Source organism: Acomys minous (assembly GCF_964271855.1).
Source record: "Acomys minous genome assembly, chromosome: 12".
NCBI classification, from domain to species: Eukaryota; Metazoa; Chordata; class Mammalia; order Rodentia; family Muridae; genus Acomys; species Acomys minous.
The window spans coordinates 60,226,396-60,298,484 of NC_140493.1; the positions used below are offsets into that span (position 1 = coordinate 60,226,396).

The 72,089-nt window shown below is 48.7% G+C and overlaps 1 pseudogene across 1 annotated transcript; it reads right to left on the reverse strand.

Annotated features, from left to right (window-relative positions):
- Positions 1-18,229: 18,229 nt before the first annotated feature.
- LOC311579037 (small ribosomal subunit protein uS15-like) lies at positions 18,230-18,696 on the reverse strand (annotated as a pseudogene). The gene has a single exon. The product of its transcript is annotated as a small ribosomal subunit protein uS15-like (transcript).
- Positions 18,697-72,089: the final 53,393 nt, after the last annotated feature.

Genomic DNA, 72,089 nt, shown 5'->3' on the forward strand with positions numbered 1-72,089 from the left:
GTGTAAGGAGCTCCCACCGGGGGCCTTCCCACTTTCCTCAGCCCTGACCTCATCCTCCTTGGCTACTCACAGAGGCATCTGTAACCTCTGGAGTCTTAATAGACTTGCCTGTCCTTTGGCAGAAACAGAAAGACGGCTGTGAGTTCCAGGCAAGATATAGAATTCCAAACCAACCAGGACTGTAGGGCTAACCCATCTCAAAACAAAGCCAGCGACACCAAGGCAAACCAGCCAGGGATAGCCTGAAACGTAGAGGGTTTCTCTACCTGAGAGCACACTCAGATCTCTTCTTCCCCCAAACTGTTTTTTAAGTGGACTCCATCGGGTTGAGGAGCAGCATCAACATTACATACAGAGCGGCCATTGCAGTAAGAGAGTCAGTTTGTGATGGGCACGGCTGAAAGCCAGAGAGCCGGATTCCACAGGCTGGTAGGACTCCGAGGGGCCTCTGAAGGTTACGACAAGGAAGAAGAGCAGAGGGTTCAGAGGTGCAGACAGTCAGCCCAGCACCCCAGTCTCACAGTGACCCAAGACTCTAACCCCTAAGCCATGACAGCTGACCAGGCAGATGGACATAGGGACGGAGAGACATGGGGACGGGGACGCTCTAGGCTGTCTTGTCCGTACTTGTGAGTTTCACATGTACAGGAACCCAGCTAGGAAAGCGTCAGGCCATGGCCGAGACTTCCGTCTGTGGAACGCATGCTATGGTAGTGGGTGACGGTAGGAAGCTCACCCTCGCTGGGAAGTGATGGTGGAGGGGTGTGAAGAGTGAACGCTTCAGGAGCGTTTCACACTGTTGGTGGCTACACTTTGAGTCACTAAACACAAGAGAAAAAAACGGAGCCATGCTTCTCAGAATACCTCCCCAGGTGAGACTGAAACCAGCGGGGACCCTGAGGAAATTTGGGGGCGGGGGTGGGGTGGGGAGGCGGGTACCACCTCCAGGAAGGGGCACTAGATTCCTGCAGCAGGATTTGTGGGTCTCACTTCACTGTGGCCAAGGGGACACAGACCCAGAAGACAGCCAGTGAGCAACACAAACAGTGATAAGGGAACCTGAGCATCAGGGCCACCTCCCTGGTTTGGACGCCAGACAGAAGAGACTCTCTGAAGCACACTGGTCCTTGCAATGTTTAGGATTTCCTTGTCAGGTTGCTAAGTTACAGAGGCAGATGGACAGTGCTCTGTCTCTGAGGGTTACGAGCCGTTTCCGTCCCTCCCTTTAGCTCCGTCTGGCGTTGATGTGCGCTGTGACAAAAATACCACCATTTTACAGCAGACCCGCGAGTGTCAAACGCGGCAGTGTCATGGCGCCTCATCGATGGCCTCTCTCTGCACGGAGGCCATGTCGGTATGAGACATTCCTTTTAGGTCTTTTCACACCTGGAAAGCAAATGCTTACGGGATGAACAGAAGAAAGGTTGAATCGGGAACAACTGATTGACATCTACTGACTATCCATATGCGCATACACGAGACACCGTGGCCTTTTGTAAACTGATAATTAGGAACATAACTATAACGAATTTCGTTTCTAGTTTAAGAGATGAAGCGGGAATGGCGGGAGGAGGTAAAAGATGAGAACAGCGTTATAAAAAGCACTGTTCACTTGCTTATTCCATGCACAGCAGTGAGCAGCGACTAAGCAGCAGATGGTGGGGGGGGGGGCACTGGAGGACCAGGGCTACTGAGGGAGACAGGCTATCGGCACAGGAAGTAGGGAGACAGCAGTGACAGGTCGGGATGATGAGTCCCGGTTGCCCATAGCTTGGTACAAAGAAAGCTGCTGTTAAGAAGGAAAGGAAGAGCCGGCCTCACACAGGGCCACTGAGGGGGCATCCGCAGGAGAGAGAGTAACACTGGAGTTGGACAGTGAAAGACATTTTAATAAAAAGAAACAATGACACAGTATACATTGCCCATACACACCTGTAAACCCACATACATACACAAAGACGTACGTATTCTGTACTCGTTACTTTTCCGTTGCTGAGATAAAACACCATGACCAAGGCACCTTAGAGATGGAACTGTTTATCTGGGCTTTAGGATCCCGAGGGACTATAACGGCCAGGAGGTGTGGCAGCAGCAGGAGTGGTGGGGGGAGCAGGGAGCTGAGAGAGGGGGCTGGAAGTGGTGCACGGCTATAGAATCTCACCTGCCCCCTCGCCCAGTGACACACTTCCTCCAGCAATCACCTAAACTGTTGCAAACAGCGCCACAAATATTCAAATGCCTGGACCTTTCTGGGGGAACATGTCTCATTTGAGCCACCACACGCTGCATAAGAGACTAGAGAGGAACAAACTAACAAAACCACAGAGGGCAAGAAAAGAATCGCTGCACAGACGTGTGCTCAGAATCCCATGGCCCACAAAGGGACCAGCATGCTTTATAGATGCCAACCTAAGCAGAAATGGTCCAGGTAGCTGAAGACACTGGGCATTGCTTCACAGTGCGGCCAAGTGGGTCAACTAGATGCTGAGTTAAAGATGCTGTGGAGGCTCCGCCCTAACAAGCCTGAGCAGAGCGCCTCACAGCGCAGAACTGGTCCAGAGTAACACGGCCACACCTAAGAGCGAACCCAGCCATATGCAGGGTGACTGCAGATGCGCAGCATCCAGCAGTGCTCCAGGACTTAATAAAACATTTCCAGGCAGAGGGTGCGTGCCTATCATCCCAGGTCATGGGAGGCAGATGTAGGAGGGCCAGGAGCCATCCTTGGCTACAGAGTGAGTTTGAGGTCAGCCTGGGCTATCTGAGACCCTGTCTCAGTAGTGCCCCCTCCCTCCAAAAAATTATTAGGCAAGAAATAAGCAGAAAATACTAGCCATAATCCACAGGAAAAATATGGTCAGATGGGGATGGAAGAGTGATTAGAAGCTCACAGTTACATTTTGTGTGCTCAAAGGGAGCTGATAAAAGAAATAGAAAAGTCCAAAAGGTGATCCAATGAGACAGAGCAAAGATACTTGTATATGACAAGAAAACCACACTGGCTAGGATTGTCTGTCCCCAGACTGGACAACAAAGAGCAGTGATCACCAACGTTAAAACAATCGACACACCAGAGGTGAACCAGTGGGAACTGTGACTGAGGGGCGGGGTGGAAAGTGAGGACCCGTCCATGGGGCAATCCAGAGTGGAGCAGCATGCACGCCACAGGAATGTCAACAGTACAGGGGAGACTTCCTGTGGGCTGTGTTGTTTGTTCAGAATTTGTGGTGACATCACAGACTCAGAGCTTGGCCAGACATCAACAAAGAAAAAGCAACTCTGAACCTGACACAGGATGTAAAAAACTGCAGCTTTGCTAACAGGGCTTACATTCTGTGTGTGTGTGTGTGTGAGTGTGTGTGTGTGTGTGTGTGTGTGTGTGTGTGCATGTGTGCATGTGTGTGTGTGTGCACACGTGTCTCTATATGTATGTGCATGTCTGTGTGTGCACGCACATGTGTGTCTCTGTGCATGTGTGTCTGTATGTGCATGTCTGTGTGTGTCTGTATGTGCATGTCTGTGTGTGCTTGTATGTGTGTCTGTGCATGTCTGTGTGTGCTTATATGTGTGTCTGTGCGCACGTGTGTCCCTGTGTGTGTCTGTATGTGCATGTCTGTGTGTATGTGGTATGTGTATGTATATCTGTGTGTACATGGTGTGTTGTGTGAGTGTGTGTGTGCACGCACACGTGCACGATGGCACCGCTCTAGTCACCTTACAGATTCCCATCACAAGATGTTCACAGCCGTGCCAGGTGTAATGACAGTTACCGTCCCCATTTCATAGACAAGGAACCTGAGCTCAGGGATGTCAAGGGTTTGCTGAGGGCCGATGGGTTTCCAGTCCGACTTGGGGCCACCTGCACCTCGACTGATCATGTTCCAGAAATACTGGACTTCAGTTGCTAAGATGCCTCCAAGTAGCTGCCACAGGCCAATTAGAGCCTGCAAATACAGTCTGGGGGAAAACCACTATAAAGGAGATAAACCGTGCTAAAAGGGACAGCATTTACTCTAAAACTTGTGTGGATCCCTGTCCCCAGTGCAACAGTAGTCAGAGATGTGGGGTGACTGAGCCCATCAGGGATTAATGCCTTTCTCGTGGGGGTGGACTCATTCTGACAAGAGCAGGCTACACAAAACGACGCTGCCCTCTTCTCGTTCTTCCCTACGCCCAACCACTCGCCCTCTTGCCTTCGGAAAAGAGCTGAGCATCATCAATGCTGCTAAGAATCTGAGCAGATGGTAGTCTATGTTCTTCAACTTGGTAGCCGCTAAAGAACTTTTTTTCTCTATAAACCACCCAGCTTCAGATCATTTATTATAATAACAGAAAATGGACCAAGAAGACAAAAGTCTTTGGAAAATAGCAAAAAGTTAGAAAGCAGCAGGGCACACTACCTGTATAAGATCATAACTCCCAAACAAAATAAGATGAAACCCATGATTTTAGAAAGTTGTGTGGTGGGTGTCACGTGTGTGCCAAAGCAGGTGTGTGGATACCAGAGGGTGTCATGTGTGTGCCAAAGCAGGTGTGTGGATCCCAGAGGGTCTCATGTGTGTGCCAAAGCAGGTGTGTGGATACTAGAGGGTGTCACGTGTGTGCCAAAGCAGGTGTGTGGATACCAGAGGGTGTCACGTGTATACCAAAGCAGATGTGTGGATACCAGAGGGTGTCACATGTATACAAAAGCAGATGTGTGGATATCAGAGGGTGTCACATGTGTGCCAAAGCAGGTGTGTGGATATCAGAGGGTGTCACGTGTATACCAAAGCAGGTGAGTGGATACCAGAGGATAAATAATGTCAAGCATTGGTCACTGCCTTCCAGCTAGTTTTGGGCAGTCTCTGTTTGATTGTCTGCCGCTGGTTTCCCATCTGGCTTGGATTATAAGCTCTGGGAAGATTTTTTGTCCCCACTCCCCATCTTGCTGTGGAAGAACTGCACTAGGTTTTCCTGGATTCTGAGAAATGAAACTCAAGGCCTCATGCTTGTGCGCCAGCACTTTACTGACCGAGCCGTCTCCCTGGCTCCGGAAATCCCTTTTCTGCTTCTGGGACAGCACTTATCCTGCTGCAGAGGTAAGCGCCAACCACGGCTGCCTGCTCTCAGATTTGCCAGAACTCAGAAGGGACCCCATGAGTCCCAGAGTATAAAACACAGGCTTACGACACAGTCACCCCATCCCTCACAGATCAGCAAAGGCTGAGCTCCTGGGCTTGGTGTTCAGGGCCACCCCACCTAGTGATGTCTCATTTGTCATCACCAGCACCCCCATGCTCCCCTTACCAAATGGCCATCTACTTTTTTTTTTCTTTTTGAGACAGGGTTTCTATGTGTGTAGCCCTGGCTGTCCTGGACTCACTTTGTAGACTAGTCTGGCCTCAAACTCACAGTGATCTGCCTGCCTCTGCCTCCCAAGTGCTGGGATTAAAGGCGTGTGCCACCATGCCCACTGACCTTCTACTTATTATGCCTAATTTTGTATGCCCCTAGGACTGCTTTATCCTAATTGTGACTACTACCTTGCCCCTGCAGCTGCCCCACTGTCACAATCCAACTGGTCTCTCTAAGGTTCATTCCAACAACCATCTGGCAGCCCCGCCCTCCCTCCCCTGAGCAGAAGTGTGCTTGGTGTTATCCCTATTGTGCCTGCTCACTGCCACATTCTGTAGAGGGGGCAGGACCCAATCACGGGCATGTCTGGATGCTCCCCAGAGACCATGATAGTCCCCTGCCTTAGACTAGGCCCTCATTAAACACCCACGAGCTGGGTGTGGTGCGCACGCCTGTAATTCCAGCACTTGGGATGCAGAGGCAGGCGGATCGCTTGAATTAGAGGCCAGCTTGGCCTACAAAGTGAGTCTGGCTGTCCTAGCCAGGGCTGCTACACAGAGAAACCCTGTCTTGGGAAAAATAAAAAACAAAAACACCCACTAACCTGTGTAGTTTACTTATATTCATGACTTCCAACTCCTACAAGTCTTGGGCCTCCCCAGTCTTAAGTCTATCACACCTTAAAAGATTCCTCGATTTGTCTAGAACATACATCCTCTACCAGGGAATCCTTCCCGCGCTTACTCTTCCCTCCAGCCCATTCTAGGAGCTGATTTCCTCATCTGCTCCTTCCAAACCCTGGAGAGCAACCGGTGGCACCTGCTACAGCGCTCTGGGCCTTGGAACTTAGATCTGGCGGGACTTGCCACCTCGCTGGTGGCACGCTTGTTACAGGCTGCCATGTGTCCTCTGCACAGTCAAGTAGAAGCCCCCGCAGTCCGCGAGCCTCAGCTGCAGGTTGGGGAACGTCAGCTCTCCTGATACTATTTCCAGTCCTTTCCGTTACATCAACCGTGTAGGAGGCTAAGTGAGGGTGCTAAATGTGTTAAGTCGTGTGGATGTGTGCAGCTGTTCACGTACACGCATGCAAAAGAGACAAAGGGCGGAAAAGATACACGGAGAGGCTTCTGCCTCAGGATGAGGCTGAGTAAAAATGCGAGGCTCCGCTGAGTAAGCAGAAGCGAAGCTCTTGGAGACCTGAAATAACCCTTGAAAGAGCTGGGCCCCCAGCGTTCTAGATCCGGGAAACTGATCAAAGACCACAGTCAGTCCTTGATGTGGTCACCTCATTCCGGCCAAAGCAGCAGATGTTGAAAACAGCGTCTTCCCCTGAACTCATGCTTGGCATTTTTTGCTGATTAGTTATTTGAAGATTCTCAAGGCTGATTTCCCTGACTCAGACGCAAAGGATCTTCTCTACTCTCTCTCTCTCTCTCTCTCTCTCTCTCTCTCTCTCTCTGTGTGTGTGTGTGTGTGTGTGTGTGTGTGTGTGTGTGTGTGTGTGTGTGTGTGTGTGTTTGAGACAGGGTTTCTCTGTGTAGCCTTGGCTGTCCTGGACCCACTTTGTAGACCAGGTTGGCTTCGAACTCACAGAGATCCGCCTGCCTCTGCCTCCCTGAGTGCTGGGGTTACAGGTGTGAGCCACCACGTCCAGCTTTCTACTCTGGTTTTATGTTTGTGCATCAGGTAAAATTTTAACCACTGTGTTTTGTGTCACGCCTGCCCCCCGCCGCCCCCTCCCCAGACACACACAGACAGAAACACACACAGACACTCAAACACAGACACACACACACAGAAACACTCAAACACAGACATACACACAGACACACAGACACACACACGCACACACACCTGCACATATAAGATACTATACTTCAAGCAGCTTCTTTCCTGTAAATCCATGGATTTAGCCCTTGAGGAAATTTTAGAATAAACCTAGCTTTTCTCTGTCCAGCAGATGGCGCTGTGGACTGCACTCTGCAGGGCATCCTGAAGGTAATTGCAGAGACTCAACTCCTTAGGATAGCAGGCTTTGCTGTCTGTCAAAGCCTGGAGTTAGTCTCCGTTGATACATCCTCTTTTTCTCTGAAATCTTTCAAACATTATTCATTCACCACAAGCCTGTGAATGGATCATAAAATGTACAAACTGTCTAGCTATGTAGCCATTTGTTTAGCAATAGCTCAGGACTTGCTACTGCCTAGTTCCCAAGTCTTAGCCCTAGGATGGTGGGAGGTAAAGCAGACAGTTAAGTCTACACACATACAGAATTTTCCAGTGGTGCAGCCAGACAGCAAAAACATTCTGGACTGCTTGTTCAGCTGAAAATAAGCAGGCTTTTTGCCTGTCTGTTTGTTTGTTTTCGTTTTTTAGAAGTAGGGTTTCTCTGTGTAGCCCTGGCTATAGACCAGGCTGGCCTTGAACTCAGAGACTCTCCTGTCTCTGCCTCCCGAGTGCTGGGATTAAAACGTGTGCCACCATGCCCAGCCAATAAGCAGGCTTTTAAAGGACAGCTGGACAAGCATTGGGGGGGGGGGGCGTGACATGTTGCATAGAGGTCTGAATGACTCCAGCTAGGTGACCCCAAATTATGACTCCAATCTGGGGGAAACTTAGGCCACTTTCATGCCGCTTAGCCGGTTAGCTAGCTCTGAGGGATTTGAGCTCATGTCAGGCCTGGGTCAGGCCATTGACTGAGTACCTAAGGAAGGCACCCTGCTCCTTTCTGATGATCTCAGAGCAAAGGTGCCTGGGCCTTTCTGCGGTGGCTACTGCTGCTGCTGCTGCTGCTAACTGGGCAGCACAGCTCAGTCAGCAGCTAGAAATGCCTTGTGCTCTGCCAGTCTATGGTTGCTGCGTCATCTCACTTGCTTTCTCTTTGGATTCGCTCCGTAGGCCTGGCTAGGGGGCTGCCCCAGCATTATTCTGAGATGGAGACTTGTGTTTTTGCTAGCAGACAAATTCAGCTCAAGGCCGGGAACTCGGAACTGCTGTCAACCCCTGCCTCTTCCGTGTAACCACACACACACACACACACACACACACACACACACACACACACAGCTTATTCATCAAGAATCTTAAAGGGAAAGGGAGCCTTGGTCCTCAAGACCGAGGAAGGAGCCCAGCTGTGGTCCTGGAGCCTGAAGCTCTGCAGGCCCCGGGTCTGAACTTTCCTACATCCTGTCTGTCTTCTGTGGGGTCCATGGCCCCTCAGCACTGGTGTCAGCCGGAAGTGATGACAGAGGCAGCTGAGCTGCCTGAAGGATCTCTCCAGTCTCCTTTCAGGCTGGAGAGGCCCTGTTTCTGGACTGATGACTGGGAACAGGTGGCCGGTCACATCCATCGGCCCCAGACTCAAACTGCTTAGAGAGGCAAGTCTGACAGACCAAAGACAGACATACTCCAATAAAAGACCCCTTTTCCTTTAAGAGTTGTATATGCTTATGTGTCTGTAAATGGCAGAGGGGGGCCAGGGAGGAGGGGAGGAAATGCAGAATCTTCAGAGGCCAGAAGAGGGCATTGGATTTGCTGGACCTGGTGTTACAGGTGGTTGTTGACTGTTGAAGGTCTGAGGACTCAAACATGGGTCCTCTGTGAGACCAATTAAGTGCTTTATTTATTTGTTTGTTTGTTTATTTTCTCTGCGTAGCCTTGGCTGTTCTGGGCTCCCTTTGTAGACCAGGCTGGCCTTGAACTCCCAAAGATCTGCCTGCCTCTGCCTCCTGAGTGCTGGGATTACAGGCGTGCAACACCAGCCCGGCAGCAGTAAGTGCTCTCTTAATGACTGAGCCATCTCTCCAGCCCCAGGAGAACACTTTGCCGTGCCACCTCATCACCATTTTGTCCTGGTCCCCAAGACCACAGTTTCTTTCACTTTACTCAGTCATGGGAAATTTAAAACATACATGACAGAGAAAGAATACTCAAGAGAAACTCGATGTGTAACGACACTCGGCTTCCAGGATTATTAACAGATTGCTGATAGGCTGCGGCTGCGACTGCTCTTCAGAAGGCCGCTGAGGCTAAACGCAAAGCACCAGGTCTACTGGACAATCCATTCCCCGCCTGTGCTAGCTTCCAGAGGCTGCCCACTGGCCTGGACTTTCTCCTCTCCTGGCAAAGCTCATCCTGTGCTATCCACGCTAGCCTCCTGCGTCCCAGTGATGAGGGCCCCCTCTGGTTACATTGCGCATGCCCAGGTGACTTGGGCTACGCCCCTATTTCAGCGTCTCTTAACTGAGTCACGTCAATGAGAGTTGAGTCGACTCTGTAGAGCCACAGCCTGGGATTAGGAGGCAGACATCTTTGTGGCCGCTTTTGAGCCTAACACAGGAGAGGGAAAAGCTCAGACATCCAATTTCACAACCACCTTAGAACTGCGTCCTCGCTGAAGGTCTTCCCGGGTGAATAATTGTCAACAGGCACTATGCGCCAGGAAATCTATCACTGGCCATTAACTTGAGGGGAGGCATCTGGGAGCCTTTGGCTTGTAAGCAGATAAAATGTAGCTCTTTCCTCTCGTGCATATGGAAACTCCTTAAAACTGTGTCTGTCCTTTCATAACTAGCTAGGTGACTATTGTCAACACATGAGAGCAGTCGTGGGTAGATGCTATCGAGTCCCCCTTACTTTTGTTGGCTCTGTGTCTACTTGGACCAGATCCAAGCCTTAAGACCCTGTTAGGTGAAGCTTAGTGCTGGAGTACTTGGCTCTTCCTGTAAGAAGGCTAACCGCCATACCGGAAGGGGCAGACACAGGGAAATACAGTGTCTTGCACAGCTTTGGGGACTGACCTGGCTGAGGTGGTAAAAGAAAGAAGGGACAGACACAAAAATAGAAAAATCTGGGAGCAGCCCTAATTACTGCACAGCAACCCAGGACCTCAGCAGTTTTATTATGTACCGCACAGTGGGGGAGGTTAGCACAGTGGGAGAGGTTAGCTGGTCCACGCGAGTCTCTGCAGGGGAGCAGCCCCAGGAGGCAGTCATCCAGGGGGAGGAAGTTGCAGTCGTTCGTTTTGCACACACTGCCAACATTCTTACTCAGCCAAAAGGAAGGCTTTGCCATTCCTCAGAGTCTCACCGGGGCAGGGGGTGGGGGGTGGGGGTTGCCATTCCCGTGGGTCTGAGGCTATGGACTCCTCAACATGGCTGCACTCATGTCAACAATACACACCCACTCAGGGCTTTCCCTGCTCCGGGAGAGGAAAGGCCTGGGTCACTACGGAAAGCCAAGAGCCCAAGGCGAGTGTAGTGTGCCTCAGTTATTTTCTGTTGCTCTGATAAAACTCCATGGCCAAAAGTAACCCACGGACAAAAGCATTTGTGCTGCCTTATGGTGCTGGTGCTGCCTTATGGTTCTGGAAGGGAGAGGCCATAATGGTGAGGGAGTCACGGCAGCAGGAAGCCAGAGCAGGGAACTGGTAGATGATGTCATCAGCCACAAACAGGAAGCAGAGAGGGAACTGGTAGATGATGTCATCAGCCGCAAACAGGAAGCAGAGAGGGAACTGGAAATAAGGCTAAGCTATGAACTCAAAGCCCATTGGTCAAGACCAATAACAAACTTCCTCCACCAAAGCTCCACAACCTCCCTCAAACAGGCCACCAACCGGGCACCATCTATTTAAATATGTGGGCCCACTACGGTGGACATTTTTCACTCAAACCATTGCAGTGTTCTGGCTGTCCCCACTAGGTACAAGGCAGCTCTCTTGACCAGACCAACTGCGAAAGGGGTAACACCGAACTCTCAGTCCGTACCAAGGGAGAGGAAAACCACCAAGGCAAGTTCTCCCAGAATTCCTGATCCTCAGAGCAGCGAGTTACAGGAAAGGCATTACAGTGTGAAGCCCTCTATCATGAGGGCTATTTGTTACGCAGCAATAGATAACGGAACCGATTGGAGACTGTTGCATAGTGCACTATGTGCGAGCTGCTTTCTGTAGGTCCTGAGGGTAGAAGTCAGCAGCAAGTCCCAGTCCGTCTTGTTAGGGTTGGGCCTTTTTTCTCCACATTTGAAAGGACGACAAGCCAACTTACATCCAAAGCAGGGACCAAGGACACGGGGAGTCACAGGACTGCTGCGGGTGGCAAAGTCAGGATGAAGGATGTTGTCTCAGAGAGCCTATTTCAGCACTGTAGTTACAAGGGTGCAAATGGGGAAGAGTTGTTCTCGGCTTGTTTTTACATTGTCTCTATGTGTGGGTGTTATTACAGGGTTGAAAGAATTTTATTTATGTCTTAACTCATTTTTGGTCAACAGAAGAAAGGGTCAGGGGAATATTCTTATCCTCCCCGAGAGCTTGAGGTGGAGCATGTGACTTGCTAATATATTATGCAATCCATGTGTTATGTAACTTGTGGACATGTTTACTCCTCTCTGTCCTGAGATGACCCTCCCGTCTCACTTGCTTCCCATGCAGTGTGTGCCTTTTCTACAGTGTGGTACAAATATGTGTGTGGACTGTATGTGAGGCTGTGACCACTTACTTTAGACGACAGTCCTTCAGGATGCTTGGCCAAGCCTAACTCAAATGATTAAACTGCTGGGGAGGAATAAGGCTGCCTCTCTAGGGAGGACAGCTCAGACCACCAAGGCATGAAACTGAGCCCAGAAAACGGCTAGCATCTCCAGGGCTAGAGAGCCAGCTTTGAAGACATTTATAGTTAGTCTTTGCATAGTGAAAGTGTAAGAGGGTAGATGCTGGAATCTAAGGGCTGTCAGGACCCAAACAAAATCACCATATATGGAACTCACATGCACACACACACACAGATGCATGCCCATACACACATATACTCATGCATGCACACACACGCGCGCGCACACACACACTCATTTCTTGTATGGTAAGACTCTATGTTGATATCCATGCAGGAAGATACACACATACACACACACACACACACACACACCCATACACACATACATTCTTTTCTTATATAGTAAGATTCTTGTGTTAATATTCATGCAGTAAGACACACACACACACACACACACACACACACACACACACACACCCCTTTCTTGTATAGTAGGATTTCTGTGTTGATGTTCACACAGGAAGCCACAGAAAGCGCCTAGAGTAGCACATGGGTTAACTTACTGACCAACCCATAATAGGTCAAGGCAGAAGGGAGGACAGTTAGATGGGGCTGACCGATGCTTGGGAAGCAGGACACCACAGGAGCCTCTTCAGCAGATGCTCTGGCCATGCTATTACACTTTCCTCCCTGGAGGATGGAGGGACAGCTTCCTTTTCCTGAGTCTTCTGAGGATGACACATGTAGCCCAGGGGAGGGTGTACAGCATGGAGTCCAGGACGGATGGCTTGCACTGATCCTGAGAACTCAGTGGTAACCAGGTAGATAAAGAGGCCTGGATCTTCTGGCATTGCTAACCTCTGCTGTGCTCATGGAGAGGGCCGTGCCAGGAGCGCAGGTCACGGTGTGCACACAGAGAGGGCCGTGCCAGGAGCACAGGTCACAGTGACCGACACCCTCTTGGGACCACACCCAATGTCAGTGCCGGACAGCTCCTCCATAAGTCCTGAAGCACTGAATTCAAGTTGCATTGTTTCTCAGTCTTCAAGTCCCATCCTGTGAGATTTTGCCCATTAAGACCAATCATTAAGACCTGGAGAGATGGCTCAGTGGTTAAGAGCACTGGCTGCTCTTCCAAAGGCCCTGAGTTCAATTCCCAGCAGCCACATGGTGGCTCACACCATCTATAATGAGATCTGGTGTCCTCTTCTGGTGTGCATGTGTACGTGAAGGCAGAATACTGTGCACATAATAAACAAATCTTTAAAAAAAAAAGACCAGTCATTAGTTATGAAATGTGGGTTTCCAGTGAACACGTAGAAAGCACTAAGTCATGGGGTTCTTTTTCTACCCCAACCCCCACTTTTTTTTGCAGCTATTATCCCAAGCCATCAGTCCTACAAATAAACATGTCTTTTTCTTTTCTTTTTTTTTTTTTTTTTTTGCTTTGAAACAAAAATATCATTTGCAGAACAGACAAGATTGAAATGGTGACCTTTCTGGATTTGCTGAATTCTTTGGATACATTATTTATTAGCTCACAGGTGCAGTGCAGAGTTGTAAGACAGAAACTAAGACCCCCGGGAGGAGAGTGCTGAAGGAAACCTATTTTTATTCGGCAATATGGTATCTTTAAAGTCAGTCTTCCCATAGGGCAACTGTGGCTCCTACACTTGGGTCTTGGATTCTCTCAGGGGTTTTCAATTAAAAAACCACAACCGGATCACTGAGATGTGACAGCCGTTTTCCCTCCCCTTGCATCTAGACCTGGGGCTTAATCAGTGTTGGGTCAGGGGGGAATAGCGGACAGGACTGGGGCTAAGGCCTCAGCTTCCTTCTGGAGTGCGGGCTGCTTCCCATCTCTTCCCCCTTCCCAGCCCTCGATGCATACGTTAGGAATCCAGGGGCTGGAGAGATGGCTCAGAGGTTAAGAGCACTGACTGCTCTCCCAGAGGTCCTGAGTTCAATTCCCAGCAACCACATGGTGGCTCACAACCATCTATAATGTGATCTGATGCCCTCTTCTGACCTGCAAGTGTACATGCAGGCAAAGTAATAAATACTTAAAAAAAAAAAAAAAAAAAAAAAAGGAATCCAGCCGTCATAAAGCAAGGAACTCCGCCATGGCCACCTGGAAAGACTCCAGGGTTAGGAGCGGAGGCTCTCAGCCACAGCCAGCCTCCACCCATCAGGTGAGTGAGCTTTCTGAAGACCCCATGCCAGGCTTCTTTCTGGGTTTCCCACTGTGGAGCAAAGGCCAGCCGTTCATCTCCACACTACTGTCACCAGCTTCCAGAGTACACACATTTCATACGTGCTTGTTTTAAGTCCCCAGGTTTGGGGTGTTATTCATCCATAGTCACTGGAGCATGTTTGTTTTATTGGCAACACAGAGAACAAACGGTGACCTGTTTACAGCAACTTGATGCAGGAGATACTTAGACTAAACATCACAATGCCATGTCCAGATTGATCCGGATAGTTGGGTAAAGAAATCAGCATTTGAGTGAACAAGGGCAAACTGTACGCAGTCTACAAGAACATAACCCCAAACGACCTAACAACTAGGCCCTCCTCCCAAAGTTCTATCTTTCACATCACCGCCATACTGGGGGTTGACACAAGATATGGCAATTGTCAACCTCAAGACATTGAAGCTGAGCCAGGTAGTGGCGCACACCTTTAATTGTAGTACAAGGGAGGCAGAGGCAGGAGAATTGCTGTGAGTTCCAGGCAAGTGTGGTCTACAAAGCCAGAGAAACCTTATCAGCTGAGGAGTTGGAGAGATGGCTCAGCAGTTAGGAGCACTGGCTGTTCTTCCAGAGGTCCTGAGTTCAGTTCGCAGCACCCACATAGTGGCTCACAACTGCCCTTAATTCCAGTTCAAGAGGATCTGACACCTTCTTCTGGCCTGCTCCACCACCAGCAGCACCAGGAACTTGCGTGGTGCACAATCATACATGCAGGCATAACCCCTACTTGTACACTTAGAAATAATTTGTTTTTGGTTTTGGAGACAGGGTTTCTCTGTTTAGCCTTGGCTGTCCTGGACTCGCTTTGTAGACCAGGCTGGCCTTGAACTCACATCAATCTGCCTGCCTCTGCCTCCCCAGTGCTGGGATTAAAGGTGTGTGCTGCCACATCTGACTAGAAATATTTTTTTAAAAGAATTTTATTACTATGTATACAGTGCTTTGCCTGCATATACATCTGCAGGCCAGAAGAGGGCATCAGATCACATTATAGATGGTTGTGAGTCACCATGTGGTTGCTGGGAATTGAACTCAGGACCTCTGGAAGCACAGTCAGTGCTCTTAACCTCTGAGCCATCTCTCCAGCCCCTAGAAATAATTTTTTTAAAAATTAAAGATAAATTCGAGCTGAGTGTGGTGGTGCATGGCTGCAATCACTCACTGAGGCTGAGGGAGGAGGATTGGTTCATGCTTGAGACCAGCCTGGGCTGTAATATACAGAGACCTTGTTTAAAAGAAAAAGAATCAGGCTGGAGAGATGGCTCAGAGGGTAAGAGCTCTGTCTGTTCTTCCAAAGGTCCTGAGTTCAATTCCGAGCAACCACATGGTGGCTCACAACCATCTATAATGAGACCTGGTGCCCTCTTCTGGCATAACCTACACGCAGGCAGAACATTGTAAAAAATAAATTTAAAAAAGAAAAAAGAAAGTAATCGACATTTTATATTTTTAAAAAATCTGTATTTCTAGGGCCAGTAGCTCACTTGGTAATGCTTGCTTAGCATGCCCAAGGCCCCAGCGTACTCTACTGAGAACTGCGTAAGTCAGATGTGATGCCCATACCTGACAGTAATAATACTGTTACTTGGGAAGTGAAAATGTGAGGATCAGAATTCAGTGTCATTGTCAGCTACCTCTTGAGTTCAAGACTATTCTGGGCTATCTGAGACACAAGACTTTGTCAAAATATAATATAATATAATTAATACAATATATAACATATCGTATTGTAACATCTATACTGGCATGTGAAAGTGGCTACCTTCTCCAAGCCATATCTGTGCTGCCCATCTCTCTGCAAGACCCTCCCAATTCCTTTCTTCACCCGTTACCTGCCACGCCCACCTTCACCGTGTGGCCTGAACTGCGGGACAGAACCTAAGCTGTTCGTCAGATGACCACAGGTCATCTCCACCAAGCCAGACTCACCTGAAGCCTCTCCTTCCCCATAGCCGCCTCCTTGGAACTGCTACACAGTGCAGGGCACCGGCCCACAGGGAGTGATCAGCCTGTGAAGAGGTGGGTGTGGCGGTCTGTGAAGGGGTGGGTGTGGCAGTCTGTGAAGGGGTGGGCGTGGGACAGTGCACTTCCACAGTGCTGAAGGACAGCGGTGCGACTCAAGGGAAACGGATACGCTTTGGGATAAAGATTAGAGTTGGTGAAAAAAAAATCTCACTCAGAGGACAATTTTACAATCTGTTGCTATTTTGAACTCTGACTTTTTTTTTTTTTAAACTCAGCACTTAAAGAAGACTTGCATTTAAAGACATGCTTTCTGCTTTCTGCTTCAGCCTCCCTTGGCAGCCATATATATGTCTTCTGCTCCAAAAAACATTCACGGACTCCCGCAAGGGATTGAGAAATATAGAGGCAAGCATTTGAGTCATGATCCTTCAAATGTGAGACTCGCTCTTCAGGATCAGGTACAAGGGCCCAAACAGCTGTCCACACAGGCGGGACTTATCTGGACTCCTGTCCATCTGCACCCACACATGGCTGGCTCTTAGAAAAAGGTTAGAGAGCATCATCAGTGACTTAAGAGGTCAAGCACTGGAATTACGTGACACAGCCAGGTCTAGCACATGTAAAGTCACTGTCCCACCCACTGCAGCATGCCTGAAGAGGAGACTCTGGATAGGGGAGAGTTGCCACACCTTTGTGTCTGCAAAAATGACGTCATCCTCTTTGCTGCTGGACAGAGACATGGGAGACAGAGGCAGAGGGTAGGAACGGCTGGCAGACTTGAGTCAAGATTCTACAGCCTGCCTCTCAGCCCATGCTGCCTGCCCACTCACCAGCAGTCGCTAACATCCCCATCACGTGCCTGCAGCGGAGAACAGAAAATCAATTCAATGGCGCCCACATCGCATTACTCGATTCGCCAGCTCTTCCCCGCTGCAGAGAAGTGAGCACAGAGCTGTCTCCTTTGTGCTGCTCTACAAAGTACACTCACTTCCGGGACCCAGAGTTTCAAAGACAAGAAAGAGCAAGAGCTGATCCAAGAGTTGCTGAGGCCGAGGTGTCTGAGGACAAGTCTCTTTCCTGCGCTGCAGTTACCTATCAAGAGGCTGCACCGTATCCATCACTCGCCTTCACGTGTCTTGGGAACCATTATCCCCCATCTCCACCGCTTGCCTTCATGTATACCTTGGGGATGTGAAGTAGATTTCAGAGTACAAATCCCGAGGAAGAAGAAACCGTCGCAGGGTGTGGTGAGCTGGACCAGTGGGAGGGAACAGCCTGATGCCAAAACTTGGCTCGGCTCTGTGTGACCACGGATGTGTATGAAACCTCTTTCTCCAGGTCTCACACAAGTCACACGGGCACAATGCTAACCTGTTAGAAAGATAGCACAGGGTGGCTGTGAGGGCAACATCAGGTGGTATAGACGAATCTGGATACAGTCCTGGAGGAATAGTGCTCTGCCTATGCCAGTGCATTCCTGTCCCTAGTCTGGATGCCTCGCCCTAGAACTTGTGCAAAACCGTGCCTGAAGCATGTGAAACACACAGCTTGTGCATGACGCCTCACCACCATGGAAGAATGTAAGAACTGAGAACGGGAGAGATGGCTCAGTGGCTAGGAGTGCTGGCTGCTCTTGCGGAGGATCTACACTCACAACTGTAGTGCCTCACAACCTCACAACCGCCTGTAACTCCAATTCTAGGAGATACAGCACCCTCTTCTGGCATCACTAAGCATTGCATGCGTGTGTGGTGCACATACAGACATGCAGGTAAACACTCATACACACAAAATAAAAATAAATATGTAAATGTTTCTAGAAGAAAAGAAATGAGGGGCAAGTCAGAGTCCACCAAGACATCTGAGTAGGAATCCAGCAAAACACTTTTTAAAAATTCATAGTACCTTTTAGCACAGTAAGATACCAAGTCAGAAGGCGTCTGTGCCATATCTGCTATATGCCTTTCGAGAGAGAGAAAGCATTATAATGATTTGTAGATTAGTGCCTATTTGAAGCCAAGTTCTGTCTATAGAGAATCTATATTCTTTCTGATCCTTAAAGCTGGGTATTTCTCCATTTTATTTTTATTTTTTGATTTATTCAAAGTGATTTTATTGCTGTGCACGAAGGATTTTATGCCACTAGAGCAGACACTGTGGACGACTCGTATTTCCAATTGGGTGGGAGCACCTGGTTAGTCTTATAGTAAGGAGCCAACCGATGAATTCTGCTCTCTATCAGAATCAGCCGGGACTTAGCATCCTTATCCTTTCTGTTCCTCTCAGGGTGCTTGCAGACAGCACCAGCTTTCTTAATCAAGTGGTAGAGGTCCTCCGGGAGATCAGGGGCGAGGCCTTTGGACTTCAGGATTCTCAGGATTTTATTACCAGTCACAAAACGGACCTGTGCCACACCATGTGAGTCCCTCAGGATCACACCTATCTGGGAGGGGGGTCAGCCCTTTCTTGGCTAGTTTGTAAATTTGTTCCTTCATGTCATCAGACGTCAACTTCAGCCACGTGGGGACGCTACGGCGGTAGGGCAGTGCTGAGTGGGACAGGCCCTTCCTGGGAGCATGCTTGTGACCCATGATGGCAGAAGTCTGGCAGCAAAGAGAATATTTCTCCATTTTAAAGGGAAGAAATGGAGATACAGAATAAAATGAGTTCACTCAATCGAGAAATGACTGAGGGAGGGATGGTAGGGCCAGGAGGAGGGGGGGGGCGCTACAATTGAGATATGAAGTGAATAAATAAATCAATTAAAAAAAAGAAAAATGACTAAGCTAGGATGTGTCTGTTGCCATGAGGTGAGAGCACTAACCAAATGCTATTTGTTTTTATTTTCAGACAGGCTATCATGTAGCCCAAGCTGGCTACGTAGCCAAGGATGTCCTTGAGTTTCTGAGTCTTCCTGTGTCACCTCCCAAGCACTAGAATTACAGGCAGGCATTACCTTGTGGTATGGAAGGCGGGGCTTCATGCACGCCAGGCAGACGCTCTAGTGGCCGAGCCACATCCTCAGCCCTGAGCACCTCTGACTGCCCAGCAATGCGCTGCCCTCTTGCCCACATCAGTTCATTTAACCTTCGTACCAGTGCTGCCAGGCAGGAACTATTATTCTGCCCATGGGAAATGTCCCTGAGAATCAGACCACACCAGGAAGCAGAGGCATTAAGTAAGCTTGCATCCTGAAGGAATTAATCAGGGGAAGATTGGCATAGCTTTATTTGATCTAACACAAGAGCTACAAGCATCCTGAGTGATACCGGCTTCCTGATTGGTCCAGGCCTGTCAATCATTTGCCAGACCTTCCCTAGGACAGCATCTGCCTGAAGGGAAAGCGTGCTCCTCCAATTAGTTTCCTTCTAGAAGAACAGGTGAAACAAGAACTGCCCAAAGCCAGTCTTCGCCCCACCCCCACCCAGACCGTCACCTAGCAACCCCCAGTCCCCACCAGCATCTTCTTATTATAGATCAAATAGCTCTGCTTCTGCAAGGATAGGTGGAGAGCAAAAGACGTGTCTGTAGGCATCTTTTTGTGATACAATAGTCACACATGACATAAGAATACTTCTACAGTGATCCATTAAAATTCAGTGTAGAATGAAGCTTTTCAGTCATATCAGCTACGGAGCACGCAATTTGAGACCGTCTGTGCCTAGTGACCATCTCTGCGGTCATAGATCTGGCCAACAGGGCTCTGGGTGATGGTGATTTAGAAGAGTCCAGAAGGCCTGTGGCTACCCTCCTATGGCTGTTTGAGTCTGGGTCTCCTCAGAAGCAGAGTTGGGGAAATGATTCAAGTGTGTGAAGTTTATTCAGGATGCAAGGGGGGGGGGGAGGATGGACGGGTGGGCATTGTAGAGCAATAGAAATGGTGTAGGAGAGGATGCACATCTTAGAATTACACCACCCGGGAAAGGCAGTTGAGACCTGCAGGCAGGGTTGCAAATGCCCTGGTCCTTCCGGTGTCCTTGTGGGCAGAGACTTGAGGGCCCGTGGAAGGAGTGGGAGGAGAGACAGGCACTGACGGGGGTGGGGGGTGGTGCCAACATCTGCCCTCCTCAGCTTCATTGCGGACTTTGCCTGGGACGCTATGTCCTTGATTTGATGCTGTCCCGTTGAGAGTGATTTTTGTCCCTGAGTCAAGAAAAACATAGGGGATGTCAGAGAAGGAGGCAGGAGGATTTGCAGAAGAAAATAAACTGAAGGACGCCCAGGAGGGCTGATCTGACCCGGCAGGAGGGACTGGGGTGTAGCTCAGAGGTAGAGTGCGAGGCCCTGGGCAGAAACCCCAGCATCGCAAAGAACAAGAAAGCCCCATGCAACATGATTGTGTGAACTGACATTCTAGCTGAAGAAAAAGCCACAGTGTGGTAAAGAGTGGACCAGGCTGACTGACTAGTTAAGACTCCGTGATTGTGCAGAGCTGGACTGTCGTGAGGCTGCAGACCTGGGCTGTCTTTAGCCACTGTTGTACCCATGCACTGCCCAAATCTTTGCTTCAACTAAAATCCTTCTGACCGTCAGGTGAAATCCATTTTGGAATGCTAGCCTCCAACAGTCCAAAGGCTAAGAATGTCAACAGATAACTTCTAAGGCCTACAGCAGAGATGAGATTTTTCTCATTTTTCTGTAACGTGCCTATCTCTCTCTCTCTCTCTCTCTCTCTCTCTCTCTCTCTCTCTCTCTCTCTCACTCCCCCTCTAAATCTTGACTTATGACTTTCTTTGTCCTGTTTAAAAAAGAAACTTTATGAAACTGTTGCCATATTGGAATATGGACAGTATTTGGGGCAACTCAAAATCTGTGCTCCAAGGCCATCCTCAGTCTTTCACATTTGAAATTAGTCCCTTTGAGGCAAGAGCTTCTCTCATGTTGACAAAGGGCTACGGACAGGAAAAAGAAGTCATCCTTGAGGCCTGACTGAAGGAGTCACTTGGATGTCCCACGTGAGCCAGCACCCTCAGAGGGTCAAGTGCTAAAGTGCCCCCCCATGGGGCAGCATAAAGAGCAGGGGTCTGGGATCCCAGAACATCTCCTGCTGTGGGGTTGAATTGTTTCACCCCAAAACATGTTCCTTATTTGGAAAAGGGTCTTCTGGTAAGGGTGGGGTCATTGGGGGAGGTACTGTTGTCCTTAAAAGGGGGGGGGCGGTGGGTTTGAAAGTGAAGACTGGGAGAGTGTTATCTAGACTCAGGGACGCCTGTGGCTGCCAGAGAACCCTGCTGAGCAGACTCACGCTCCTAACTGCCAGGGCCTGCCCACTTGCTCCTGGCTTCCTCTTGACCTCTGTAACTTCTGAACTCTGAAGAAACACATTTCGGTTGCTTTAGATTGTTGCACAGATTCTGTTAGAGCAGCCGTGGAAAATGAACACGTCCCTCGGAGGCTCTTTCCAGTCTCACGGTGGTCCCAGAAGTCACAGCTGGATAGCGAGCCAAGAGATTGGATTCCGAGCCTTTTTATTTTTATTTTATTTTCTGTTTGTCTCCAACTCTATTGCCTGTATGACCTCAAGCTTGGATTACTCAACTTCTTTCTGGTTCAGTCTCCCTAGTTTACAATGGGAGGCAAGCATATTTAGGTTATAGGGTCTTCGTAAGAGCTAAAGCATATCGCGTGTTTATAATTCCCGGCAGTATGGTAGTGTGGCCCACGTGCTCAGAGAGACTAGCTAAGCTTTGGAGCCTTGGGTGGTGCAAAGATGACCTCTGGGGAACTGGCAGCCACAGAGGGGGACATCTCAGCTGTGCAGTCGCCCAAGTGCCAAGGGATTGGCTGTTGCCTTGGTAGAAAGTCTTTCAGATAGGCCTTCCAGGAGGAGATAACTGTTTAGAGAGTCTCTAGTATATTTTTTAATTTTATGTGCATCGGTGTTTTGGCTGCATGTATGTCTGTGTGAGGTTGTCAGATCCCCCTGGAACTGGAGTTACAAACAGTCGTGAGCTGCCATGTGGGTTGCTGGGAATTGAACCCAGGTCCTCCGGAAGAGCAGTCAGTGCTCTTAACCACTGAGCCATCTCTCCAGCCCCAAGTTTAGGGAGCTATAAAGATGGGTTAGAGCAAGCCTGGATTCTTCCCACATAACCATTTTAAAAGTGGAAGTTCATTCAGGGCAAATGTGGTGCACCTATGTCTGCTTCTGATTTCTGCCATAGCTGCAATGGGTCCAACTCGGCAATGGAGCATCTACCTTAACCACTCCCGGAACTAAATGTGTATTCCCCCCCCCCCAACCACCCCGTGACCAGCATCCTACTTCTTTCTGTTTGCACACTAAGCCCTATTCCAAGTGAAATAAATACGGTGAGTCAGACTACACCCAGAGGCACATCTCCCTGAAAGGACTGGGGACTGATAGTGACCTGCCTCTTCTTCCGATCACTGCAGTGGGCCAAGGTGGCAGGCTTGTGCCTGTGCCCCTGCCTTCTGGTTGAGATTGAGTGGCTGTTCTTCCTTATGTCTCTACTTTCTCTTATGTGCCTCTGAGGATCACCTTCCAAATCAACCATATTACAGTTTAGCTAAGAGATGTTCCCCCAATGGCTCATGGCTTGAAGGCTGGGTACCCAGTGGGCAGATTCAATCACCGTGAGGTAATTGCATCATGTTGGCTCTGACTTCACTAATGGCTTAACGCACAGACAAATTCATAATTTGCTGTCATTGCTGGAACATTGTGGGAGATGGGGCCTGAGGGGCTGGAGGAAGCGGGTGACTGGGGTCCGCTTTGAAGGGCATCTTTACCCTGGCCCCTTATAACCTTTTGGATTTCTGGATGCTGGCCATTGACCCCCTTCTACCACAGGCTTCTGATGCCCTAAGGTTTAGTCTTAACCCAAGCCTGAAGTGACAAAGCCAAGGGACCATGGATCGAAACCTCTGAATTATAAGCCAGGATGAATCTTTCCCCCTCTTTTAAAGTTGTTTCTCTTGGTTATTTGTCAAAATGACAAAAAGTAATTAACACAGATCTTCGCACACAAATCCCAGGCTCCGGCTCTGATCTTTTGACTCTCCTATTGAGGCCAATGTGAACAGCCAAAATACAAAGACAAGGCCCACGCAGTCTGAAATGAGGGCATGAAGAATCTGAGAGACCTGCTCGGTTTACTGGTTAAGTAAAGGTGCCTGGCAGGCTTCTGAGACCTGAGAGCGGTTGCCAGGAGCCCAAGCACAGAGGCCACTGTGCTGGCTCTATCCTGGAGGCAGTGAGAGGCATTGGGAGCCAGAAGATGAGAGGAGGGAGAGCCAGGATGTGGAGTGACCTCAGAACTGCTTCTAAAACGATGGCTCTGACACCTGCTTGGAGCATGAGACCAGAGCAGCCATCAAACAATTAGCAAAGAGCCCGCACCTGTGAGGTTTCCAGGACGACGCTGTCAGGGGATTGGCGCAAACGTGTAGGCAATGAATGACTAATTCATTCCTATGGTCCCATTATTTTCTTGTTCTCCAAAGATGCACATCCTTGGAAACTAGCCTATCCCAGGAAAGCTGGATGGGTTGGTCACTCTAAGTTCAGCGGACATTATTGCCTAAATGCTGTCATGTGATTAGCAAGGCATCACGTATCTTGGTGGGTTTGCCACAGGCCAAGAAAACAAACACAAAAGAAGGTGGGCTTGAAGGTAAGATGATGCCGGTTGACTTGGAACTGGAGGTGTCTTTAGGACTCTCTGGTAGGCATGAACGGCAGCATTGGGAATTATTAGGTGACAGAAGAAACTGAGAGGGGTTGAGACAATTGTGTGAAAGTGAGAGGTGACCTGGTGTGACCCAGAACCCTTTCTTCTTCCTGAGGAAACCACATACTTCCCTGGAAGGGCATGGCCATCTTGCAGCATGGTCTGAAATGAATGTTTGCATTGTGTCCACTGTACAGCTATTTACCACCAAGCAGTGAACAGGAACATTAAAATAGAGATGGTGGCCGGGCTTGGTGGCGCACGCCTTTAATCCCAGCACTCAGGAGGCAGAGGCAGGCGGGTCACTGTGAGTTCGAGGCCAGCCCGGTCTACAAAGTGAGTCTAGGACAGTCAAGGCTAGACAGAGAGACCTTGCCTTAAAAAACAAACAAACAAAAAGATAGAGAAGGTTTAATGGTAACTCCTAGGAAATGACAAACACAGTTGTCCCTGATGAGTGGAGCTAAGCGCACGATGGAGGGGCTATGTCTACCACCAGGGAGTGATGTATACCCATCCTGGAGTGGGACCACAGTGCTTCAAGGAGTGGGGTCTTAGAATGGATGGGAGGTGCCCAACACTGAGCTGCACAGGCACATGTGGCCTTACTATATGACCCTCGTGGGTTCATGTAGGACAGGGTGTCCAACTGAAGGCCGACCACAGACCAAGGCGTAAGAACCATGAGAGACAGGAGGTCCCTACTTTTTCCAGTGGTGTGTTCCTATCTTGAACCACAATGCACCTGTCCCATGTCCCCCCTTTCCAGAGCTCTGACCCCTAGATAGCATATTTACATACCTCACATTTCGCATCCCCACTCCCAGACCCCAATGTGACCCTTCCACCCGGAGTTCACACCAGTCCAAGAAGACACCGTAGTAGCCACTTCCTGCCGATGAAGTGTGGCTCATTTCCCAAGGTGCAGGGCAGAGAGTACCGTGAGGCACTCACAGTACCAGATGATGGTAAGATCCAGGGCCATGTTTAGTGTCCATGAAACTACGGCTTGTAGAAAATGTTGGGGGCAACAGCCAAGACAGTTCCCTATGATTTATGCAGAAAGTCGATGAAAAGATAATTAGCCTTACAGAGACAGATTATGCCAGACGGTCGTGTCATGGGTCATAGACATGACAGAGACATTTAGAAGTCAATGGTATTGCTGCTCTGGGTTGTCTGGGGAAGGATGGAGGTCATTTTCCCAGCCCCCAGGTAAAGATGTCTTCAGAAGCAGGTGATGACTCAAAGTTCCTGCTCTGTAGGGTGTGCGCCCTGACTGACCTCTGAAGACCAGGGTCCTGTTGTTTTACAGCCTCCTGCAAGCTCCTTCTGTCTGCCTGTTGTCCACTGCTGTGGCTCACTGGCCAGCCAGGAGAAGTCAGCAGAAACACTCATTAAGTGTTATCTGGAGTCAAGCCACACAGGGCTGGGGGAACAGGATAACCAGGAAAGGTCCAGGCCCTGCGTGCAGACAGCTGGCAGCCACAGCTCCAGGTGCGACGCTTAGAAACAGAGCCCACCTGCTCATGCATTCAGATAGTAAGGCGTTCTCAGGTGGGGAGGGGATGGGCGCACCTGGGTCTGTCAGTGACGGCAGAGACACGGCCATGGGCGTGCAGCCGGAAGAGGGCTCTTCTCAGAGCTGCAGCTGCGATTCTCAACTTACAGGGAGCAAAGAATTTCAAGACCAGTCAGCGTGAAGCAGATTGGAGGTTAGTAAGAAAAGCGCTCAGTATTGGCTTCAGCACAGGTGTTGGAGCTTAAGAAAAGGACAATGATGCACATCTGATGTAGAGTGTGGACACACACACACACACACACACACACAGAGAGAGAGAGAGAGAGAGAGAGAGAGAGAGAGAGAGAGAGAGAGAGAGATTTTAAATGTTTTAACAATAATGTAAATATAAAGTGAATAAATGAATTAGTTAATTAAAAACAATAACACTAAAATAAGATTTTGGTGTCTTTTTTTTTTTTTTTTTTTTTTTTTTTGGTTTTTTTGAGACAAGGTTTCACCACCGCTGAAGTGTTTAATAGGATTTAAAATGTTAAGAAAGCCGGGCATGGTGGCACACGCCTTTTATCCCAGCACTCTGGAAGCAGAGGCAGGCGGATTGCTATGAGTTCAAGGCCAGCCTGGTCTACAAAGTGAGTCCAGGACAGCCAAGGCTAACACAGAGAAACACTGTCTCAAAAAGCCCCCTCCCCTAAACAAAAACAAAACAAACAAGCAAACAAAAAGCCAGAATGAATCTCTGCTGGAGAGGAGTAGGCAGAATAGGTTAGCCTGCCACAGGTTTGACCCTGCCAGGCTGGGGCTAACCTAGGCTAACTTCCTCCCAGAGTGGATGGTCGGTGGTGTTTTCCCCCATGGCTCTGGCTCTGGAGGTGCAAGAATGGGGTGCTGCCCCACTCTTATTGGGATGACCTGAAGTCTCTCTCTCTCTCTCTCTCTCTCTCTCTCTCTCTCTCTCTCTCTCTCTCTCTCTCTCTCTCCAAGCGATCTAGGGGAAGATACTTTTGTTTTTAGGTGGTGTCATTCTGTGGCATAGTTTGAAAGAGGCAGGGGTACAGACAAAGCCAAATAGGATGTGGCAAAGCTACAAAGAGCCAGAAAGAAGTATCTGCAGAGCCCAGAGCTGCCAGCACCCTGTCCCTCTTGGCCAATGCGGGCCTGTCCCATCCAGGCCACAAGCCTAAGAGCACAAAAAGCCTCCATTCAGCCTCTTCAGAAGCATCAGTGATTAAAAACAAAGGGCTATGGTGTCTGAGCCAGGGGCAGGGGCGTGTTGTCACCCCAGCCTTCAGTCAGGATCCAGGGCTGTGTGAACTGACACCCCAAAACCTGCTCTCAGCAGGACAGCAACAGAGCCATGTGTGGTTTAGAGCACTCTGTGCTTGTGGTATGACCTCAGTCTGTGGCAAATGATTGCTACCACACGTTCCCCCGAGCGCCTGCATCAAGGCAGTCGCTAGCTTCCTGCCTTCAGTGTTTGCAGGCAGACTGATTCTTGAGGTTTGGGAGCATCATTCAACTTTTGGAGAATTGCCTTAAAGCAGTGGTTCTCAACCTTGCTAAATCCGCGACTCTATTTGTTGTTGTTGTTGTTGTTTTCGAGACAAGGGTTTCTCTGTGTAGCCTCGTCTGTCCTGGACTCATTCTGTAGACCAGGCTGGCCTTGAATTCACATTGATCTGCCTGCCTCTGCCTCCCCAGTGCTAGAATTAAAGGCGTGTGCCACCACACCTGGCTCGCTCTCAATTCTCTTCTTAACTCTGTGTTTTCATCTGAAATGCCCTTTCCTATAAGAAGCTTCTCGGGTGCCCCGGGAGCTCCTATAAGGAAGCAGCCATGGTGTTTCCCACCCACAGTTTGCTATACTGCCAGCGACAGAGATGGACATGCGTGATGCCACCATAGGCCAGCCGTGAAAGCAATGAGACAGTCCCTGCTGAGGCTGGCTCCGGTAGGCGCTCCACTAAGTGTCTAGGCATTTTACCGTATCTCAATGACGTTCTGCCATAGATAGGCTCACCTGTCTCAGTGCACAGATACACTTCCCTAAGGCTCCCACTGACCCAGAGGATAAAGGTCTCCTTCCCCTAACGTGTTCCCAGGGCCTCCACAAATGTCTTCTCCATCCACACAAACTGGCAAGGCAATGTGGCCATTTTGTCCCGTGTCCTTTGAAAAGCTTGATCAAACCATTTTTTCCCAAATTCTTTCTAAGGGTCGTTGTTAGCGATCTACATCTGCAGGTTCTTTTCAAGCATGGTGGTTGAATCGTTAATCTGCTCCAGCAGCAATGACTCAAAGAGATCAGACATTATTATTGCATATGCCAATGACACTGCTCAGTGAGGGGCTGGGAGCCCCCTTTATAGTGCTCACATATGCACATATTAAGGAGACTATTAGAACCGCAGTGATAACAAGCAAAGCTATGCTCCATAACAGCGTGATGTCCTCAGGACATGGAGTTCTGGGAGTAACACCTCGCTGAGACACGCCCATCATGGCTTCTAGGAGGTGCCTCCATTCCACTGCACCAACACTGTCTGTCTGACTCTAATTAGGGCCATATGACTCAGCACATCAAGAATCCCTCGACATCTGTATCAGGGTGGGCCAACGTTAAAGCAACACGTCTAAAGCTACCTGCCCCAATAATAGCAGGGCTTGGGTAAGAGTCAGACCGTGAGCCCCAAGAAGGGTCTCCTGACACACACGGTCCCACCATTGCCAGGATGGAAGGATGGGGCCAGAATCCAGGATGTGCTGTGAGTGTTGATGCGGGAACGGGAAAGGCAACTGAGGCTGTCTGCAGGACTGGCTGCCGTTAGACGCCCATGAAAGCCAGATAGAGACGCAAGCATCAAAGGGCCATGGGGGAGGAGGGAGGTGAGTAAGAGGCAGAGGGGACAGAGTGGCACGAACATAGGAAGGGCATGCCATCCTCGCGCCCACGCTGGCCCTGCTGCCTCAGCTGTGCGGCGTGAAGGAGGCAGCATTCTCATGGCTTCCTACCCGCCATCTTCAATCTGCCCTGCTGCTACCAGTGGGGACGTCTCTTAATATACAAATCAACCACCGTACTGCAGAATAAATTTCTTCAGCAGCTCCCCACTGCCTACATCACAGGAACTCTGCTTCATCCAGCAGGCCTTGGCTCCACTACTTGGGGACACATAGGGTACTTCAGAACATCTGACTGCGTGCTCTGACGTAACAGGAAGCCTGAAGCAGGCGCTCAATGAGAGCCTTGGTTCATTCCCCTTAGAGATGCATTCTGTCCCTTCCTCTTCTCGCTCTTTAGCACATGGATTCACCACCTCAAGGCCTCAAGCTGGTCCCCAGACATCAGTTGTGCATTCCAAACAGAAAGAAGGGATCCTGAGCAACAGCTGAAAGCGCACCCTTCGTTTGGGGTGCCAGGCATGTTTGTGTTGAAGACACTACCCCAGTGAGGGGAAGTGGGTGAGAGGGATCTCTGTCGCGTGGCTTCCTGCAGGCTGTGGAGGAGATGGAAAAGATGTAGACTTAACTTGCCTAACTGTGGGAAACTGCCAAGGAAGGAGAAGGCTGGGAAGGACCACACTGAACTCAGTGGCCTCTCACGGCTAGATATGTCCACTTCAGCTGTTGGCTCAATAATTGGTCTTCCATTCATAAGCACTTTTTGTCCTCCTTAATTCGCAACCTGGAACACCCTCCAATCCAGGCTGCCCAGGCCTCTTCCTTCTTTAGGACCCAGCTCACCCACCCCAGCACAGATTAGACCTGTGTGACAGCTCGGTGTCCCAGCTTGTGGTGCCCGCGCCACCGAGAGGCAAGTCGAGGGTGAGGGACTGCGAATTTAACTCTTGCGGAGGACCTGCGTGGTTCCCAGTGCGCATCTCAGGCAGCATGAGACCCAGGCCACCCCGTGCCTCTGACCTCCTCTGGCACCTGAGCTCATACGCCCACACCCCCGCACAGCTATGTGCAAGTACACACGATTAAAAATTATAAAGATACATCTTCAAAAACAACAACAAAAAGAAGAGCTAACTACATCTCCAGTAGTACGTTGGGACACTAGGTGTCACAGCAGAGTGCGAGGCAAGAGCCTGGGATAAAGAAGCCAGAACCGTGATGTTCATTTTATCCAGGATAGATTCCAGTTAAGCCCAGGAAAACAACTCAACTCTATTCTCTCCTCATCCTTCAAGCTGAAGTTCTAAAGGCAAAGGCTGCTGCCCACTGTGTGAGCCTTGATCAGGGAGGTAGGAGCGGGGCCGCTGTTGTGCTGATGTGAAGGAAAATACAGAAATAGGCAACCCGCTGCCCTTGCTGGGACAGCAGAACAAAGGTCCAGCTGTGTGGGTCACCTGCCCGAAGATGAAACGAGGAAGAGAGAAAGGGTCCCCTGGTGTCTGCTGACCTCTGTAACACAAGCTGTGCCTCTGACCCACTTTCACGGTGGCTGGAGAGTGTGATAGAAGCAAATCTAGACAAAATCTGGAGGCTGGTTCTGGAGTGCAGTCCACCTGGTGACATGTCCCACCAGCTTCCGCTCTGCCTGGCTTCCCCAGTTTCATTGTGGAGACTCTGAGATCCGGGCATGGCGTCAGCGCCCAGCTCCAACACCGGTCAGATGTCAAACGTGCCACCATTTGTCCCGCGAGCTTCAAAGTATTTATGGAGATAAATGTGGGCAGAAACGAGATCCTGGACAAATAGTCTGGACCACTCTGATTTTGATGATTGGTTACACATGTGTATGTATGTGTACATGCATGTATGTGTGTATGTGTATTTGCAGTGTTAAGGATCAGACTCGTGGTTTTGTGCATGCTAGGCAAATGCTGAGCTACATCCCCAGTGCTATAGTTTTAAAAGTTAAGTTAGAATATGCCAGTGAAATGGCTCACCAGGGAAAGTGCTGTCCACTAAGCCTGAAGACCTGAGTTCAATCCCCAGATTCACATGGTGGAAACAGAAAACCAACTCTTAAAAGCTGTGCTTTGGCATCCACACCTGTACCATGCTGTGTTTTGATGTCCACATGTGTACCATGCTGTGCTTTGACGTCCACACATGTACCATGCTGTACTTCGATGTCCACACATGTGCAATGCCATGCTTTGATGTCCACACATGTCTAATGCTGTGCTTTGACATTCACACATGTGCATACCCCATGTACCTCCAACCAGTACACTGTAAAAATGTAATGAAAATATGGACTTAGCATGATACTCTTCTTATGGTCTTAAGTTCTCACTGGCTGGAAAAAACGGTAGAGACAACACAAACTGTGCCATTTTAAATGGACAAGACTCCCATTATAGGAATAGAAGTGAGTGTGCAAATCCATGTTGACCAAGCCCAACATGGGACTTAACTTGTGCAGGTGTTTTTGTTTGTTTGTTTTTTGTTTTAAATTTTTGTTTTGTTGAGACAGAATCTTACTCTGTAGCCCAGGTAGGCCTGGGATGTGGCCCGGTCCTCTCGCCTCAGCCTTCCAAGGGCCGGGATGACAGGTTTGAGGTGTCACACCTAACTCAACTGTATGTATTACAGATCTATAGAGCGTTTACTCAAGTCTTAAAGGGTATATCCCTGAAGTTCTATGTAGTCCAGGCTGGCCTCAAACTGCAGCTGAGGATGACCTTGAACTCCTGCCTCTCCTGCCTCCAGATTCCAAGTGCCAGCATCACAGCACAACTACAGCTGGGTTTCCTTTAAACAGAGAGGGGTAGGGTGGGTGCTTAATTTGTTTCTGTTGTAAAATAAGCAATTTTAAAGTGCTTGGTGTTGTCTGAGGGCCCACTCTGCACAAAGTGAGACAACTTGAGTAACAGAAATGTGTCCTTATATTTGCACAATTATCACTTTACAAGCCATATAAAATGCAAATTGTAAAATTAAAGTTTATTAACTTAAAAGCTGAAGGAGCCTACAGGATGGTACAGCTGCCGTGCTGCCCAAATTTTCAAAGTGCAGCTTAATCAAATTACCACTAAAATTTTACCACTTCCAATTCCCCTAAAACAAGCCCCCTGGCACACTGACATCACATTTCTTCCTAAGATGGTTGTAGTTCACAGAACTCAGTCTCATTCTTTAAAATCCCAGAATTTGCTTGACCTAAATGTTTAAAACCCATCTGACATGCCTTGACAAGAAGAAATCCTGGAAAGTAGGATAAAGCTTCCTTTAAAGATTTTTCATCATGGGGTCTGGAAAGATGGCTTAGTGGTTAAGTGCAGTCACTGCCCTTCCAGAGGACCCCAGGATTGCTTCCCAGCACCCTCCCGCATGCCTGGTGCTCATGAAGGCCAGAAAAACGCCTGAAACAGGAGTTGTGGACAGTTGTGACCCATCATGAGGGTGCTGGGTAACTCAAGTTCCAAATGAGCGGATGCCCTCTTCTGGCCTCTAAGGGCACTGCACACACATGATACATATACATTCACATAGAGAAAACACACATACGCATAAAATAAATAAATCTCTAAAATTTTAATGGATCATGACTTACAAATCAAAGATCAGATTTTTTTTTAAAAAACAGTTGGAACCGTTTGGCTTTAGCAATTTATTAATTTGAGCTTAATAGTTAGATCTCTTAATATTTATTCTGTTATGTTTTTTAAAAGCTTAGTTTCATGATCAATTTCTATTGACATTGGTATCAGTGTTCACAAAAGGCTTAGTTAAAAAAAGATGCTTTTTTTTTTTTTAAAGAAAAGAGCATGTGAATAAAAGTGAGTGTCTAGCCTGTGGTACCGCTCACACACTGAACTTTCTGGGACAGTCTGGGTTCCATTACTAATTTTATTTTTCCTGCTGATGGCAACTGGTGAGAGGTTGTTTTATGGTATTTATTTTTCATAAAATCAAAATTAGATATTAGAAGGGGGCATCTTGAAAAGGACAGGAGAATGTCCCAGTGCCACCAAACTGTGGAAGGAAAGGGCTGCCCTTCTCCTCCAGTGCAGTGTGGCAGCCAGACCCAAGCCCCACTCTTGCCCAGCACTCCATAAATAAACATAAAAGAAAAAACACACACACTGTCTTATGATTGTTTTTTGTTTCTTTGTGTTTTAAAGAGTCTTTGATCAGACCACTTGGGGTTTTTGTTCTGTTTTATTTTGTTTGTGTTTCATTGAACACTGATTTGGAGCTAAGAGGATTATTTCACTTTCTCTGAGCAAATGTGAGGAAAAGGATATGAAAAGCCCTTCCAGTGAGGGGTCACTTGCCTTGAGCAGGACTGTGCTCCCCTTCTGAGCCTCCGAGCTCACAGGAAGGCCACCCAAAGTCCCCGGCAGCTCACTTTGACCAGTGGGGCCCATCAGTGTCTTTCTATTCCTCAGTCTTTTGTAGGATCACACGAGATACCTGCGCACGTTCTAGAAAACGTCCATGACCTAATGCACCTCTGTGACTAGGCTGGCCTGAGAGTTGACAGCCAGAGAGGGCCACCCAGGTTTGCAGCTATAAAATATGAAAAAAAGCCTCTTGTTTTGCTTTGCAAACCCAAACACAAGTGTCTCTCCTCCCTTTGCACCACCACTTTCCTCTCCCCTTCATCCATAGCCTATTTCTCTTATTCCTGGGGAGAAAGGAGCGGAGCTATGTCACCGATTGCAGGAGGTCACATGGAATGGGAGCCCAGTGTTCTTTGTGCAATCGGAGCCCTAGTTCCTGCTGAAAGGACTCCAGTGTGCAGACCTGGGTTAGGCACGGCACCTGTATACAATTAAAGCCTCCGAGTCACCAACCGGATCCATATGTACAAGGAGCATGTAGCAGCTTTCTGAACAGTGTAACCTTGGATACCAGGCAACCCAACTTTCTCAGTCTCGTTGCTAAGGCAACAGGACAGAGGTGGGTGAGGGGGAGCCCAGCAGACCTACCCACAGGCTTTGCAGCACTGCAGGAGGAAACTGGGTGGGAAGGAGAGTGTCTCAGTCTGCCCGCCTGCCCAAGGCCTTGACTGAAAAGGTTGTAGGACAGTGACCCTTAAGGGACCATCTAAGTGGGAGCCCACTGTGCACTTCTCGAGGTGCAAGGCAGGCAAGGAACTCTGTGATGCTCCTAGGCAGGAGGAGGATGAAGAACACAGGTTGCTAGGGAGGTGAAGAGAGTGAGACTGGAGACCCAGATTCAAGGGAAAAGAACGTGGGATTGCAGTACTGCTGGCATCCAAGGAAACAGGAAAGAATCTAGAAGGTAATCCCAGCCATAAAATTTCCACCAATGTCTGGTTCATCATACAAGGAACCACTGTGTATGGCTGGAAGGCAAAGTTGAAGTGTTTTATAGTTTTCTAAAGACTCACTAGGTGACAAAGGCACTAAACAAGGGAGGCCTGCTGCTCTCTCTGGCCCGGAGAGGATTTGGTCCAGATGTTCTCAATCAGGCTGAGAATGAGATACGGACTTGGAGAACACCCCCCAAGAAAACAAAACAAAACAAAACAAAACAAAACAGCCACATCTGGGCTTTTCAATAAATCTTAGCTGGCTCTTCTCAGGGTCGGGCGCTGAGCTGTCAATCACTGTGCAGGGGCTGGAGTGTACAGGGCAGAGGGCAGAAGCTATGGGAGAGGCCCAGTAAACACCCCCTTTAATTCACCGGCTTTAGTGGGTTTCTATTGCTGGGAATCAAAGGCCTTTGTTTATTACCCTCATAGCTCCAAAGATAACAAGTATTGTCACCGCAGAGGACGCCAGAGGTCTGTAGCATCTGTCTGCATTCTAGACAACTTAGCAGGCCACACACAGAAGTCCTCACAAGCACCCCAGGCACGTCCCTCTGTCTTCCTGATCAACCCTCTTCCGGTCTCCACCAACTCCTGATGACCCCTGTCTTCCTCTCCATCTACACTTATTTATGTGCAGTGGTTTGAACAAGAATGGCCTCCATAGCCCTATATGTTTGAATGTTTAGTCACCAGGGAGTGGAATTGTTTGACAGAATTAGAAGGAATAGTAGGTGTGGCCTGTTAGAGGAAGTGTGTCACTAGGGGTGAGCTTTGAGGTTTCAAAAGACTATTCCCAGCCCAGTCCCTCTGTCTCTGTCTCTGTCTCTGTCTCTGTCTCTGTCTCTGTCTCTGTCTCTCTCTCTCTCTCTCTCTCTCTCTCTGTGTGCGTGTGTGTGTGTGTGTGTGTGTGTGTGTGTGTGCGCCTGTAGGTCAGGGTGTAGCTATACTGTTCCAGTGATTGCACATGGCTCCACACTCCTCACATGATGATAACGGACTGACCTCTGACGCTGTAAGCCAGCCCCAGTTAAATGCTTTCTTTTATAAGAGTTGCCTTGGTCATGGTGTCTCTTCCCAGCAATAGGACAGTGACAAAGGTATCATACTTCAAGAGCACCTTGTAGGCTCCCTCTTCCTGGGAGCTGTGTTCACTGGCTTGTATGTGGCCTTCTCTCTAATCCAGACTCAGTGTGGTTGGGAAGCCCTGTGTTTGTCACTTTGGTCCTCTGTTCTCCTAGCTGTCCAGCAGCTACATGCCTTCAGTAAGCGCTGTTCAAAAGCTGGGTACATCAACTATGGTGGCAACATGCCTGTGCTACCAGTTCTTGTCAGCTTTGAACTTTTTCAAACCTACTTTATTTGGGGTTCTTTAATGCTTATAGCTCCCTTCCAACCCACCTACCCTAGATAGGAGAGAAAAGAGGTTCATAGGAACAGGGTAAATAGACCTTTTTAGACTCAGCTCCTTGGAGAGTCCACTGGTGTAGTCGGCAGGATTCCGATAGACCAGTTAAATAGTAAACCAGCAATTCAGCGAAGGTGACTGCAACTGCAGCCGCTGGAACCCGGAGCAGCAGCCAGAACCTGGAGCCTTGAAGCACTCGCTGGATCGGCTCTCTCTAGGAGTGTCTTGAAATGAAATGGTAAACAGCCAGGACCCAAAAGCCCCGTCTCTTGTTTTGGGCCCATATATCACACTAGGATGTTTATCCGTTGGCAAAGACCAGGCCTCCACAAGAGACGGTTCCTTTTCCAGTGGACAAACATCACCTGTTCTCTCACGTGTCTGTTTTCAGTGGAAAAACACGGCACACCCTCACACGAGTCTGTTTCACATCTCACACTTGGGATCAAAACAAAAACATGTTTCCATCCACTACAAGTTCTTGGTTGAAAGCTACATAGTGAGTCCCCATCTCAAGCAAAAGAAGCAAACCAACCCTAAGAAAATACCAAGGCTCTTATTTATCATTTATTTGCCTCAATGGTCAATAGTAGCATCAGCGATGTGACCCACAGACACTCATCTCCTGCCCACTCCTGATGACCCCTGTCTTCCTGATCAACCCTCTCCCGCTCTCTGCTTCCCTTCTTTCCTTTTGCTTTTTATCTGCTTTTCAGACCTCATGTGGGCACCACAGACCCTGTGCAACAGCCAATATTATTATTACATTATCATGTAATATTACATGTAATTTATTTCATATATATATGTATACATCCTGAATTATAAGGCTAATAACTATAATTGTTGGTAGTAGAACTTTGAAAAAATGTAAAAATAAATATAAATTTTAAACGGCAAAACAGCTTCAAGTTCTACCACAAATAATCCAAGCATTGTCATTATAATTTGTGTCGGCTCTGACTCCCCCCTCCCCTGCGCGCGTGCGTGCGGTGTGTGTGTGTGTGTGTGTGTGTGTGTGTGTGTGTGTGTGTGTGTGTATGTGTGTGCATGTGTGTGTAAGAATGTCCTGCTTTGACCATGAGTGATGGAGCACAACTTTAAACCCAACACTAAGAAAACAGAGGCAGGCGAATCTCTGTGAGTTCAAGGCCAGCCTGGTCTACAAAGCGAGTCCAGGACAGCCAGGGTTCTGTTACACAAAGAAATCCTGTTTCAAAAAATAAAAAAATAAAACCGAAAACATCAATATACAATTCTAAAGACAAATATTTATGACTTTTTGGCTGAACAAATATAAAACCTTTTTTCTCCTATGTGTCTTGTCTTTTTGTTCTTTCTTTCCTTCCTCCTCTTCCTCTTCTTCTTCTCCTCCTCCTCCTTCTTCATTTCCCCTTCTCTGACAGAGTCTCTCTATTATATAGCTCTAGCTATTCTGGAACTCTACGCAGACCAGGCTGGCCTCGAAATCCACAGAGATCCACCGCCTCTGCCTCTCTGTGCTGGGATTACAGGCCTACATCACCACTGCTCTGCTGGGGGGCTATTCTTAAAGAGCTGAGACAAAATCCGGTGCTTAGATATGCTTATTTTTGTTTGTTAGTGCTGAGGATCTACCCCAGGCCCTGACACGTGCTGGGCTACAAGTGCCTTCTGACACTGAGCTTATTCCCTGCCCTTCTGACCGGTTTCTTTAACTGAATTTGTAGACATAAAAGGCAAGTAAAACTATGAGCCGTTTGTTTGCTATTCCTATCAAGCCGTTCCTCCTCTCTTTTCTTCCTCCCCTCAGCAGTGTGGCACTGGCCACCCCCACACACCTACAGGATGGGCTGTATTCCTGCAGCCTGTTCCCCAGGGACCCACTCCCTGGCAGTACCCCAAAGTGGAACCGGGGATTGAATCCAGGGCTTGAAGCATGTTCCCCAAGCTCTCTCCCTTCTGAGCACATCCTTGGCCTGTTTCATGCCCACCTTCCCCTCAACTCTAGAGGCAATTGACGCAGTAAGCTTAGCGCTGAGTGCACGGGCACAGCAGGGCTTGCTCAGTCAGTGGGCGTGCATCTGTGTGCTGAGCAATTCTTGATGAGCTTTTGCTGTGGGCAGTGTGGGCATGTGAACGTGTGTGGTGTGTTAGGCATCCTGTGTTTGCACAGTGGGTGCATAGACCCATGAGCACAGATGCAAAGGCCAGAGGAGGGTGTTGGATGTCTCCCGTAAGTACACACCTTGCTAGTTGTTGTTGTTGTTGTTGTTGTTGTTGTTGTTGTTGTCATTATTGAGATGGGGTCTCTCACTGAACCTGAAGCTCCCTGGTTTGGCTAGACTGGCTGCCAGTGAGCTCCTGGGAGCACACTGACTCCACCCATGAGTGTTGGGGTCACAGGAATGTACATCCATGCCTGGCCTTTACGTTGGTAGTGCGCATTTCTGAGGGCATCTCCTGGGAAAGTGCCTGACACGAAAAGAGCATGCAGGGCCTGCTGGGCCCACTCTCCATGGTGAGCATACAGGAGGACAGAGAGGAGTAAGTGGATACCCTCATCTCTGTGCATCAAGAGAGAAAAATGGAGGCACATGACATTACGGGACCTGTCACTCAGGTAACAAGGTCCATCCAGGAGTTAAACACGGTGTCCCAGCTGCACAACTTCACTCTTTTGGGGGGGGGGTGTTTTTTGGTTTTTGGAGATAGGGTTTCTCTGTGTAGCTCTGGCTGTCCTAGACTCACTTTGTAGAACTCACAGCGATCCACCTGCCTCTGCCTCCCGAGTGCTGGGATTAAAGGCGTGCACCACCACACCTGAGTCAGAACTTCACTCTTATCTTCTGTGCTAAATGGTCTTTCCTACCTAGCATGGTAGTCACCTCTCACTGGAGCCCCCAGCAGCCAGTTGCTTCCAAACTAAATAGTGTATTGATTTTCCTCTTATCTTTACTTCTTGATTGGACTGATAGAACACGTGACCTAGACGTGAGCCTGTTGAAACTTCCTTATTGTCCAGTAATTGCAGCCAATAATAACTGAGCACCTCACTGTGACCAGCACAGGGAGCTTGGGGAGGTGACCGTCACAGGGAGATGTAGGGAGGTGACCACCACAGGGAGATGTAGGGAGGTGACCATCACAGGGAGATGTAGGGAGGTGACCATCACAGGGAGATGTAGGGAAGTGACCGTCACAGGGAGATGTAGGGAGGTGACCACCACAGGGAGCTGTAGGGAGGTGACCGTCACAGGGAGATGTAGGGAGGTGACCACCACAGGGAGCTGTAGGGAGGTGACCATCACAGGGAGATGTAGGGAGGTGACCATCACAGGGAGATGTAGGGAAGTGACCGTCACAGGGAGATGTAGGGAAGTGACCGTCACAGGGAGCTGTAGGGAGGTGACCATCACAGGGAGATGTAGGGAGGTGACCATCACAGGGAGATGTAGGGAGGTGACCATCACAGGGAGATGTAGGGAGGTGACCATCACAGGGAGATGTAGGGAGGTGACCATCACAGGGAGATGTAGGGAGGTGACCGTCACAGGGAGATGTAGGGAGGTGACCACCACAGGGAGCTGTAGGGAGGTGACCATCACAGGGAGATGTAGGGAGGTGACCATCACAGGGAGATGTAGGGAGGTGACCATCACAGGGAGATGTAGGGAGGTGACCATCACAGGGAGCTGTAGGGAGGTGACCACCACAGGGAGATGTAGGGAGGTGACCACCACAGGGAGATGTAGGGAGGTGACCATCACAGGGAGCTGTAGGGAGGTGACCACCACAGGGAGCTGTAGGGAGGTGACCACCACAGGGAGCTGTGGAGAGGTGACCACCACAGGGAGCTGTGGGGAGGTGACCATCACAGGGAGCTGTAGGGAGGTGACCAGCACAGGGAGATGTAGGGAGGTGACCATCACAGGGAGCTGTAGGGAGGTGACCCCCACAGGGAGCTGTAGGGAAGTGACCACCTTGTCTGTTGGACACGAAGTTAGAGAGCTGAGGAATGTTGACACCCTCTTGCCTTCACCTCTTAAACCCTGGGTCCCCATGCCTGCACCAGTGGACAGGAAGTAACCCATTCTCCTTAGGATACATGTTATTTACACCTTCTATGACAAGTGTCATGTCAGAAGAACACTCTGTATAATGTACCACTTGTCTCCAAAACTTGCAGTTCCCTCCCTATGTCTTAAATTCCTGACATCTGGCTACTAAAGGTGGGAACTCCCTGGCATTTTCCAGAGAATACTTCCACAGTTAGGAAGTGAGCCTTCACCTCCCTGGGATTTATATGTGTTTTCCAAAATGTGTTTAGTAGAACATGGGTCTGGGGGTTTCCAAATCAACTTAGAAACTACCCCATACCTGAGAGGTTGGCAACGAAGGCTACGTCAGCCCGAGAGGCCAGCAATGGAAACTATGTAACCCACCTTTCCTTATATTTTATTTCTACCACGGCATTCTCAGAAGAGCGATGCCATGGCGTGTGCTCTGAGGAAGGTGGATTCGAACCGGTGATCTCTGAGTGGCTGGTTGACAAGCCTTTGATTGACTCCACTTCCATAACTGAACGATGTGAAACAGATGAAGAATGTTCCCTTACCTTCTGCTTTGCTGAGAGCAGTTGTTTTTCATGGGCAGCTCAGTGTGAACCCAACGTTTCCATCCTTTCTTAAAACCTGCAGCTCTCTGGGCTTTATGTAATAACCCAAGGGGAGGCCACGTGAAATGAGCACCAGGAAATACCCATCTTTGCTCTTAGGGAATAGGATAAAGTAAGCAAGAACAGGTGATGGCTAAGGCCGTGCAGGAGGAGCTGTGGCTAGAGGCAGCAGTGGGAGCCACACCAATACAGACAAGTCCTACAGGGACGCCTTCCGCTCCCCAGAAAGTCAGAGACACATCTCACAGCAGACCTGGCTCCCCTGCTTGTTCCAGATCTTCTTTAAAAGCTCACACCTTTAATCCCAGCACTTGGGAGGCAGAGGCAGGAGGATCAATGTGAGTTCAAGGCCAGCCTGGTCTACAAAGCGAGTCCACAACAGCCAAGGCTAACACTGAGAGACCCTGCCTTGAAAAACAAAACAAGACAAAACAAAAATACCTTGTTTGCTTTCTGAGCCGATATGGCTCCCTCAAACATGGCGAACATTCCTACGACGCACTGGACGTTCTGCAGGAAATACGGCAAGCACCAACCCCACAAAGTGACACAGTACAAGAGGGCCAGGGTTCTTTGTATGCCCAGGAAAACAGCATCATGACAGGAAACAGAGTGGCTACGGAGGGCAGACAAAGCCTAGTTTCTGAAAAAAGGCTAAAACTACGAAGAAGGATGTGCTGAGCCGAGTGTGTTGAGCCCAGCTGCAGGTCTAAGAGAACGCTGGCTATTGAGAGATGCGAGCATTTTGAGCTGGGAGGCTACAAGAAAAGAAAGGGTTAATCGATCCAGCTGTAAGCCGGGGTTGTTAGGAAGACAATAAAGTCATGAGCTTTGATCCACTTCCTTGGATTGCATGCAGTTGAATACACTGAAGCTTCCAAGAAAAAAAAATTTTTTTTCTTATTTTATGTACATTGGTGTTTTGCCTACATGTATGTCTGTGTGAGGGTGCCAGATCCCCTGGAACTGGAGTGATAGACAGTGGTGAGCTGCCATGTGGGTGCTGGGATTTGAACCTGGGTTCTCTGGAAGAACAGCTGGTGCTCTAACCACTGAGCAATCTCTCCATAGCCCTTACCATTTCCAGACGACGGACCCAAAGCCAGCCTGAGGCCACAGGCCTGGCAAGCTGCTTGCATTCCCAAACTCTGTCATCAGAAAGCTACAAGGGCTCACATCACCTTGGTGGCATCTTGCCATCTTAGGCCACTTGGTATTGTCAGGATGACTGAGAGGGTGGCAGGTGTACCCAAGGCCTTGGGCACACAGTCCAAGAAGGTTAAGCTTTGCTAAGTGGTGGCCTCAGCTTGCAGCCTGGGCATCTGGGCTCTGGTAGGGGACACTGGAAGCTGCTGTCCCTTATGAGAGATTTTCACATTGTTCTAATATCCTGATGGGTGCAGTGAGAAGTGAACATTTTTGCTCATGTGTTTGGCTCAGATTTTGAGTTTTTACTTATTTTGTTTTCGCTCCCCTGCCCCATGAGCCCAGAATCAAACTACATTGAGGGTTATAATAAATATTTCATTAATTGTCAATAATTTTTTATTAATAATAATAAATATTGTTGTTATCATCAGTGTGTGCCATGTCTGAAAACACCCATGCCACCGTGTGCATGCGGAGGTCAGAGGTCAGCTTGCAGGAATCAGTTTTCTCTGTCCACAGGGGTATCTGGGGCTCAAACTCAGAACCTTCAGCGTGTACAAAGTGAGCTTTTACCCACCAAGCCACCGTACCAGCCTCACGTTCTGAGTTCTTATCAACATAAAAGACATTGCTGTTGTACCTGGCATGTGTTTTATGCGCGCGCGCGCGCGCGCGCACACACACACACACACACACACACACACACACACACACACACACACACACACGAGTAAGAGGAAAGGGAAAGAACCAGGTGTTGATGGGTTAAACAGCATGTAGTAATTTACTGCTGATAGAGCAGGGTGGAAAATCAGTGCTTTGTAAGTTTCCATGGACCAGGGACAGATAAAAAACACCTGGCTCCATTTCCAGCCCTGCTGACAGCGGAGCATGCTCCTGCTGGCCAAGGGGAAAGCACCAGAAACTCTGGCATCTCAGGTTATGCCTTCCCTCCTTCTTCTTTCCTTCCTTCCTTCCTTTCTTCCTTTTTTTTTTCAAGATAGGGTTTCTTTGTATAGCCCTGGCTATACTGGAACTGGCTGGCTTCGAACTCGGAGAGCCGCCTACCTCTGCCTCCTGAGAGCTGGCATTACAGGAGTGCGACACCACTGCTTGACTGTATTTCTTTCTTTTCAACTGCTGCCATGGCGCTGAGACTGAGTCATCCCGGAAAGGGCACACATTTATGTAACATACAGACCACTAATCAGCTCACTACATGCATGACATCGCCACACACTGCCATGTTTGACATAACCTACTAAAGTGAGGGTCTGAAATCAGACTGATCCAAGTTAAGATGCTGAGGTTGACCTAGATCGGTGGTTTAAGTCACATGAACCTCAGTTTTCCCATCCACAAAATGGGGACATCCCAACCTAGTCCTCAGGACGACTAGGAAGTTTACTCTCTGTACAGTGCACACAGAGCTCTAAGCAAAATGCCCAACAACTCAAATAATTTCTTTCTTCCACAGGAAAAATTGGGCCGGGCGTGGTGGCACAAGCCTGTAATCCAGCGCTCAGAGAGGCAGAGGCAGGCAGATCTCTGTGAGTTCGAGGCCAGCCTGGCCTACAAAGCAAATCCAAGACAGCCAGGGCTACACAGAGGAACCCTACCTTGAAAAACAACAACAACAAAACAAAAGCAAAAACAAAGGAAAAATTGTTTTCTGATGTGGAAAAAGGCTGTTAACTATTGTCAAGGCATTTGGTGCCTATTATCTTAAACCTAACATGAAACCTGCAATTAGCAGTCAGGTTGCTAGGGAAACGTTATCATCTATTTACAGTGATGAGGGAAGAAGAATGCTAGAGTCACTAAAGTGCTTGGCATGTGACGTGAGCCAGGTCCCCAGCAGCCACGTGGAGCCTGTAATCCCACCACTGGAGAGACGGAGACAGGAGGACCCCTCGGATTTACTGGCTAGCCATGACAGCTGAGTCAGTGAGAGACACTGCCTCACAAAGTACAGGGCAGGACGCTGATGGTAGACTCTGGCCTCCACCCGCAAACACACACATTGCGAGTGCAGCCATTCACATACGTGTGTGTACACACACGAGACTATTTGATAAACCTGTCTGGAAGGGAATATGATGATGGAGGCTCATGACATAACCTTTGACCCCGCAGGACTTGGACACAATGATGCATGTGTGCAAGAACTTTGTGACAATCTTAACGTATTGACATTGCAGATATCTCAAAGTCCAGCAAGAAATGATTGCTTGAGATATTCTTATTTTATTCCCCCTGTGCTGGGCATGGAACTCAGGGCCTTCTGCATGCTAGGCAGGTCCTCAGCCATTGAACCATCGGCCCTTGTTAATAAATAGTGGAATGCTCATCTGGTGTGTCAGAAGACTCTCCTAGTGCAAGTTACACTATCATAGCTCACACAGCCTGACTGGAAGAGACGTATTGACTTGAGTAAGGAAGGGGGGGGCCTTGCTGCACACTTAGGAAAGTTGTCTCTGACTCTCCAAGTGTGGCTCGCCACCCCAGCCTCTATGTACCTGTCTCTCCCTACCACTTAGACAATCGCCAAGTCAATCCCTATCCAATCCAGTGAACAAACCAACCAGCTCTGTCATTGACAGTATTTGTGTGAGGGCCAGGGGGAAGCGCATATTCTCCTGGAAGGAGAGCAGAGGCCAAGTCCTGGGCACGGGGCTGATTCCTCTACCTATTTAGTTAAGTCTTCCGACCAGTCCAAGCCTGCGTTCCATGTTGTAAAGTGAAAGAGTGGCTGCAGAAATGTGACAAAGCCATTTAATTTTAACTTACAAACAATATGGCCTTCTAATTATTCAGGTCTAGAGTGATAAAATAGCATCCTTTGGTGACCCATGCGTAACTGGAAGAGTTTAGCCTATGTATAGCCCTTGTCTTTTGTAACCCGTCTCCCAGCCTGGCGGAACATGAGCACAGAGCTTCGATACGACCCAACGCAGGATGCGTTCATTCTTACTCAGCTGCCATCTACCCCATATGTGAGGCAGGAACATCAGGAAGATGGAGGCAGAGACAGCTAAAGAGGCGTCTAAGAAGCAGAAAAGAGAAACACAAAGGACAGGGTCCGGGACAGCGGAGGAGGTCAGTCCTGTCCAGTAACCTCTGGCACGTGAAGGTGGACGGTTGGCTGGAGGTGGCCGTCTTTCTGACGTAGGTCAGGAGTTTACTGGGGATGCTGGGCATCCATTTACAGCACCCGTGGCAGTCACGGCAAAGAGGAGGTCCCAGTCACAGGAAGACAAGCCTGTATCTCTTCCTCACTAAGAACTGACCTTTGCTCTGGGCCACTGACCTTAAGCTGTGGATATCTCAGAGGATGACCCGGCAAGACAAGGAATGGACTTCCTGCTGAGGGTGTCACAAGACCCGGGGTACTCACCCTTCAGGGCTTGTCACTGTAGCTCACTCAGGGGAGTTACAGGAGAAACCGATTGGTCTGTGAGAGGAAGCCCGACTTCCACTCTCTCAAATTCTGCCTTAAGGTCAAAGTGCAAGCGAGGGAGGTGGAGCGGACCAGTAAGGGTGGCTCCCGACTCCAAGGCTTTTATTCTAGCCAGGTTGTTTTCCTGAACCCTGTCCTGACGTGAGCACTCTAGCTGCCCCCTCCCTGATCAGGGAAGACAAGAAAGCGCCACTCCTCAGCCACATGACACCTGCCTTCAGGTGTCCCTTCCCAGTGACAGCAGATCTTCTTCTCTGGTTTGCTCCCTGTCACGGACACACACCCAGTTCCTAAGCTGCCAGTGCCCTAACTGCCAACTGCCCACCAGAGCAAGGCCCGTGAATGGAGGGAGGAAGAGGAGGAACGCCACTTTTGCCCACTTCCTTCCAGAATGCCGTCCTTCAGCAAGCACCCCACCTCGATCCCACAGCCTGTCCTCTTGTGGCCGGCAAAGGAAATGAATTATGTATTGTCGTATGAGTCCTGCGTGTCTCACGCCACCCCATGCCATCGCTGTCATCTGGGGGTTCTCCAGGGCTCCTGCCAACAGTTCCTCTCCGAACACACAACAGCCTGTGCAGAAACACAACCAGAAGAAAGAAACCCACATGGCGATGTGACAGGCACACAGGAAGCAGCCCCCAAACTTTTCACACAGGGGTCACCTTTTTCAAGTCACCTGCCTTTCCCCGCCCCCAAATTTTCCCTCCTACTTTGTTTTTGGCCTCGGCGCACCTTCTTTTGTAAGGCTGAAGTTCACAGGCGAAAAGGCAGGTGGCCAAGCTGGAAAAGTAGGCACAAGCTCAGCAGAGGTGTCTCAGTGCCACCCACAGATGTGAGTTCCTGAGGGCCACATCCAAGGGAACCATAGCACCACGTGACAGCACCATTCTTCCTTTCAAGATGGGGAGTCTCTCTTCCCCCCTGAGGCCTCGAATCTTCCCTAGCCTGATGACACGATTTCATCAGAGTACACTCGATAGGGCCAATGTGGTTTAAGGCTGCATACTAAGGGCCACAAAGTTTCTGTGTTCCCGGGAGTCCCAAGACTATGTATGGAGCTGAGAAGAAGTCAGTCTGACTCACTGGCTGACAAGAGGGTGACAGAGAGCAGAGACTCCCATCAGACAGTCCTCTTGGAGTTCTCAGACAGAAGCCATGTGTATGAACCATTGCAAACATCCCCTCCCCCACCCCCACCCCCACCCCCGCAAGAAACCTCCAGCTAGTGTTGTTTTAGGCCTCCAAGTTTAAGAGAGTTACACTGTGCAGAGCAGATAATTGACAGAGACAGTGTTTGCCAGATTCGTTCACTTGACAAACCAAATGCTTTGCTAAGAAACTCGTATTACCAGAGGAGCCAATAAACAGTCATTGTGTCAAATCTTTTTTTTTTTGTGGTGAGGGGATAGGGGATGGTGTTCAGACAGGGTCCTGGTTAGCCGGGAACATGCAGTGATCCTCCCGCCTCTGCCTTCTGAGTTCTAGAACGAAAAGCATGGACCCCATACAAACCACACTGCTCTGCCTGACACAGATTTGGTGAAATCAAATATAGGCTGTGGTGAACAGAACGCCGAATATGGTTATCCTTGGAGTGTACGAAGAGAGATCGGCAGATAAACCTCTCCCCGGGTGTCTTAAATTGACAACCAAGATTATGATAATCCTAGCAAATGAAAGTGAAGACCATTACCCAAGCTCTTTGGTCAAATTAAGCCAGCCTTCTTTTCTGTCAGACAGGTCTATCTCCCTAAATAGCATTGGGTTTGAGAAAATAGCATTGAATGTAGGAAAAAGTGGGGCTTATATAGCCCCAAATACTATAAGGCTAGGGGGTTCCAAGGTTTTGTTGTTGTTGTTGTTGTTGTTGTTGTTGTTGTTGTTGTTTTTGGTTACATAGGAATTTGGCAGAACATTTCAAAATTATTTGGCAGAACATCTTGTTGGGGTGGAGGTTAGGGTATCGGGTATGGAGCATGTCAAATTCCAGAAGATGGCTCAAGACCTCTTCAAATCCAAGTTTTACAGAAAACAGAAATGAACGTGTAACAAATGGCTTTAATCTTAAGATGGAGTCAGACTGGTCCATCAATTTGCCATCACAAGCCATAATCCACTATGGCTGGTGTTCCTGTAACAGACACAGCAGTAGGCATGCGCATGAGGGGAGCTGTGTAGGGATTGGAGTCACGCCACTCCCCGCCAGGCAGGTCAGCGCAAGCCAGAGAGAGCTCATCATTTTCTGCTCCTTCAGAGAAGATTCGGGCAGTGATCATTTTGGCTTGGACTTCCAGTCTCCAAAATCATTGGAGAATATACTTTACAAAAAAATAAATAAATAATAATTTCTTACCTTGTTATAGTATCCTCAGCAAATGAAAACAAATTTAAATGTCCTAAATCATTTCATAGATTCTTTGAAATGCAAAACACAAACAAAAACACCCCCCCCCCCAAAAAAAGAAAACCTACCAGGCTTTTCTTCAGCTATAGCATTGGGATTCAGGTAGATCAAGAATGGCAGTGGATTGAGGTGTGCAGTGCTGCCACCCTGTTATCTTTAGGTTTGTTGAGTAAACAGCACCTGAGAAAGCCTAACCGACTAAGAGAGCAAACTGTTTGGCCCATTTCCCTGGGTTCCAAAGTACTGTTTACACACTGTCAAGGTGCTCATTAGAAGTGGTTATTTCCCTGGGCCGTGGTGGCGCACACCTTTAATCCCAGCACTCGGGAGGCAGAGGCAGGCAGATCGCTGTGAGTTCAAGGCTGGCCTGGTCTACAAAGCAAGTCCAGGACAGCCATGGCTACACAGAGAAACCCTGTCTCGAAGAACAAGAAAACAAAAAACAAAAACAGAAGAAAAGAAGAAGAAGAAGAAGAAGAGAAAGAGGAAGAAGAAGAAGAAGAAGAAGAAGAAGAAGAAGAAGAAGAAGAAGAAGAAGAAGAAGAAGAAGAAGAAGAAGTTATTTCCTTCCTGAGGGAAACCCCAGGAACCCCAGTTCAGACGCCATCTATATGGAAACAGTCAAGCTGTGTGTCTTCTGCCTAACCTATAGCTCTGATATCACACTTAGACTGCCTGATTGTTTGGTTATTAAGAGCAGATGAGCTAGGAACACCATCAGCTCTACCAGGAAGTTCATCACCATCATCATCATCGTCATCATCGTGTGTGTGTGTGTGTGTGTGTGTGTGTGTGTGTGTGTCCAGAAAGGGATGTCAACTTTCCTACTGTATCACTCTTTACCTTAATCCCTTGAGACAGGATCTTTCACTGAACCTAAAGACCTAGGATCTGCCTGTGTCTGTCTCCAGGGGTTGCAGACACGTGTGGAGCACCTGACTTTTACATAGACACTGGGGACTTGAACTCACACCGCCACGCATGCTCAGCAAGTGCTCCTGATTCTCTGAGCATCTCTCCCCAGCTCTGCCGGGCCTTGCCGCTGCTTCTCTCATCCCTCTGAGGCGTGGAAGGCTGACTCACACGGACTGTAAATCCCTTCCATTCCATTCGGTATGAAGTGCAAGGAGTAGAAGCTGGCGGAGGGAGGGGAGGACAGTGGAGGAGCAGCGCTCATGTCTCAGGAATGATGTTTCTGGCAGATGGTCGCGGGCTGCTGCATTCTTCCAAGAAGGCCACAGCTCCTGTCAGACCAGCTGCCGGCAACTGCTCCCCTTGCTGGGTTCTGGGACCTGATCCCTCCCTAAGCTGTCCAGTGCTCATACTGTTAGTCATGCGTGACTTCATGACAGGCAGCTGCTCTGAGGACTACATCACGGGCAGTTTCCTCATAATGCATTAGCCTAGGCTGCATTTACACACACCCCGAGCATGCAAGCTGGTCACTCCCCACGGCACCTGTTGTGATCAGGAGGGCCCGCCGCCCAACACAAGCTAAGAGGCTGTTGCTGGTGCCACACAGCACCCTGTTTGAGAGTGAACTCACTTTAATTAGTATATTTTAAAATGAAAGAAAGTATAGAACAGCAGATACATAAACCAGTAACAATACTCATTTAAAATTCATACATCCCCAAAATAACAACAAAAATATGGCATATTAAATAGATAAGCCGGCAACAAAGTTGTCTGTTATGATAGGCAAGTGCCATGTATTGTGCGTAATTTTCATGTGCCATGTTTGATATGACTGTCGGGAGGCAGGTTTGTATGTACAGAGAAATGCTAGGTCAGTTTATGCAGCATCACCACATGGGTGAATTATGTGTTACGTTAGGCCGGTGTCATGGATACCACATGGTGACGTCTCAGCTCCATTACAACGCTCAGGACCCACGGCAGCGTATGCGGTCCATCACTGACCAACGTCACTATGTACTGTGCGACTGTAGCTGGCAGCCCTGCAATATCCCTTATCCTTGACCCTGAATCTGCCTTTGTGAAAAGCTGTAGGCCAGGGTCAAGCTCTCCTCAGGTGACACAACCTCCACTGTGGCTGCCACACCTACAGCAGTAAGCCCTATTGCCGCACCTACGCCAAAGCTGGCCTGAGAGCTTCCGGTGTCTTTGCTCATAGAGTCCTAATAAGCCCACTATGATGTAAATAGAATTACAGTGTCCGTTTCTGAGATGGATAATCAGCGGCTATGAGGTTAAATTGCAAAGGATGCAGGTGGCTGAGCTGTCACGCACACCCAGGTCTGTGTCACATCAGTCTTAGTCCCGGCTCTCACCACTTCAGGGTCCTGCCCATCCTCAGGCTTTGCACAGAGGAAACATGCTTTGCACAGAGGAAACACACTTTGCCACTGTGAGATTTAAAGGGCCCGCATCTCCTAAGCAGTGGTTGGAGATAGAAGCAGTGGGCTCTAGAATCCCCCTGTGGCACAGGCAACAGGTGGATTAAAGAGGTGCCTTGAAGATGTGAAAAGAGGTGGCGTGCAACTAGGGGTAACCCAAGTGAGCCTTTTGGAAACACAGGAAGTGGATTCCTTACATGATGGCTGTGATTGGGTGGTGAGAGAAGAAAGCCTGGGACATATTGGAGAGGGGCCAGACAGCTAAGGGCTGTACTTCCTCATAATGCTCAGTGCCCTGGACAGCCATCAGTCTTCACTTAGGATTTCAGAAGTTAAGTCATCAGTTTGTGCTGTCAAGAATTTTGTGCACAGCATCCCTTAAGGAATCCAGGGTGGGTGGTGGGGGTGGGTGGTGGTGGGGGGGGCAGGAGATGCTGTAGTGGGTAAAGCACTTACTTCTGTGTTTGGCTCCCCAGATCATCTGTGACAGTCGGGTGGGTGTGGCATCGGCCCTGTAATCCCTATGCATGGGAGACCCTCTGCAGCAAGCAGGCTTGACAGACTCCAGGTTCAAGGCCAGGTAAGGTGGAGAGCAAGTGAGGAAGATGCCCCGGGTCAGCCTTAGGTGTACTCATATATGCACATACACGTGCGCTCACACATGTGTGAGCACACATACACAAAAAATGAGAAGCACTCAGGTGGGGTCACCTCCCGTCAGTATCCTAAAATTCTTAAAGCATTTGCATTTCCCAGGAGGATTTTAAGAATGGTGTAGTCCCCTCTTTTCCTCCCTTGACTCTTCCCTATGTTTCCAAGCTATTGAAATCTTCGTAGTCTCCCTGTGACGTGTAAGGTAACCAAGCGGGAAAGCGGGCATTTCCACAGCTGACAGGGTAGGAAACACTGTGCTCTATAGCAGATAAAATACAAAGGGAAAATCCAATCCTATGTCCACCCTGTGGGTCAGCGGGTGCAGGACTGCTCAAGGTTAACATGTTCAAACCAAAGCGTTGAGCTCTTCCTGAAACTCCTGCAAAAGTGGGCTCTCACAGGTAGTACAGGGGCGCCGAGGCCCCACCCTATACCCCAAACACAGAGATGCCACTTAGGATGCGTGAGTGTCCCTTCTCCTCCACGGTCTTGCTGCTCGTGCCATGTGATCTTCAGTCTGACAGGGTACAGCTGGCCTTCCTCAACGAGACTAAAGTTCCCGACAATGCGATGCATAGGGGAATGTCAATGAAAATTACGTGGGAAGAACAGACCACAGAACCAATGTAAAAGACCATTTTTAAGAGAGGAATATCAGATGTCACACAACATTCTCCCTAAGTGTAGAACCTTGGTACCCTGAGTACTCTTAGCTAAAGGACACTGAAAAGGCCTCAGAAATGGCCCCCTGCCTCCTACCCCTTAGGGAGTTACAGAAAGCAGGGTTCCCATCCCAAACTAGGACATACCTTTCTTCCTCCTCTTCCTCTTCCTCTTCCTCTTCTTCTTCTCTCTCTCTCTCTCTCTCTCTCTCTCTCTCTCTCTCTCTCTCTCTCTCTCTTAATTATTAATAGTCTGCTTTTCTTTTCTAAATGTACTTTATGTGTGTGAATGTTTTCCCTGCATGTGTGTATGCGTATCCTCCCCTGGAGCTGGAGTTACAGATGGTTGTGAGCCACTGTGTGGTTGCTGGGAATTGAACTCAGGTCCTCTGCAAGAGCAGCCAGTGCTCTTAACCACTGAGCCATCTCTCATGCCTTCCTCTTCTCTTAAGCAAGCCACAAAGCTGAAGACTGTGACTACCCTGACCTCCTTGATGATAATCATTCCAGAAGGATCTTGCCCTACATGTAGGAGGAAGCCATGATACACAGACGGACCAGGAGGAATCTGGCCGCGGGGACCTGGATGCATCCTCTCAGCCTGTCACATTAGTTCATCCCTTTTTCTGTCTGGTCACAGCTCTGAGCGACTGTCCACTCTTTGTTGAGCCTCAGTGTAAAAATGTACAATACTCCCTAGACCTTTGCTTTTCATTCTAAAGGATCCCGTGCCATGTACATTATTGATTAAATAGATCTGTAATGCTTGTCTCTCTTTATTATTGAGGGGTTGGTAATAATGCGTGAATCAAAAGGGCAGGTAACTCATGCAATTTAAAATTTGTTATTTTTCGAATTTTCCTTGGTGTCAAGTGTCTAGAATAGAGTAATCAGTTATGGTTAATACAGATTATTAAAAGTAGACTCACTTAGGAGGCAAATTATGGCCCCGTCTGTGAGGGGGGTTCTAGACTGGGCCACTGCAGTAGGAAGACCCACCTTAAACATGGCCATCACCATCCACAAGCCGGGATTCTAGACTGATCAGAAGAGTGAGTGAGCAAGTGAGCAAACGCCAGCACTCCTCTCTCCTGCCTCCTGACTGCAGATGTGACCAGCCTCCTCAAGCCCCTGTCACCTCACATCGCCACCACAGAGTGTGAGCCCAGAGAAACCCTTCCTTCCTTAGTTTGGTTTTGTCACAGCCACAAATAAAGGGACTCAGGGAACACTCACTGCCATTCATTGATTAGAATTATTATGTAATATTAGCACAAAAGTAGAACTAGATTACAATATTCAAAGGATACCGGGACATTCTTGGGGTGGCATGGTAGACTATTTATTTATTTAATGTATATGAGTGCCAGAAAAGGGGAATCAGATCACATTACAGATGGTTGTGACCCACCTCGTGGTTGTTGGGAATTGAACTCAAGACCTCTGGAAGAGCAGCCAGTGCTCTTAACCACTAAACCATCTCTCCAGCCTTGCTAGATTTTTTTTTAAAGCTTCAAATGTCTTTATATATCATTGCTGAAATAGAGAAATTCCTTCCCTTCGGACTCTAATTATTATCATCCTTAGGTTTGGGTTATTAATTAGTTCTGTAGACTAAAGACCTTTCTACATTGTTTTGTAGCCCGTGACTGGGCCCAAGGCTTGGCATACACAAGCGGCTGGTTTGTGTTTCTTTTTCGCAACCCACGGGAGCACTTTCCAGGCAGCATTTTGCACAAGATTTTCCTCTTTCCCCTCAGAACAGCGTCTGGTTTTGTAGCTGCCTCTTAGGCAAAAATACAATACAACAAGCTCTCTAGCTTTGGGTCTAGGTTAGCTCTTAGCATTTATAAGACAGGAGTTGTCTGTCTACTAGTAAGACTACCACCCAGCCCAGGACAGGACTGAGGAAATAAACATTCACAGGCAGTCAATAAACCTCCCTCTCACCAGAAAAAAAAAAGTAATAATAATGTCTTGGTTGACTTTCAAAGCAACTCCCCTTTCTCATCTAAGAGGAAGGTGTTTTCTAAAGTATATGTTCTTTTGAGAGCTTACAGATGGCGGTGACTTACAAGCCTGTTTAAATCTAGCAGCGCTGCAGGATCTTAACCAAATTCCAAATGGCATCAGATGACTAGAACGGGAAAAAAGGATGCTCGCAAAAAATATGTGCCAAATGCCTGTCAGTTACACTGTGAAATGGGAGGCAAATCTGTAGACGGAAAAGACATCCCAGATACATGGTCTGGAGCTAGGCAGACAGCAGGGCTTGCCTGGATGACATTAAACAGATCGGCATGGAGAAAACAAATTTGTGAGCAAGAGGTAAGACAAAATAGATGGGTAAGACCTCAAGTGCCTACTCGGAGGCTCTGTGTTTGTTTGTTTGTTGTTTTATTTGTTTTGTTTTGTTCTTGGCTTCGTTTTGTTTTTATTTTTAAATTATCTCTCGTGGTGTTAGGGATCGAACTTAAGACTTCCTAGGTGCTAGGTTGGAGTTCTACCACTGGGCTACATTTCCAATCGTTGCCCGAACTCGGAAGTCCAGAGATCGATTAGCTACTGCTGTTTCAAATCATGGTGAAACCCTGTGACTTGAGCATTTTCCTCTGCCCACGGTAAGAACATCGCCTACAGTGATATTCTTCTTCTTTTTGGTCTTGGCTTAGCTCACTAGTGCTTTTGTGCCGGCGGTGAGCTGTTTGGGGGCGGGGAAGGGGGAGGGGAGAGGAAATGGGGGCGGGCCACTGTGCTGATTGGGCTGGGCTGGGCTGGGGGCGGGGCACTGTGCTGATTGGACAGCTTCCTCTCACCTGTTTGGTGATTGGCTAGCTAAAGGACTCGGAGGCATTAACAGCACAGACCTGATGGTTTCCCTTTTAAGGACTTGCTTTAAGCGTTGACCCTTGGCTAGAGCTATGAACTTGACTTCTGGAGCATTTCCAGTGTCACTAAGTGTGTTGGTTCTCTGTTCTTTATGTAACAAATTGCCATGAACTTAGAACAGCACAAATGTATTATCTTACACCTCTGGGGATCAAAAATCTAAAGTGGGTCGGAAGGACTGGGTTTCTTCTTAAGGTTCTATAGAAAACTCTATGCCCTTGCTTTTTGAAACCTAAAGAGGCAGTCCACATTTCTATCTTTAAAACCATAAACATAGATTTTCATCTCTCTTCCTATATAATCCAAAAAACTCTCCCATTTCAAATCTCTAAGTCAATCACATGTGCAACCTCCTTTCTCTCATGTGCGGCACTAGGATTTGGATGCTCACAGAGAGCAAAACAGCTGTTTTGCACACAGGGACCACTGAGGCTTGCTGCCCCAGCTTGCCCACCCTGGGCTAACACTGCGACGTCCCATGGCCTGGAACATCAGTAGCTACAGCTGCTCGTGTGGGCCAGTGCTCCCTGCTTATGTGACCAGTCCCCAGTAAGAAGCCAGGGCCCTGAGTTCCTGAGAAGTGTCCCAGACAGAGCGCTGGCGTGTGCTGTTTGCTGCACGCCATCTTTAGAAGAATACACGCGTCCTCTGCAGTTCTTCTGCGGCCCTGGAAAAGCCAGGAGGACTGCGTCTCTGGACCCCTCCCGCTCTGCTCCATATGGCCTTCCCCCTAGGTAACCCTCCCTCTCGTCCTCTTCTTGTACTAAGCCGTGGCCATGAATGTAGTTCCTGAGACCTGAAAGTTCTTCAGTGAGTCACCAAACATGTGCACGGTCTCCATCTTCTAACTAACGCCCGATCAAGGCAGGTCAGAGGTTAGCCTCCATGGCCAAGGCTCCTCTGCGCATGCTCCCTCGGCCTCACGGGTAATCTAGTAGTGCTTTCTTGGAAAAGTTTTGAAACAGTGGGGGCTGCAAAGCCTCTGGATGCTTAGAACTAAGTGGCACTCTGTCGATTCCAGCACATTCTCTTGGCAAAAGTAAGTTGCAAGAAATGCCCATGTTCCATGGATGGAGACGTAAAACTAATTTTGAAGGGAGGTCTCATGAATTTTCACGTCAAAGGTCAAGGATAAGATGAGGCTATTAGTTGGATTAGGAACACCTTCAGGCCTGCTCAGCGCTTGAGCATTCTTCAAAAGTAATGGGGAACGTGTGTGTGTGTGTGTGTGTGTGTGTGTGTGTGTGTGTTTGTGTGTGTGTGTGTCACTGCTTTACAATGTCTAACAAAACCATTCAAGAGGGACTGGGGTATATCCCAGAGGGAAAGCAATTGCAAAGACATAGGCCACGGCTTGGCAATATAATGGAATTAACAAGCAGTCTACCAGAAAGAGAACCAAGTCCTCTGTTTGATACCTGGAAAAATAAGTTATGTCAGTCAAGACTGTCTTGGTAATTTGTGGTTTACACTCATTAGTAAGTTACGCTTATTCGTACAAATAGTGTGTACCACAACAGTGGGCAGAATAAACGCCCTTCGTGAGTTTACTTTCCAGATGGGTATTCCTAGGAAGGGAACAGTCCAGAGGTGCCCTGAGGATCTAGAAGGCACCTCTACTGGAAAGAAGGGGCTCCAGGCAAAAGCAATAGTGTGCACTAGGCCCAGGTGGCTCGAGTGGAGAGAGTCAGGGGAAGACAGCAGTGCAGGTGGCAGCAGCGCAGGTGGCCCAGGTGGCTGGAGTGGAGAGAGTCAGGGGAAGACAGCAGTGCAGCTGGCAGCAGCGCAGGTGGCCCAGATGGCTCAAGTGGAGAGAGTCAGGGGAAGACAGCAATGCAGGTGGCAGCAGCGCAGGTGGCCCAGGTGGCTGGAGTGGAAAGTCAGGGGAAGACAGCAGTGCAGGTGGCAGCAGCGCAGGTGGCCCAGGTGGCTGGAGTGGAGAGAGTCAGGGGAAGACAGCAGTGCAGCTGGCAGCAGCGCAGGTGGCCCAGGTGGCTGGAGTAGAAAGTCAGGGGAAGACAGCAGTGCAGATAGCAGCAGTGCAGGTGGCCCAGGTGGCTGGAGTGGAAAGTCAGGGGAAGACAGTAGTGCAGGTGGCCCAAGTGGCTCAAGTGGAGAGAGTCAGGGGAAGACAGCAGTGCAGATAGCAGCAGCGCAGGTGGCCCAGGTGGCTGGAGTGGAGAGAGTCAGGGGAAGACAGCAGTGCAGCTGGCCCAGATGGCTAGAGTGGAGAGAGTCAGGGGAAGACAGCAGTGCAGATAGCAGCAGCGCAGGTGGCCCAGGTGGCTGGAGTGGAAAGTCAGGGGAAGACAACAGTGCAGATAGCAGCAGTGCAGGTGGCCCAGGTGGCTGGAGTGGAGAGAGTCAGGGGAAGACAGCAGTGCAGGTGGCGGAGCTTTCCTGCTGTAATAAGGAGTCTAGGTCTCACCCTAAATATAGCTAGAAAGCACTGAGCGGCTGTTTTTAAATGTCACCCCTAGGGCTGGTGATGGACAAGAGTGAACTTAGAGCCACAGGTCAGTGTGGTGCAGACTGGTGGCATCATGCTCACTAGGGAGCTCTATAGACTGCAGGGACACGGTGCAGTCACACTTGAACCCACAATAAGAATCTGGGGGATTCGCTCCTGTGTTTAAAGTGCACTTACATTGGGAGGCCATGGCTCTTTGACCTAAAGTGGCTAAAAGATTAAAACAAACAAACCATAGAGGGGCTACCACGAAGACAGTCATGACACCTGGGTTTGGGTTGGAACTGTAAGATAGCCTCAGAAGGACAGAGTTCACCGTGTAGAGATGGTGGCTGGGTGCAGGCCTGAGACACTAGCATCTGGCAGCAGAGATACAGGAGGCAGAACCCTGGAGAGCTCCCAGAGCCAAGGCTGAAGACACCATTTAGGACCAGCACGCAGCTGACATCCTCATAGGGTGCTGGCCAGTGCTCGGTGTTCGCCGGTTCTGGAGCATCCTCATTACCCAAAGTCCTGTCTGTTCCAAGCGATGAAAAGGGCTCACGAGTTTGATCAAAGCTGCATGCGTCAGTAACGCAATTCTGGGGAGGCCAACAGGCTGAGATGAAGGGAAACACCCTTCTTGATACTGTTTGCTTTCAAGGGCCTCCTTGCTCTCAGAGCAGGAGCTTAACTTTGTCCTAGATTCAGGGATTCGGTCCCAAAATAGAAACTGCCAGAACATTAACGAGAGCGATAATTCTGTAAACGGAACTTTGCTAAGGGGTGGTGAGGTGGGAAGAACGTGATGTCTGAGCCCCTAAGTGCTACCCAAGGCCTCTTGTTGCCCCCATCCGCCTCACCTAGAGTTGTGTGTAGCAAGCGGGAATTCCATTAAAATCCCACAGACCCTCTGGAGAGACCAAGTGTGCCATTCCCACAGAGATGCTGGGAAGGAAGGCCGGCGTATGCGAGGATGTGGAACAACTAGGAAGGTAAGAGGATGCAACCATGAGAAAAGGTGCCTGACGGTTTCTTGTGGAGTTAACATCTTTCTGCCATGAGTCAGCAATGCCAGGTAAAACATGCCTTCATAAATTGTTTACATAAATCCACATCGCAACCATACTCATGATAAACAAAAATAGAATAGAATAAAATAAAATAAAGGAGCCAAATATCTTCTTCAGCTACAGAAATAATTTCATACGTTTTGTGCAATGGGAAATTGCTCCCTGATGAAAAAAATAAAATAAGGTACTATGGATCTATGCAATAACAAAGACAAAAACAGGAACTCAGCTGCAGGGCCTGGAACGAAAGCTCAGCTGCTAAGAATGCTCACTGCTCTGTGAGGACCTCAGTTCAGGTCCCAGCACACACGTGGAGCAGCTCGCAGACACTCCAGTTCCAGGGGATCCAACGACACACTTCTGACAGCCACGGACCCTGGTGTTTGCGTGTGTGCACCGGCGCTCGTGCACGGGCACGCACACACACATACACATACCAATAAGTCTTTTTTTAAAAACATACAGAAAGAGAATACATGGTATATAGTTTCACCTATATGAAACTCTAGAAAACGCTAACCTTGCCTATTATGGCAGGAACCAGGACTATTGCCGCCTACTACACGGAGCCGGATTGAAAGGAAAGAGACAGAGGATAAGCTGGGGGGAGGGGTGGTGACAGAAATGGTCTACATCCTGACTAGGAAGTCATACGTAACACCTAGGAGAAGATATAAATTTTATATTAAAGAAAATCAAGTTTTAATTAGCAATAACAAAATCTTTCCGGTCTTTGTCAGACGTCTCTGTCTACAGGCAGCCACGCCCAAGATGCTTGTCTCTGTCTACAGGTAGCCCCGCCCCAGATGCTTCTCTGTTTACCGGTAGCCCCGCCCCCAGAAAAACCCTGTGAGGACTACACACAGAAAACTGGTCTGGACCCAGTGTAGCAGAGGGATGGGCAGTTTGCCCAGCGGGTTGGTGCAGAACTCGGAGCAGCTGAATTGAGCAGAAGCTTTTGTGCAAGCTTAGGACAATGCCTGTAATGTGCAGCCAAGAGGTTTTAACACGCGCACCGGAAGGCTCATTTGGAGCGGGCTCACATCTCCTGCCAAGCCGCAGCGCCTGATAGATTGCTCACCCGCTCCTGCAGGCACTTCCGGTCTCAACAGCAACTATGGGAGGGTAGGAACTCTCCAGATTTCAGGGAAGTAAGAAGTCAGTCCAGTGTAAAGAGCCCCCGAAAGAGCAGCCAGAGAGCAAAGACCACAACATACTGAGCATACCGAGGCGACATGCTAGCCTGTCTTAGCTGAGCTTTGGACTGTCTCCCTCAAAGTGGATTGACTCAGTGCCTCGACCCGCTGTGGCCCAGGTGCTATGCAGATAAGAGGCGGATCCTGATTCTGAGCTGCCATCGCAGCATCAGTTAGTTGGATCTCTCTAAAGGAAAACGAAGCAGGAGTCATGACAAATCCCGTTCTGCGAACAAGGGACCCACGCTCAGGAGACACTGAAAGAGATGCTCAAGGTGACCCAGGACTTTGCAGATCTGAATTTTGAGTTCAGGCACTCTTATTCCAAGTCCTGTGTTCTTCTCAACAAACGATAAATATGTGAATAAAATAGATATGATCCTTCCCCCGGTTGTACACTCCTACCTTCTGTCAGAAGAATGCTGGGAAATCATAAGCACAGACCTGATGGGGAAAGATGGCAGTGGGTACCAAGCTGTGGCCGGTACTTGGACCCTCAGAGAGGAAGTAGAAAGTACATGTGTGGCTCATCCCGTGTCCACAGTGTTGCCATAAGATGCGTACGTAGCTGGAGGGTGTCGAACCAGGCAGTCACGGTGTTGTCATAGCAAATGCCATGTGCTGGGCGATTTACTAATAGACATTCAGGCACTGCAAATGTTTTTTCAGTTTGTAGAATGCTGGCCGTGCATAAAATCTTGGGCTCAATCTCCAGAACTACAAATGCTGAGCAAGTACTGTCATCCCACGACTTGTGAGGTAGAGGTGAGATCAGGAGTTCAAGGGCATCTTCAGCTATGTAGTCAAATTTAGGCCAACCTGGGCTGTTTGAGACCCCATCTCAACAAAACAACAGCAACAAACAAACAAAAAAGAACAATGAAAGAATAGAAACCGGTTTCTCGAAATTCTGGAGGCTACAAGCCCAAGGTGCCAGCACCCAGCAAGCCAAACGCATTGCCCTCCTGAAGTGAAAAGCGAAAGAAAGCAGAGCCTCTCAAGGCCTATGCTATGAGGATCGACCTCTTCACGAGCCTCTTTCCACCACTCAGTGTTGGTGGCCACAGCCATCCCAGAGGCATCTCTCAAGGTGGCTGTAGTGTGAGCATCTGTTAAGTCAGGCAGATTGCCCCTGAAGATCCCCTCAGCTCTTGGATGTGCTGAGGAAGAGAAGCCCGCTGCCTGCCTTTTTCCGAGCTCCCCCTAGAGCTCTGTCTGTATCTCAGCTTGTATCACTACCCAAGTCAGAGAGGTGGAATTCTGGGAGCTCCCTTTCTACAGTGTCCCTTAGTTCTGGAAACCAGAGCCCGATCTGTCAGTCATAACATAACACCATAAAGATAAATACTCAGCAAATGTGGTGCCCTCTCCTCTCCTTGGGGCTTTCAGACCTCTGCTCCAGGTCACTCATTCTCCCCCTGACACCCCCTCAGGTCCCGTGTGGCTGAGTGGGGCACTGGCTCATCAGGTGACCTGAGACTGCCACTAAGGGGGTGGAAACACAGTGGGGTGCACTAGTAACTCCCACTCCTGTGTCCAGCTCCTGAGGACCAGCACTTTATAAGATGCAAATCAGTGAAAAGGGGCAATGGGCCTCTGCAAGGACAACTGAGGCAAAGCCTTCCTACCTTGTCCCTCCGGCTCCATATGGAGCAATTCTGAGTCCACTGTCCAAGTGATACTGGATTCTTCCGTCTCCTTGGCAACCCAGAGTTTCTGCCCTAGCTGACAATCAAAGACTGCAGAGGCTCCAACTTCCTTCTAGGTCTAAAAATGCTCATTCTATGAATATCTAGGGTTCAGGAGAGCACACTAAAGGGAGGCTGGCATAAAAGTAAAACTATTAACTTCAGGAAATGGGAGCAGGAAGAAAGATGGTTTTTGGCTGGTCGGTCTCCTGGAATTCATAGGAAGGCAGGCAGAGATTCTTCCTCGGCATACAATGCTATCAGAAGTGTCTAATATGAAGCCAAAATTAACATGTCAGAAGACAAGGCCATGTCCCAGCCCCTCGGGTTAACTGAAGCATAGTGGTGCACACATATTGTTGAAAGCTTTCTTTTACAAAGGGCTGTGATGTGCACATCTTTAAGATTCGTGTTGTCACATTTCTGAGAAATCATTCTTATCTGGGACTAACCCCGACAACGCACCACGGCCTCTGGCTGTGTCATCCCCTTAGGGGCTTTGACCCTCGGCATGCCCACCAGATTTGCAGGGTTCGTGTCTGAACAATCAAAGGAGCACCTGCAAGGAGACAGCCCAAGTGGGGCCGGAAGACCACAGAAAGTGCAACATGACCGGTTGTCCTTCATGCAGAACTAGGAGCAGAGTCCATCATCAGCACCGTCCCTGAAGGAAATGGGCTTTTGGTATGGTACGCTGTGCCACTCAGCTCTAAGACATAAGGGGTACCCACAGTGCACTGTGGTGCCCACAATGCACTGCTTTGAAACGCGTTTTTCTCCTCTGGTACAGATGTCTCTATAAAGAGTCTGGAAGAAACTTGTCCATCTGTATCACAAACAACCCAGAAAGACCTAACTGGTGGACCTCTGCATCAAGGATCTGTGGTCCTGTATCAGGTCCTTGTCCTCCTGTAAGGAGACTGTCTGGCCTGCAGAGTAAGCCGCCCATAGCCTTGTTCAGACCCAACCTGAGCTCATAACAGTTCTGGGCAAAAGGGATGTATTCATTGCTTTTCTCACTGACGTAACCAAACACCTAATGAAAGGTATTTCAGGAAGCAGAGAGAGACAAGTGCTGCTGCTCAGCTGCTTTGTCTCTTATTCAGCTCGTACGGTGATGGCACTCACCTTCAGGCCTGGTCTTTCCTTCTCGCTGCCCTTCTCTGGAGGCACCCCTCATAGACACCCCTGGAGGTGAGTCTAAATTTAGTCAGGTTGACGTGAGGGCTGACTTCCACAGATGTATCAAAGAGGAAGTGTCGGGGGGGGGGTGACAGAAACTGCCTCTGCTGCTGTTGGAAGTTCACTTGGTGTGTTAGTCAATCTTTTTTTTTCTGTTACCATAACAAATATCTGAGGTGATTTATAGAGAGATAAAATTTCACCTTGCCTCATAGAGGTCTCAATCCATGACTCATTGGCTATGGTGCTTTGAAGCTTCCTGGTGACAGAAATGCGTGGTGAGGCAAAGTCACTTAATCACTTAGCTCATGCCTGGGAGGCCAAGGTGATTGAGAAGGGGAGGGGCAGAGTCTTACCGTCTCTTCTTCCAGGGCACCCTTCCTCCAATGGCGTGCCTCTTTAAGGCTGCACAGCCTTTGAAGAGCCCCACCCTGGGCACCAAACCTTTATCATGTGGGTTTGGGGGATACTTAAGCTCTGAGCTACAGCAGCTGGAGACCAGAGGTCAAGGTAATTGCCCAAACGGGTTCTCCAACCTCAGTCCACCGGGTAAACCTTCACCCGGAGCAGGCAGAATCTGGAAAACAAAGTTCATGGCCTTGGCCTCTTGGTCCCAGATGAAAATTGAAGAAAAACAATAACAAACCCTCCATTATCTTTGTCAAAGAGCTTCTGGAGGTCTACTCCCGGCAACTTACCAACCATCCCATCCAAGGACTCAAAGCCCCGTTCCAGACCAGAGGAAGAACTTGGGAGAGAGGTGGTTGTATTTTAGGAAACCCTCCACAGGATTGCCTCTCTGGGAGCTCAGAACAGAGGCAGCCCCATGCTTGGCCAACCCATAGTCAAGCAATGAGCAGGAAACGCGCCCCCCCCCCACACACACACTCCCCTGGTCCTGGGTACTCCACTACTCACCTCTCTTCTGCCTAGCCTTGGGTTCAGCAGCATCCTCTCCAACAATCTCCTTCAGGAACAACTTTGAGTTCAAAGCTCTGTACGGGATGCTGGAAGCAACGGGCAGCTCCCACACCTGGGTGCAATGTGTGCCTGGGGAAGGGTGGCTGCTGTGGTTAATTTAAAAGTGTGGCCTAATAAATGTTTATTATTAGGCTGTAGTTACTACAGTGGTGTTTTCTAGCCTGCTATCAATCAATAAAAACACAAACACCTGTTATATTTTAAAATAGCCTTGGTTCACCTGGGCCAGGGTAGATATTAATCCCCTAAACTGCCTCCCATATCTCCCTGCCCCAATCCCATGCCATCTGTTTCTAATAATTTCTATCGCACTACCTCCCATCCATAATACCAAATACATGCCAATTATCATCATATGGGCCACGCTGGCCACATGCTTTTTACTCCACCTCACCATGGCAGCCACCTTCCTTATCCTCTTCCTCTCTCTCTCTCCTTCCCAAGATCCTCTTCGGGTCTCTGACTGCTTCCTTTCCCAAGAACCTTTCTGTTTTTTAAAGCCTGCGAACCTTAGCCACGCCTGCCCAGGCGTATCGGCTTTTTATTGGTCAAACAGAAATAAGTTTTTAGGCAAGGTTACACAGAGATATTTGGGGTACATTAAAAGACCGCAAGCGATGATTAGTATCAAAATACACCCGATCAACCTCCAGCAGGTGGCTGCCCATCTCCTGCAGCAGTGTCTGTGAGCAGCAGGCATCCCATCAGGTACCTCTCAGATGTGCTGGACACAGCGGTCTTCCACCCAGAGTCTCTACAGTTCTTTGCAGCCCAGTTTCCAGCTGCCCAGACTTCTCCTCCCTGAGCCTGGGCCCCCATCTGGGTCCTATATTCTCCTGCATTGACCATTTACCCCTTGGTATTAATATGCCCTTAAGAACTGCTTTTATTTTATTTTATTTTTTAACTTTCTCATTCCCTCCCTCTCTCTGGGCTAGATGCTGAAGCCAGATTCCACTCCTGAGTGGGGCTGGCATTTTGCCCACTGAGGCAAAGCGAACTGGCAGGAGATGCCATTTTAGAGGCATTCTCGGGGCCCGGCGGTGAGAAGCCATGGAAGTCTGGGCCTTTTGCTCTCCGTCCTTTTCCTGTCACTATGCCCCAGCTTCCATCTTCTTCTGCCTCGTCGCTCTTTTTTTTGTTCGTCCTTCCTAACCACTTTCTTTCTCCTGTTTCGGTCTTTCCTTTCCCAGTCTTCTGGTTTCTTACCCTCCACACACAGATGCAAGCTGGCAGCCTGCGGTTATGCAGCGTCACCTCGAAGCCTCTGTCTGCCACTGTCATGTCTTCCCCCAACACGCTAGACAGAGCGACCACCTAATGTTACGTTCTGATCCAGGCTCCTGCCTTGGGTTCCTGGTGTCCACAGAACAGAGACCAAACTCTCATCTGGGGGCCAGGGTCCTCTGTGGGGTCCGTACCTGCCTTTTCTTCATCCACGCAATATTAGTCTGTTAGTTCACCGGACAAATGAATTCCTCTCCGAACGCTCACTGTAAGAAGGTTCTACACCAGGCTGGAGAGATGGCTCAGTGGCTCTGAGAACTTGCTCTTTTCCAGGACTGGGGTTTGGTTTCCAGCACCCACATGGTGGCTCACAACTACACTTAACTCTAGTTCCGGGAGATCTGACACCCTCTTCTGTTCTTCTCAAGCACCAGGCACGCATGTGGCACACGTGCGTACCCAGGGGCAAAAACACTCGGACGCATAAAAATAATATTTTAAAACTTAAAGAATCTTTTAGAAAGAAGGTACCATATTTGGCATTGGGGATAAAATTAATACAGAATGAGTGAAAAACACTGATGAAAAATATAATGCCCAGGGTTAGTGTCAAAATAGCCTATGGAGGGTGCCAAAGTTATGGAAAGGTGCAAGGGTGTGGAGGGTGCAGGGGTGTGGAGGGTGCAGGGATGTGGAGGGTGCAGGGGTGTGGAGGGTGCAGGGGTGTGGAGGGTGCAGGGGTGTGGAGGGTGCAAGGGTGTGGAGGGTGCAGGGGTGTGGAGGGTGCAGGGGTGTGGAGGGTGCAGGGGTGTGGAGGGTGCAGGGGTGTGGAGGGTGCAGGGGTGTGGAGGGTGCAGGGGTGTGGAGGGTGCAGGGGTGTGGAGGGCGCAGGGGTGTGGAGGGTGCAGGGGTGTGGAGGGTGCAGGGGTGTGGAGGGTGCAAGGGTGTGGAGGGTGCAGGGGTGTGGAGGGTGGCAGGGGTACAAAGGGTGCAGGCATGGGGAGGGTACAAATGTTTGAAGGGTGCAGGTGTAAGGATGTGGAGGGGTATAGAGTGTACAGTGTGCAGGATGCAGGGGTGTGGAGGGGCACGGGGTGCTGGCACAACAGGAGAGGGGTGAACAGTGGGCTACAGTATTAGTCTCTTCTCTCTGGCAGTTGCCCGACAGCTCAGCCCTTCCACTAGACCCTCCTCCCCCTGCTCTCCCTGCCTCTGGCCACAGAAGCTTTCAGTTTCCAGAGTTTGGACCCTTTATATGTGTCTCTCCACCAACCTCCGTCTCCTCCTCCTCCCTATTTGCCCTGTACAGATTACTTCCTGGTTTTCCAGCCCCATTTAAACAGATCTTTCTCGGGGAAGCTCTTCCTGGTACCTCAGGGAAGGGGCTCCTGTCTTGTGTCCCCATGGCAATGTCTCCATTACTGGCACTTACAATTGCTGTGTAACTGCCTGCCTTTCCTGCTCATCTTCAAGTGTTCTGTGCTCCCTGGAGTCTGGTGCATGAAACTCAGTGAATATGTGCTGGGTAGATGATTGTCGAGAGTGTTGGTGGCACACGCTTTTAATCCCAGCACTGAGGAGGCAGAGGCAGGTGTGTATCTGTGAGTTCAAGGCCAACCTAGTCTACAGAACCAGTAGCTCTTTAAAATGCATTGTTGAGCCGGGCACGGTGGTGCACGCCTTTAATCCCAGTGCTTAGGAGGCAGAGGCAGGTGGATCTCTGTGAGTTCAAGGCCAGCCTGGTCTACAAAGTGAGCCCAGGACAACCAAGTTTGCACAGAGAAACCCTGTCTCAAAAAACAAAAACAAACAAACAAACAAATAAAATGCATTGTAGGTCTCTAGCAGAGTGGAGGACACATCCCTCGAGCCTGGCATGAGATGTGTGAGGGTGAGGAAGCCTTGGCATGGGTGGGCGAGTAGAGAACTCCCCGCCACAGTCAGCTTGTACACTGAGCTTTCTAGCCAAGGAACTGTAAACATATACAAAAATAGAAACGCTTTTATATACCTTCACAAATTCCTCCACGGTAATCTTTTAATGGCTACCTGTTCATCTTCCTGTGGATTTAATGTTACTGAACATCTAAGCTCATCATAACTTCCTATTATTTTAAATACTCTTGCTATAAAAATGTCTGTATAAAAAATTTACATCTTCCTGCTAGGTGCTAACTTCTATGGGACAAATTTCCTGATGAGAAACTTATTAGATTGGAAGATGTATTCTCCAGGCAATTCATAACTTCCCCCCAGATGCCCTGTTTCTGTGTGTTTAGCATGTGCACCTGCCCAACTCTTCACTTCTGCCCTGGATCTTGCCTTTCCCCTGCCCAGTGGACAAGTCCCTCCCTTGTATAGGCCTTCCGGAAGAGCACTTCCTGTCTGCCTCTAGCCATGGCCCCTTGTCCCTAAGCTCTGCTCTGTCTCCTGAGGTGGATTGTTTTTTCTCAGCTCTTGCTCAGACTTCTCCTCTGCCCACTGACTATCCGGAGTCACTGCTGTGTCTTTCCCCACTGCCCTGCCTCTTCCTGAATGGCACACAGAGTTCTGAGCCACGAGTTATTGTAAAAGCTTGGCTCTTACGATGTGATTCTGCTCATTCCTGTAACCTGCTCAGTGTTGCTTCTGCATTCATGCTCCCCTTACTTTACCTCTGCCGTGGTTCTGTCTCATTGACCAAAGATGGTGTTCTCTAGAATCAATTGTTTGGGACAGAGCCTAGGATGCCAGGTCGAGAAACTCAAAGATAACGACTAAGGATCCACTAAAAGACTAGCAATTATTTTAAAATTCAATTTTATCTTACTTATAGGGGGTCATTCGGGTTGAAGGTTGGAGGACGGCTTACTGGGGAACCAATCTTTACGTCTACCTTTACCTGGGCTCCAGGGATTGCTGAAGGCCAAGGCTGACTCTACTAAGCCATCTCACAGGTCCAGGACAGCAATTCTAACTTATAAATCACAAAAGAATGAAATTTAACTTCTTTTCAAAAATTGTTTATATTGTAGAAAAACAGACATCATGTGAAAACTATCATTTTACTGTTCTAGATCCACAGTTCAGTGGCACTGTGAGCATTCAGAGCTCTGGACGACCATCGCTACTCACTTAACTCTGTTATCCCCTCAGACAGAAGCCATATCTACTAAGCAATAGCTCTATCACTCTCTACCCTGCCCTCCCCACCGCCCTGCCCTCCCCACCGCCCTGCCCTCCCCACCGCCCTGCCCTCCCCACCGCCCTGTCCTCCCCACCGCCCTGCCCTCCCCACCGCCCTGTCCTCCCCACTGCCCTGCCCTGGTGACTTTTATTCTGTCACCTATCTCTATGAAATTGTATATAGAGATTGCATATAAATAGAATTATACAATATCACTTTTAGAATCTGGCTTATTCTTCTTAGTATAATGTTTTTAACATTCATCCATGTTGTAACATATATCTATATTTAATTTTTTAACGAGTGAATAATATTTCACTATAGGTATATGACACAATTTTTATCCATTCATCTACTGTTGGATATTTAGATTGCTTTCATTTGGACCCTGTGAATAATGCTGATGACAACTGACAATTAGTGACAATTCTAATTACCCTAATTATAAAGGAATGGTATTTAACTTGTTCTTATGATTCATCTCTTCTCTGCCTTACACATTTCCAATTAGCAACATCCTCTCCAAATTAATGCCTTAAACTGCATACCATGCTAGCCTAAATTTACTCACGAACCAACCTTAGCTTGGCAATTATTGGAGGAGTTATTCAAAACAGTAAGGAGAGGAATGAAAAGTAAGCCAGGGATGGTGACATCAGCGATGGCCAGAGCAAGTCAGGGATGGTGACATCAGCGATGGCCAGAGCAAGTCAGGGATGGTGACATTAGCGATGGCCAGAGCAAGTCAGTGATGGCAGCATCAGCGATGGCTAGAGCAAGTCAGGGATGGTGACATCATCAGCGATGGCCAGAGCAAGCACACAGAAGGGCATAATAGTGAAGAACTCGCTGTCAAATTTGTAGGTTATAATGTCTGTGACAATACTATTGACCAAGCAAAGCGAAAGGCTCTCCACATCCTACAGGGTCTGTCTACAGGAGAACAGAACTGACAAACAGAAACTCAGGGAGCCCGTAATGTAAACACTGGTGTTCCCGGCACTGATTGTGGTTTGGTGGCCACTCCACACAGTGCTGCCCACAGAAGGGAGAAGGTGCAGCAAACAGAGTTCAGACAGGACAGTCCTGGGGAAAGGCAGCCAGGGAGAAGGCTCCGGATAGTTCACCACCACAGGAGTGAAACTTAGACCTGGCAGAAGTGAATTCCACACATTAGCCACACATTCTCAAGGATGATTTTTTTAATAAAACTCAAAACTGGGCCAGTGCAGCAGATACACATGCTATATAGCTTGGGCTTTCCTCAAACTCTGACTCCTCCCATCCGCACCTCCTGAGTGCTGGGAATTACAGGTATGTATCATGCCCTGCTGCAGAACATGATTTTTTGACAGGAACAGTGTTCTAGGGTTACTAGTGCTGTGATGACTCTACAGCAAGTTGGGGAGGAAAGGGTTTATTTGGCTGACACTGCCACATCACAATTGATCATCAAAGGAACTCAGGAAGGAACTCAACCAAAGCAGGAGCCTAGAGCAGGAAGTGATGCAGAGTCCATGGAGGGATGCTACTCTTTACTGGCTCGCTCAGCCTGCTTTTTAATCGAGTGCTGGACCACTAGCCCTGGGACGGCACCACCCATGATGCACTGGGCCCTATCCCATTGATTACTAATTAGGAAAATGTCCTGCAGGCTTGCCTACAGCCTGATCTTATGGGAACATTTGTGAAAACTGAGGTTTCCTCCTCTCAGATGACTTTAGCTTGTATCAAGCTGACATAAACCTATTCTGCACAAAGTCACAGAGAAGTTTAGGTTACATAATCTGAAAAGAACTAGACGCTCCTTGCCTTGGGCTGATGATGGAGAATTTGATGTGCTGAGAAATTCTCTAAGAAGAGAACAGGTCTGGCTTCTGTGGATGGAGAAGCAGGCCCAGATAGCACCAGAGGCAGACAATTGGGCTTCTCACGTTGTTACCAGTAATGTTTGGCCATTGTGGAGAAAAGACTGATGCGAAGCTGAACACGACGTGTCCCATGTCCTATTTCCTTCCTGCTCACTCGAGATAAATATATATATTTTAAAAATAAATAAAAGCATACATTCACTTGGGAGGCTGAGGCAGATGAATTCCAACTTTGAGGTCATCTTGACCTGCATAGTGAGAAGAAAACAAAATCCATACACATCACAAAAAGTCTTGTGCGTGGACATTTATAGCAGCATTACTGTGACAGTTAAAAGCTAGAAAATGCTTGGTTTCCCGAGTGGGAGCATGGGCATGTGACTGTGTATCCACACGATGGGATTCTATTAGAAAACACAAGGGGAATGTGACAGATACAAGCATGGGGGAATCACAAACACATCACGCGGACAAAAAACCTGGCAAAGGGAAAAATAGCAGGGAAATTTAAAAGCATGCAGGAGTTCAGTCACATGGGTTCCGTGCTGCCTTTGGCACACAGAGGTAACCCAGTGTGCACAGGTGTGGTTTTATTTCTGCATTTAAACATTTACCGCTAGATCATCTGTATTTGTCATTCTTTTTTCTTTTTCCAAAAGATAACTTGTGTTATTTTTTAAGTTATGAGTGTGTGTGTGTGTGTGTGTGTGTGTGTGTGTGTGTGTGTGTACACAGATGCTCATGTGGGCCAAGAGTGCCAGATCCTCTTGGAGCTGAAGTTGGGGGCAGTTGCAAGCTGCCTGGGGCGGGTGCTGGGAATCGAACTCGGGTCCTCTGGAAGAGCACCACATCCTCTAAACCACAGAGCCATCTCTCCAGCCCTGTATTTGTCTGTCATTCATAACTGCCAGATTTGAAAATACAAATTCTCCCCTTAAAACAGAGGCTGGAAGAGAGGGAATAGGGCTACAGAAGACATCAGGTAATAAGAACGCCATTGTCTCATCGTGAGAAACATCATGCCGAGGCAAGCCGACTTACCAAAGAAGTCAAGCCCAAGGAGGGACAAAGACGGTGTGCGGGGGAGAAAATGAGAACAGCGGACACCTCTGGTGGAGTGGAGTAGGGACACGTGTGCAAGCATAAGGACCAGAGTTCAGAACCCTAGCTCCCGTGTGAGAAGCAGATGCTGTGGCTAGCATCTGTAATCCAGCGCTGGGGGATGGAGTGGTGGAGACACGCAGATCACAGCGCTCATTGGCCAGCCAACCTGACCAAATCAGAGCACTCCAGGCTCATCAAATGAGGTGGAGAGCAATGGAGACAGAAAGCGCCCTACATGCACACACATGCACACATGTACACACACATACATACACGCATACATACATGCACACACACACAAACGGACATTTATCACTCACACACACATATGTGCATGCACATACACGGACATGTATCACACACACACACACACAATGGACATGTATCACTCACACACACACAAACAAACAGACATGTATCACTCACACACACACACACACACACACACACACAACGGACATGTATCACTCACACACACACAAACAAACAGACATGTATCACACACACACACACACACACACACACACAACGGACATGTATCACTCACACACACACAAACAAACAGACATGTATCACACACACACACACACACACACACACACAACGGACATGTATCACTCACACACACACAAACAAACAGACATGTATCACACACACACACACACACACACACACACACACCGGACATGTATCACTCACACACACACAAACAAACAGACATGTATCACTCACACACACACACACACAACGGACATGTATTACACACACACACACACATGTGCACATACACACATGGACATGTATCACTCATACACACATGTGCACACACACATGGACATGTATCACTCACACACACATGTGCACACACACACACATACACACTAATGTACAGAGAGCTGTATGGATGACGAGCAACACAGCAGGTAAAGTTATTATGTTGAAGGAAACCTAGGTAATGAGTACATGGCATGTCTTAAAAATCGAAAATAAATCAGAAGTCTTGACTAAAATTCTTGCCCCAAGATAGAAATGGGCATAAGCATGCTCACAGAAATGCATGTAGAAATGTACAAAAATAAAGAGTAACTTTAGAATAAAATAAAATAAAAATTTGGGAATGCCCAAGACCTAGATTCCTTGGGGTGTTTATGATTAGCCTACCGCAAATTTTAAAAATGTTTTAAATAGTACATGTCAGTCTTTTGGGGAAATTCATATGAAATAATTCTAAACAATGGGATCATCAGCTGACCTGTCCCTCTCAAGACCACGTGACTGCAGTATTAAGTAGAGTCCACAGGGTTGGCCCAGAGGATGGGCACCTTTCTAATTCAAATGAATAAAAGCGGAGGCGACACTGGCAGACCTCCTACTCAAAATTCACAGCAGGGCACAGAGCTAAGGCCGGTTTTGTGAGGAGGGACCTTTCCCTGGAGATATTCAGCCCGGTAGGAAGTGAGGTGGAGGAAGCTTTGCTGTGCTCATTTGCACTGTGTGGCTGCCCAGGGCCTCTCACTGACACCGTTACCCCTGCTGATGTTCAGCGAGCTCAGCTCCCACCTCCTGCAGGACCGGAAGCCATGCTCCTGGCCAGTGCGCATTACTGCCCACAGATACATCAGCTTCCCTTCTCTCGCAGTGAGCAAATGCCTTCCCTGCTGTGATGAAGATCTCAAAGTAGAAATTGAGAAAACATAAAAGGAAAGAAATCCCCTATAATGTGATTTCTAAGAGGCTACTAAGTGAGCAGAGAGACATATGTGATTTGTTCACAGAAATCAGCATGTTTATACACAACACCAAGCTCATGTTTTGTTTTGTTTTTTGTTTGTTTGTTTTGTTTTTTGTTTTTTGAGACAGGGTTTCTCTGTGTAGCCTTGGCTGTCCTGGACTCACTTGTAGACTGGCTGGCCTCAAACTCACGGTGATCCTCCTGCCTCTGCACCATGATTACTCTGCTCCAGGTGCCCCCGCCCCAGTACCTTCTACAACATTCCAAAGTGATTCCGCCATTGAGCCAGCTTCTCTCCCCTTCCATCCTCTCTCATTTATGCTGTGATGACGATAGGCTGGGATTGAAGAAAATGTCTGATTTCCTTTTTGTCTAGGAGAAGGAAAATGAACGAGAAAGATTTGGGGGTCACTGAAAATGCATGCTCAGTCAGCATACCACAGAGACACACGCTCATCTGCACGCACCACTGTGCTGTTCACCACCTTAGCCAGACAGGGAGCAGGCTAAAGGCCACATCTTCCTGGGTCATCTACCTTTAAAACAGGTTTGCTTTCCATTACAGATGGGTGAAGAAAATGTGAGATCTCTCACACACACACACACACATACACAGAGAGAGAGAGAGAGAGATGGGGGGGTGGAATTTACTCAGCCCTTCATTCTTTAAAGAATTAAATTATGTCATTTGAAGGGAAACGGCTGAACTAGAGATCACCACGTTAAGCAAAACAAGCCAAGCTCACTCAGAAAGGCAAAGGTCGTATGCTTCCCTCCTATGGATAGTCTAGATTTGTGAGTGCCTGTGTGATGAAAGCCAGAAAGGAGTTATTTGTGGGGAGGAAGAAGGCCAGTTTAGGGGAGAGCAGAGGAAGGTGGCAGGAGGGGGAGCGAATATGGGGGCGTCTATGTATGAAAAGATCAACATGAAAACTTCAAAATGTCTATCCACGCAGTTCTTCTGCAGGCTGCTCACACTCCTGGGACACTCCTAGGGGGTCTCCAGTGTGAGGCACGGAGAGCCCTGGGGTATCAGATGCTACAGCAGCCACCTGCTCCCAATGCCAAACTGCTTGGCAGGAGCACCCCGTGGCCTACTCTGCAGGTGCGGATAAGCGAGTTCCGTGCCAGTTCTTTTCTTATTCTCTTTTGAACCCAACACCTCTTCCATGGGAACAAGACAGGAGGGTGCTGTCACGATTCCAGGGCTTTGA